Below are 72,089 nucleotides of genomic sequence, written 5' to 3'. Positions count from 1 at the left end.
TAGTTGCTTGCAATAATAGGAACATTGTTCCGGTTCTTGACTTTTTGATCACTAAAGAAATTGAATATTGTGATTCTAATACATCAACAGAGATAACAGGAGCATTGGCTACATATTGTTTTATAGCCAAACATGTTAATTTATATCTAGCACGTATCTATCCACAATAGAGAATTGCTAAGTTGATGCTAGAGGATCTTTCTCCTAGGTTACCACTGGATACTATTCTAAAATTCGAAGACAAGTTCATTTCAACTTAGGGCGACTGATGCAGGAGGATTCAAATATTTTTTTCCTTTTTTATTAATTTTTTTTTTCTATTAGAGTTATTTTTCGTCTTTTGTGTCTTAAGATTTTGGGTCTATTTAAATAATTATTTAGTTGATGTTAGAGTTAGTTAGTGGATGAGTAATATTTTTGACTGTGTCGTTTATTTTCCTTTTTCCTATTTCCTGGCATTCTTTAGAATCAACAGGTTTTAGAAGATTGTTTCCAACATTCATGTTCGAACCAAATGGACTAGTAGGATAATCGTTATTTTATCCTACGTCAGTTGACTTAGGCAAGGGAGAAAAGGAAAGTCCAAACAAGTCAAAGTTAATCGGACGCTTGGCAAAGGAAAAGTTTAGATAAGTCAACGTTGACCAAATGTTTGACAAGGGAAAGTCCAGATAGGTCACTAGATGTCTAGCAAGGAAAAAAGCCATGGTAGGTCAAGGTTGACTAGATATTTGACAAAGGAATAATCCTAATAGGTTAAGAGCATCGGATGTTAGGTAAGTGGAAAGTCCAAGCAGATTAACGATGACCGGATGCTTAGCAATGAATAATTTTGGAGTGAATTCCAAGCAAAGAGGTTTGGGCGACCGAAACAATGATTTCAATCTACCCAAAGTTCTTGTTGACCAGACCAGTATGATCAATCGATCAGACGACAACACAATCAAAAGATGTTGATGCAGTGATAGATAAGTAAGGTTTATAGACATGGCAGACGACATGTCATGGATAATAAGTGTATACTGTGTGGTAGAGAAAAGATTACAGATATGATCGGTCGATCGTTCCTGTTGATCGGTTGACTGTTCATGTTGATCGAGCACCGATTAAGCGGGATATTGATCTGATCGACAAATGAACTCGGACGAGAAGTTGGCATGGATATGATCAATCAACCATTACTATTTAAACAGCCGATTAAGCTGGCTATAACGCCCGAAAATTCTCAAAATTACTTTAGAAATATTCTATGATTTTTTTTGGAATTTTAGGATATTTTTATAGAATTTTTAGAGCAGCGAAGGTAGCAAAAATAAATAGAACCGTAAAATAGCCTACGTGGGAATTGAACCCGAGACCTATTGGGTTCTATGACTTATGGTGAACCTTAGTAACCAGGTGAACCCAGCAGGGCCGTGCTGAAAGGAAAGGGAAACAATTAAATTTATATTCAAGTTGGGCCGGAATTACCACTTAATATAAATAAGAAATTATTAAGTGAGGGTTTTATTTTAATCGTGATTCTCTTCTCCTCAACCCTCACCGCCGCCCACTCCTCCTTCCCCTCCCTCTCTCGGCGCACCAAGCCAAGGGTTCTAGGGGCACCTCCCGGCAACATCAAGGGCACGAAGACGCTCCCCTCCGCGAGAGGAACGCATAGACGCGAGAAGATCGTTGAAGAGATCTCTCCTCCGTGAAACCTAGCGATTAGAATCGTAAGAAATTACGAACGGGAGGTAAGAAACCCCTCACCTGCAGTATAAGTAGCTCTCATGTGAATTTCATGTATTAGTTTAATAATATGTAGACTACCGACACAAAGGATGCGAATTAGCGCATACCAAGTGTTCAATTTAAATTGTTTAGCACAGAAAAAATGCAACTTAGGTATTTTAGTGGCTTAGATAAATGCAATAGAAGCATTTCATAGCTTATTGAGTCTTGCTCCAGTTTTTACAGGACTAGATGTCCAATGGGTGGACTCCCACAGTCGCCTCTAGGTTCAGATAACCTAGTTATATGTTTAGACAACCTAGTGAAAGCAAGACGAGAATTTATTAGCTTATGTTCAGTATTTTACTTTCTCAGTGGCACTGTACTGGATAAGATATCTATTGGGTTGGGCTCCCATAGTCGTCCCTAGGTTCAGCTAACCTAGTAACCCTACTAAATTCGGGACTTGCAAACCCGGGTCTAGTAAGGGATGCGCGCACAGCAAAGTACAGTTGTCGGGCCCAAACAGCAGTATGATTATGTATTTTCACTTACTATGTAAATAGTTTTCAGAACCTCACAAAATAGCTATGTGAAAGTAGTATAATTCTAGCAATAGTTTAGCATCAGCTTAGTTTAGTCCATGCTCTGTTTAGTTTTCTTATGAAGGCATGTGATAGTCTTATGATCAGTTTTGATTTCCATATCTTATGAATCTGTATGCCATGTTTTAGTATTCATGTGTAATGATTTCAATATGCCATGTTTCTCAAGTTCAGCATATGATTTTAATAGCATTCTTTCAAAAGCATATTGCATCGAATGCATGTTTTAGTGAGGTAGATGGTTTCTTACTAAGCTCTCAAGCTTACAGATACTATTTTCCTTATACTGCAGATAAAGGTAAAGGGAAGATGGACTAGCGGAGGCTGGAGGACAATGCTACGAAGATGTGTGTGGGCAGGAACTTGGAATAAAGATCTTAGGGAATTTCAGCAAGCTTGTTTAAGCATTAGAACCTTTTAGCATTTTATTACTTGCCCCTTAGTATGTTAATTGCTATGAATTAGTTAGTCATGCACCCTATCATGCTTAAAATACTATTTGTGTGATGTTAGAATGTTTTACATTTAGTTTAGAATTGATATGAGTAATTTTGGCACGAACAAGTGCTGAAATCAGAGCTTAGCTGCTAAATCAGAAACTCCAATCGATCGGTGGATCGATTGGGGGTTCCCAATCGATCAGCTGATCGATTGGGCAATTTGTTCCGCGAACAGTAGACTTCTGGATCGATCAACCGATCGATCTAGCAGTTTCTGTCGCGAACAGAGAGCTCTGGGATCGATCACCGGATCGATTGACCAGTCTGGATCGATCAGCCGATCGATCCAGAATATTGTCCCAAGCACAGTAGCGTGCTGGATCGATCACTGGATCGATCCGACCCAAGTCCCGCATACAGTAGCGGCTGAGTCGATCACTGGATCGATTCAACCATTCCAATCGATCGGTGGATCGATTGGGAAGTCTGATAACAGCTGGAAAACCTTTATTTCCATTCCATGACCATAGGGGATGTAGTATATGTTAAGTACACTTTAGTTACACCCCTTAGTACATGTAGAACCAAAAAATGTTGACAGTTTAGCAAATTTTTAATTAGTACAGCTTCCGCACCTAGATTGGATGATGGTCTTGGAATAGTTAGCACAGATTAATGTAACGATCGGCCCCACAGCCTAGTCAGTAGAAGGCGGGTCGTTACACTGGCGATCGACTAGATATGGGTTTTCGATCAACCAAGAAATGTCAATAAAAATAGTTCGACTCCGCGACTCAAAACAATAATTCACAGTAAATCTTCTCTATTCAGTGCTAAAAAAGACTCTTAAAGTTTAGTTCGTGCGATCGGGGAAGCGCTAGGAGGAATGCGTTGCATTCAGAGCTTCTAGACTAGATCGACAATCGACATCATTGTTTCCTTTAATCTTTATTTGTTGTGCTTGTGTGTTTGACAAAGTTGTAAGAGGTTTCTCTTCCGCTGGAAGGTTTCCATAATGGAGAAAGAAACTAATGGACAGACGTCTCTCTATGCATAGCCTTGGACGTAGCACCCTGGGGATATGAACCATGTAAATCTAGTGTGTCCCTTGTTCTTATATTTTATTGTTTATTTTACTATTTCACTACGTACTAACATGATAGATAAGAACGAACACAAAAGCAAAAAAGTGCAAACAATATTCACCCCCCCCCCTCTATCACTCTATTTGGTCATATGTCCGTCGGTATGTCTCATGCAACCTTCTCCAATCTCTATGGATCTCGAGAGATTGAGCTGCCAACTTGGCTGCACCAAGTCAATGCTCAAGAGATGCTAACACCGCCTTAGTGCTCCTCATACTAGGATCTCTCGGATGTCTCACATTATCCTTCTCTGACCTTTTCAGACCTCCGAATCTCACATTATCCTTCTCGGATGTCTCATAAAAAATTAGTGGTGTAGCCAGAATCTAAATTTATCTGGGGATGATCGTCGAGATATAATAAATTAATTAATTCAAAAATATAAATAAAAAATGATTATTAATTTTTCAAAACTATAGAACAATAGTATTTAATATTCAATACATTCAAAATTAAAGCATACGCAAAAATGCTATTGAAATTGTGTTCTTCGATTTTTCTTAGAAACAAAGTCATTAATTATTATATCATTATCAATTTTTTCAACCAACTCTCGTTCAATGTAGATGACCATAGAATCTACTAAAAACTCTTCTTTCATCTTGTTATGAAGTGCTGTTTTAACAAGTTTCATAGGTGAAAATGCTTGTTCCATTGTTGTTGTAGAAACAGAAAGAGTTAAAACAAGGTGAATTAATCTATCAATTAAATAAATATATTAGATTTAATATATAAGTAAATGATATAATTATAATGTATAAACTATAATAAATGAGAAAAAAAAATCACCTATCAATCAAATTGTAGGTTCCTGACTTATTTGTTTCAACTAATCTTCGACATAATTAAGAAATAGTTAATAAATTTTGAAATCTTTCATGGCCAATACCATTAAACTTATAATGATTCAATTACATTCTCAAGTGGTGCAAATCTTGTGCATCAAAATCAAAATGATAGAATTTCTCAGCAAGTCAATAATTGTGATCAACATTAAGAAGCTTAAAATTTTCTTTAGGTTCCAAAGCACAACTAAGCTTGAGAAGTTCGACTCCCTCATCCTTAAATCTACTATTAAGTTCTTCAATTTGAAAATCTATTGCAGCAATAAATACATCAAATCGATAGTAGTGTTCAACTGTAATTGAGTCATTTTATTGACAAGAACAACCTATAGTAAATTTATAACGAGCTTCCATATGGGGTATCTCAATGTCATATTTGACACAAACTTCTTTCACATGACTAAGTAGAATAACAAAACCTTCTTCTCTCAAAGTAAGAAGCAAAGTTTTAGTAGTTGAAACAAAGTTCATTGCATTTAAAATATCTAGAGATTTCGCAATGCTGGACAAAGCAGATTTGTTATCCCCATTATCTTGTGTATCAAGTGTAATATGAATGTGAAATCAAAAGACTTCATTGCAATCAACATACCACTAGCTTCACAACAGATGGAGTTAGAAGACCCATCAACCACCATCTTTTCAAACACGGTAATTACAGAGTTATACATATCAATCATGCAACAAATTGAGTCAAAATTAGAACTCCAACGAGTCTTTCCAGGTCATAGTAAATTGCTAATTTAATTACATCCTTTATCAGTATCACGTTCACCAGTACCTATCATATGTGTAACTTCAATTCTTTGACCAGAATGTAGCTCAGCATGACATTCAGGAGATGCATTAATGAGATTACAAATTGAATTCAATTTTGAAAAGAATAACCAAATGGATACCTCTTTTTCAGTGGCTGCAGTTAATGCTAGTTGAAGTCGATGAGCGAAACAATGTACATAATATACACATGAACAATCTTTCAAAAAAAGAACTTATAATCCATTCCAAGAACCATGCATATTGCTAGCACCATCATATCCTTGTCCCCGTATATTATGAATATGCAAGTCATAATGACCAAGAGCATCAGCTATTTCTATCTTAAGTGTTGCAGCAGTTGTATCAGTTACATGTACAATGGCGAAAAATCGCTCTTCTGAAAAACAATCAATATTCACAAATCTCAATACAATAGTCATCTGCTCCTTGTTGGATGTATCTCTGGTTTCATCAACTAAAATTCAAAATTTTGCATCCCCAATTTCTTTATGAATCTTGGTTCTTACATGGTTGGTAAGAATATTTAAGATATCTTTCTGACTATCTGGTGAAGTATACATTTTTTGGAGCTTTCACTAAGACGATGCTTCCAATACTCTCATTCATTTTCCCTATAAATTTTATCATCTCAATAAAATTTTCATGATTATTAGAAGATGGAAACTCATCATGCCCTCTAATGCACATGCTTGCAAAGTGAACATCGAATGCATTCAATAGTTGCTATAAGCCGCAATCTGTTCTTTTGCTTTTCTTCTAAAGATTGTGCATTCATCACTTTGTCAATATGACGAAGTATATTCATCAAATTATCAAGATATTCCACAACATTATTATGTGGTGAAGTATTGCATCCTATATTAGGGAATAATTATTATTAAAAAATACTTATTTATTTCTTAATTATTAGAGAATAATTATTATTAGGAAATACTTATTTATTTTCTAGTATTTTTTATGTTTTTCTATTTTATGTGTTTTCCTATTTTGCACTTGTGATGATATTTATATACCACATATTATCATTAATAAAGTGCATAAATTTTATCGTCAACATGATATTAGAGCGCTAAGTTTAACAGCAATCTTTTTTTTATTGCTCCACAATACCCACCAGCTGCCTTCTACAATGGCTACCGCCGCCGACATAACTCACCGGCTATCTCTCACAAATACTCCTGATTCACCTTCTGTCCTTGTGGTTCTCAACGTCAATGCTCAAGCACCGTTGAAACACACCACCTACAATTACTCTGCCTAACGCTTATAGTTCACGTCTCTTCTATTTTGGATATGACTTACTAGGTTTTATTGATGCCTCACGTCGCTACCCCCTATGCAGATAATGCCTACAGACGCCACGCTCCCTCAGGCAAATCCTGATCATATTCTCTGGCTCCGTCAGGATAAACTTCTCCTCAATGCTATTATAGGTTCGATGTCTCCTACTCTGGTGTAGTTTATTTCTTCATCAACTTCATTTAAAAATGCATGGCAGACGTTGGAGAGAACTTACGTTGCTCCCTCACGTGGTAGGATTATGACTCATCGGCAAAATCTTGCCAGCCCTGAACAGGATAACAGATCTATCACTGATTATATGTAAGACATCAAAAGAAATATTGACGTTCTTGCGTTTATGAATGTCAAAGTTGACTTTGATGAGCTCTCCATTCGTGTCCTGAATAGTCTTAGCCAAGACTATTGCAAAATGTCACATGCTCTGCAAGTTCGTGACATCCCTATTACCTTTGATGAGCAATTCGAGTAGCTCCTCAGCTATGAAGCCCAGTTAAAATTCTTAACATCATCTCCATCTTTGACGGCAATGACTGCTCTTGTGGCTCCAACAGGAAATTCTCATAATCGGTATTCAAACTATCATGGTGGTCGCCAACAGGTTCCACCGATGTCCCAACAACCATGCATGTTTACTCCTAGGTTGTCTGTGTGTCCTCCTACACATTCAGCTATGTCCCGTCCCAATCGTTATCTTGGACACTGTTAGATATGTGTGTCCATGGTCACTCTGCTCACCAGTGTGGTCATATGACTGTCTCGATGCTTGCTTTGCTTCCGCCGACTCCTCCGCGTACTCCGCATCCAGAGAATAGTGCACCGTTTGACACACTACTATTCATTGTACACCTCCATCTGATTCTCAGAAATGGGTGCTTGATTATGGTGGCTCTCATCATGTCACCATTGATCTCACTACTCTCTCGCTGCATGAATCTTACTCTGGGAATGATAGTGTCGTCATTGGTGATGGTTCTCAACTACCCATTACACACACTGGTTCTTTCTCTTTCTCCACTTCATCTTTCCCTTAGTTTTCTCTAATGTTTTATTTGTGTCATCTATGTCAAAAAATTTGATTTCTGTCGTTGCACTTTATGCTACTAATCTTATTACATTTATTTTCTTTGATTCCTACTTTCAGCTGTTAGATCGTCATACGGAAGCGATACTGGTTAGCAGGGTCTGTAGAGATGGTGTCTATTACTGGCCAAAATTTGCGTCTATGTTTTCATCCCCTTCCGTCGTTTCTATGTCGGTCTCAGCATGTATTTCCTTATGGCATAGTCGTTTAGGTCATCCGTCATTAGGTATTTTGCAATATTTTTTGTTATCCTTGGGTCTTTCGTTTTCTGCTGATACTTTGTCTAATTTTTCATGCACTTCGTACAATATTAATAAGAGTCATAAATTTCCCTTTCACAAATCTAGTATTTCGTCTCGTGCTCCTTTGGATATTATCTTTTTTGATATTTGGATATCTCCTATATCATCATTTGATGGACTCGAGTATTATATTATCTTTGTTGATTATTTTACAAAGTATATGGCTTTATCCCTTACGCAAAAAATCGGATGTATACTTTACCTTTATTGAATCAAAACTCTTGTTGAAAATTGATTCTCGATGGCTATCAAAACACTCTTTACTGACAATAGAGGTGAATTCTTAGGCCTTCTCTCCTTTCTTACAACTTATGATATCAATCACCTTACCACTCCTCCACACACTCCTGAACACAATGGATACTCTTAACGTCGTCATCGTCATATTGTCAAAATTGTTCTCACTTTATTGCACAGAGCATCTATTCCACTCACTTTCTGGCATTATGCCTTCGTTGCGGCAGCCTATTTGATTAACCGCATGCCTAATGTCGGTCTTTCCCACATGTCCTCTTTTAAAAAATTATTCACCACCGTTCTTGATCTTTCTAAGCTTCGAGTTTTGGGTGTCTATGCTTTCTGTGGCTACGCGCCCCTACTCTCACCACAAGCTTGATCCCAAGTCAACATCTTATGTCTTCCTTGGTTATTCTCACACCCAAAGTATCTTCCTGTGCTATGATGTCACTCTCAAAAGAGTCTTTGTATCTCATCATTTTAAGTTTATGGAGCATATTTTTCCATTTGCTATCACCTCCTACTTGGATTCCACAGTATTAGTCATTGACTCTAAGCTCTCTGTCACACCAGTCCTCTCGTGGGACCCTCAGACACTGGTTCCACAACCTGCCACTAGCTATAGCCGTCCGCAACCGACTTCTTCACCGTTGTCATCACCGTCGTCATCATTGTCTCTTGTTGTCGGGCCGTCCATGCTACTTGGTGGCAATGGACCCTCTATCCCACTACCTTTCTATTCCCCTCTCGTTTCTCGAAACCAACATCCCATAGAAACTTGCTCCAAAATACCATCTACAAACCCAATCCAAAGTGTCTTCTTCATACTAATCTTTTACAACCCTGTGAACCCTCCTCTGTTACGCAGGCACTCAAAGATTCGAATTGGGTATAAGCCATGAATGAAGAGTATGATGCTCTTCTCCATAATCAGACTTGGACTCTAGTCTCGCCTTCGCCGGACCAAAATCTTGTGGATAATAGGTGGGGGTTTCACATTAAGCGTAATTCTGATGGCCTAATTGATTGGTATACGCTCGCCTTGTTTTCATTAGCGTCCTGGTGTTGACTTTCATGATACATTCAGCCCTGTTATTGTAAATACACCATGGTAGTTTTGATACGATCAACCAAGTCAAGTTAGGTCCCGTTATATTTTTGATGCCTTGTATCTAAGTGTACAGGAACTTAGGAGTATAAGAGGTCGAGCGAAAAACACAGCTAGCGAGAAGGATGACATGGGAGAGAGTCGGCTGGTTCGGTGCATCCAAGGGACGAAGTACTGCAGAAGAGTACGTTGGCGGACGAAAAGAAGGCGCGTGACGTTTCCGAGGGACGAGAAATCAAAGCAGAAGGTTGCTCAAGAAGGATGGAAAATGGGTTTGGGTGAGCCTTATTCCGGATGGTTGAAATCACCCAAGCGAGCAGAAGGTCCGGACCCAAGCTAGCAGAATCGGAGTGGAAGACCGGGACCAAAAAGTCGACTAGAGGTTGACTTTTGGGTCCAAGCGCCCCCTGGGTGCCTTGCCCAAGGGGGCTATGTTGACTCGGTCCAAGCGCCCGGAACCCTTCCAGGTGCCTGGACCAAAAACATTATTGAAATGTGACATGGCGCGATCCATTACAACCAGGATAAAATTCTATCCACGTCTAGGCGCCCCGATCAGAGCTGTAAATATAGTCTTGATCCTAGAAGTTAAATACAACACTTGTAATTGATTCTAATTGAGTGTAGCTTTGTAGTTGTGAGCTTTGACTGCTGTAAGAGACATCTCCACCTGAAGGAGACATTAGTGAGCTTTCCAACATCTTGGATTAGCAATCCCCTGATTGCAAACCAAGTAACTTTCGGTGCCTCTATCTTTTATTTAATTTGTGTATTATTTCTTTTTGTACAAGTGATTATGTTAATCAAGCTGCAAGTTTCAAGAAAGATGCTTTTATTTTTGTAGGGAAATTCACTCCTCTCTTGTCGGTCGTCAGGGGACCAACAATTATTAATTCAGTAACAATGCGCATTGTTTTTAGTCTGGCTGTGAATCAGGGTGGTGCCTTCACCAACTTGATGTCAATAATGTGTTTCTTAATGGTCGTCTTAAAGAGGAGTTTATATAGCGCAACCTTGGAGTATGTGCAGTGCTGAGTTTCCGGATCATGTGTGTTATTTGCATAAGGCGCTTTATGGTCTAAAGCAGGCTCCACGCGCCTAGTATTTGGAGCTTCGCGCTTTCTTGGTCTCTCTTGACTTTGTAGCATCACAGGTTGACACCTCCTTATTTGTTTATTTTCTGGATGGTGCTCTTATCTATTTTCTTGTATATGTTGATGATCTAATCATTACAGGGAGTGATGCTTCTTTTGTTGACGTCATAGTATATAAACTTCATGCAAAATTTATGATTAAGGATCTTGGGGTTCTTTTCCTCTTCTGTGGTGTTGAGGTTCGCCCAACCTCAAATGGTCTTCTCTTGGCTCAACAAAAGTTTGTCATTGATCTTCTCTCCAAACACAACATGCTTGTAGGTCTTCATTTTTTGATGCAACTAAGTTCTGACAAGTGGTTGGGAGCTTATAACATCTCTGTATTGTTGGAGCAATCTTGCTCTAGACATTGCTCATTGTTGATGTTTCGTTAAATAAGTTTAAGTTAGTCATTATTTGTGATCTAACATAAATGTTGAGTAAGCAGGTATGAAAAAAAATCAAGTATGAAGACTTGGCAAGGAAAGTCCAAGAAGATAGTCTTGGCGTATGAAATCCTAGAGGTACGGGCTCCTAACAAAAGGAGACTTAGCCTGACAAAGCCAAAGGTAGCACTTGAAGGCAAGCGTAAGGATGAGGAGTCGTGGAAATGAAAACATCCTAAAGGCGCAAGGCTGATGGAAGATGCTTAGAGGCAAAAAGCCTAAGCTAAGGGAATGGTTTAAGTGTTGTAAATCTTAGGTTGTAAAACGCTGTAAATCACAAGTTATAAGGTACCAGTCGACTGGTACTAGGTAACAAAACGAACAGAGAGCAATCAGAGGAATTACAGCTCTGTACCAGTTGACTGGTATACTTATACCAGTCGACTGGTAAGTAACCATTATGGAATGACGGCAGGAAATCTCATCAAATCTTAAGTATTGATGAAGCCCATCAGTCGACTGATGTCGAGAAAAACTATAAAAGTAATTCTTGTAGCTTGGAGAAAAATAAACTTACTGTTCTAATCGGAAGTGCTCTCCAAGTGATTCATAAGCTGACAAAATCTCATTCTCCTCCTCCTAAGCTTAGTTCTCATCTTGTAAGAGGAGGAGATAATCATGTAAAGGTTTCTCCACCTTCGTTCTTGGTTCAAAAAGGAGAAAGTCTTAGTGAAGCTTGATCATGTGGGTGTGTACCTTGGATTAGTTACCTCAAGAAGGTGGAGACCAAGTAAATCGAGGAGTTAGCATTGTTTTCTTAGTATTTCACTATTTCTATTCTATTCTATTTGCTTCCGCTAACAAGTTGTAGGTGAAAATAGAAGAAAAGCAATTCACCCCCCCCCCTAACCGAACGCAAAGGTCCTATCATGTATGACTCATCCTAATATTTCCTTTGCCATCAACAAGCTCTCACAGTTTATGCATGCTCCTTCAGAGACACATTGGGGCATTGTGAAGCGTTTGCTTCGGTATCTCAATGGTACTAGGGATCTTTCCATTCATCTTCTTACGGATATACCTCTTACTCTTCATGGTTTCTCCAATGCTGGCTAGGTAGGAGATCCAAATTATCGGTGTTCTATGGGTGCATTTATTATTTTTTTAGGTGCTAATCCAGTTTCTTGGAATTCTACCAAATAGCACACAGTTGCATGCTCTTCGACTGAGGCTGAATATCGTGTCATTACCTCTGCGGCATCTGAGATCCAATGGATTAAGTCACTTTTGACAGACCTGCTTCTTCCAGTTACCACGCATGTTGTGCTCTTCACTCATAATTTAGGTGTCACCTATCTTTCAGCTAATCATATTTTTTACTCTCGGATGAACATCTGGCTATTGACTATCACTTTGTTCGCAGTCTTGTGCAGGCCTCTGAACTATGAGTTACTCATATTCCTACTGAGGATCAGTTGACTAATACACCTATCAAGTCGCTTTCTCAACCTCGGCTGTTTACTATTTGCAGTAAGATTGATGTCATTTTTGGGACACCATCTTGAGGGGTGTATTAGGAAATAATTATTATTAGTAAATACTTATTTGTTTCCTAGTTATTAAGGAATAATTATTATTAGAAAATACTTATTTTTTTCCTAATTATTAGAGAATAATTATTATTGAAAAATACTTATTTATTTTTTAGTATTTTATATGTTTTCTTATTTTATGTGTTTTCCTATTTTTCACTTGTAATGTTATTTATATATCACATATTATCATTAATAAAGTGCATGAATTCTATCGTCAACATATGCATAAAAAATGTGCATCTATCCCCATCATTAACTCGCTTCCAATATTTGAATCCATCTGTTGTAAATGTAGAATTGCGAGGATGCTCATGTTCAAACAAGAAGCATGGAAAGCAAAATGTAGCATCTTTTGAAGGAGAGTACTCAAACCAAGTAAACTTTTTAAACCAATGATTTTGAAATTATCGATTTTGACTTCCAAATTTGGTCGGTGGATACTCATTCTTAATAGGCTGATATGGTCCCATCTTAATATAAGTTCATCTAATTTTATCCCTTTGATGAATAGGATATTTCTATATCGGAGTAGTAATGCCGAATCCGGCTCAAGAGAACTAACATCAACTTGACCATTCGAATTTAATATATCAATATTGGATGGAGAATGCTCCTGCCTTATCGATGTTTGCTCTTTTACTTTAAAAAAATGAGCTAATAATTTTTCTTTTCTTCATTCATGAATGTTCTATATTAAAGTGAATAAATACACATCATCCAATGATGAAGAAATACTCCATAGTGATCAATCTAATATAACATGGTACAAAGCTCTACTTCTAATATCAAGCAAACAATAACGAAAAATAACCAATTATATAAATAAAAATAATTAAATTAATTAATAAATCTGATAATAAATTTAATGACTCATACAGATAATATCAAAATAAAATAAACCTGCGACGGCGATGGTCGCACCAATATCGTATGCTATTCGAGACAAGGGATGTCATGGTTGTACTCATCGAGTCACTGCTGAACACCTGTACAGGACATGAATATAAAATATCATGTGAATGATAATGTAAAGATTCTTAATAAATTGAGAGATTACATCGTCGAGAAAGGAGCTCGAAGGAAATTGATTCCAAAGATGAACAGATCTACTCGAATCTAGTGACAGAAAAAGAGGATCAAAACTAAAACTTTCACACCTGCGGCTCCGCGGCTTTGAGGAAGGAAAGGGAGGGGCCGTGGTGCCGGTTGCTGTGGTGGGCAGTGTGCGACAACGTGTGCATGGGGTTTGGAGGTGTGCTATGGAATTTTAATTAAACCAAATCAAAAATTTTGATTTAATAAAAACGTGCAATTTGAGGAAAATTAAGAGAAAAGTACAGGGTTGATTTTTTTTAATTTTATTTTCTAAAATTGGTGGGTTGGAGTCCACCTTAGCCCAGGGTGGCTCCGCCCATGTGAAAAACAATCACCTACATACATGATCAACATAATAATACGGAAGCATATTGTTCAAGACATGTAAGCAATTAAGTGTAAATTCAATCACACATACATATCAAAATTATAAAACTGGACAACTATAAGTAAATTTTAGTTAAAACTCACTTATGACCTTAGTCACATCAAAATTAGTTCAAACAAGGGTTAATGCAGTCCTAGAAGTCTCCTGAGTCTCACCATGTCAAAAATTCTAGATTTTAGAGTTTGTACAAATATTAATGAGTTTTGATTAAAACTCACTAATGGTCATATAATATCAAGATTTAAAAATTTTAACCATAGTTAGAGTCATGAGAGTTTTTAGAACACATTGATATTCTTATTGAGTGAATATGATATGTTTAAATCCAACTGTGAGTTTGTGCTAAAATTATATAAATTTACATAAATTTTAAAAATCCACAGCATGTTATATAAGCTATGGAATTAAGGTTTGAGGGTATAATGAGACTTAAAAGGCTCTTAGGAGTTCATTGGTCCTAATTTAGGTTGATTATGATATTCCTAAGTCTTTTAGTCAGTTTTGGCCAAAACTCACTCATGGTCGTATAATATCCAATTTTAAAATTTTGGACCTGGCTAGTGTCAGAAGAGTTTTAGGAATACAATGATACTATTGTTGAGTGATATGATATACCTAAGTCCAATAGTAAATTTATACCAAATTACATAAAAGTATCTAAATTTCATAAACCCACAATATGTTGTCTAAACAGTGGAATTAATGTTTGAGGGCATATTGAGACTCCGGAGGCTCCTAGGAGTGTATTGGTCATAATTTGGATTGATTTTGATGTTCCTAAGTCTTTTAGTAAATTTTGATCAAAACTCACTCATGGTGGTATAATGTCCCAATTATTGGAGCAGGGAGCACTGCATCAAACCTATGTTTCGATGTATGATAAGTTTAAAGTTAGATTGTTTGTAGAACTAATGTATCTGTTGAGTGTACATGTGCAAGTAACTTGACAAAGGGTAACCGTTTTGGTAGGTCAGATGATCGGATACCAAGCAATGAAAAGTCCTAGCAAGTTAGATGACCAAACGCTAAGCAGTAGCAAACATGGTAGGTACCAAGTAATGGAAATTCCTAGTGGGTCGAATGATCAAATAATAGGCAAGGAAAATTTCAGTGGAACAGCAGAGAACTGGACCAAACACTTGGTAAAGGTAAAAAGTCCCAGAAGTACCAAGACAGACCAGTTGAGTTTCGGGCAACCAATGTTGTCTGAAACATAGAAAATGTGTTATTATATTTTGTGCACTAACTTTATGCTACAAGAAGTTAGTTGGTGTTCCAGGCGTCCAAAAGGTACATAGGCGACTAGATGGAGATAGAATTAGATAGATCAAGTTAGGAACTTCCGGTTGATCGGAACAAGATCTGAGCAACCAAAGTAGTTTCTAGGAGGAGACTGAAGGTGGCGAGATCCAGTAATCCGGAGAAGACGGTCAAAGATAGAAGTTGACCATGTTCTAGGTGTCCGGAAGGAGTCCAGGTGACCGGAGGCCATTGAATCATCCTCATCTAGAGTCGAAGTGAATGAAGTTTATAGCCACGTCAACAGAGCTTGGGCAACGGGAAAGCCTTCCATGCCACCGGACAAGTGCCACGTCAGCATCTACAAGGCTTTATAAAAGGCAGGCTGAGATACTGGTTTCCATAACTCACAAATACTGATCGTCTAATTTCTCATTTGTTGCTAATATGCTGAGTCCAAGTTCTCCAAGTTCAAATCTTATCTTACATTTTTTATATCGCGCTTAACTTTATTTTATTCTTGTTAAAGGTTTTCTCCACCTCATGGACTTTCGGGAAAGGAAGAAAGAATCATTAAATGTTATTAATTTGATCATTGCAAATTTAATTAATTTGTATCATTACAAGTCTTATTAATTTGTATCATAACAAGTTTACTTAGAAATTCTATTGAAGTTATTTAATATTTATTTCATTGGAGTTTAGTTTAATCTTTCAGCTGCAAGTTCAATTTAATCTTTATTTATTTAGTTTTTAATTCTGCTGTTATAAACTCTAATTTTTGATGGTTTTATTTATTTATTTATTGTTATTATCAACTCATGAAATTAGTAAATACGAATACGTTAATATTGTTTGGTGAATTTGATATGTCTAAAGTTAACCGAACAAAATGAGATTTAGGGTATTGGTCCTACTTTGAGTTGATGTCAATAATAAATTTTGATCAAAATTGGCCGATGAACTTATTAGATTCACTTTTAATGAAGATCATTGCATTATTGCGATTTTTAAAAGTGAAATCATGCCCTCCTCCCATCTTGATTCCATCCTATATTTAACGTGCTGTGGGGTTTCAAAAAATAACTCTTTTTAGTGAGAAAAGTAATGCTTTTAAAATCCACTATAATTTAATAGATTTTTTAAGATTTTAAATGTGTTGCAATCACTAAGATAAATTTTTCTTGTAATCCAGATATTTAACTTTTACAATCCAATAAATTCTCAGTTCGGTCCTATCAATATTTTTCATTGACCATTAAAATAAATTAGAAGATATATCTTTACGGACGATGAAACCTCATAAGTAATTTAAATTTAGATGTAATGTGTCATACATGATTCGAATCATTATTTTCTAAGGATTCGATCTATATTTTCATTGGATAATTTATCATCTAAATATCAACTCGACTATGTTCACGGATATAATGACTTTGTCCCCTCGGATGAGTTTAGTGACTAGCGCATGAGGAGTTATCATCATGAGGTCTGGTGTTCGAATCTCGGCTCCGTGTTGGCCCTGGGACAGGTTGACGGGGGTCCTGGGGGCGAGTATATTCATCTTTTGCCACCATGGATATAGTGACTGATAAATATGTGCATGGAAGGTGCGTGATTTATCCTTATAGATTGGCGCAGTTAGTTGGTACCTGTATTAGCAGTTGCTTCAATAAATCTTGAGATCAATTTCAACGGATATAAATTGCTTCATTGGATATCTGATATCTTCTATACAAAGGACAGTTCGGATCTCTTAGACCCTAAATCCTGATCTCATCTTGATCCCCTGGCAAATATAGGCATTCAGATGTCATTTTATTTACGCTCACAGCTTAAACTACGATAAAAAAAAATGTCACACTAAATTTGTGAAAAAAAAATACAAATTCAATGAAAGCTCATAAATTTCGACCAAAAAGTTAAAAACACCCCGATATATACCTATATTTTATAAAGAATACACCTCAATATTTCCCGAACTTATACAAGTCTCTTACTGGGACAAATACTTGTTCGTGACTTTGCTGAAGGAGTTGAGATCCTCTGTTTCGAAAATGATGTGTCCTCATGTCTCTTCGTCGATGAGATGATCATAATATCCTCATGATATATATTATATTTTTAAGATATGATTTAATCCATCTTATTAATAAAAAGATATGTTATTTTGGAGATAGAGAATCTCAGCAATAACTCTTGCTGAAGGGGCCATGACGATCTCACCCTGGGCTCCCATCCAATGGAAGGTCCGTGATTTGATAAATATAAAAAGTGTGACGCGTCATTTGACTCATTTCTACCAGGCCCGGAGGTACTGTCTCAATAATCTTCCGAAGGAAGGCATCTTCGACGTCTAACCCATTCGAGCTCTGCATCGCTTGCCATCAAAACGCGGGAAGACGCTAAGGCCTAAGAGTTAGTCCTTGCTAGGCGCCAACGAAGAAGAGTTGTAGCTCGACATTGTTGGTAGCAGATGTGAACTTTCCGGCTAGGATTGTGGACGGCGAGCTTCCCGACGAAGACTATTCATGGCGCAATATGCGGTGTGTTGAAGTTGAGGGAGAAGAAGCGTTAGTGTAGTTACATGCACGAGGAGGTGACCCATCATCATCATCATCATCATCATCCGATTTTTTTTTTGCTTTTCAATTAAAAAAATGGCGATAGAACTTGATCGGTCGCCTTCAAAGTTCAAAGTTCAACCATGGCGGACTTGGTACATTGAAGTTTGACGCCGTTTCCGAATGTTCCAAGAAACCGCGGCAAAAGTCTCACCGGCCATTCCAAAAAACCTACAAAATCCCCTTCTTCCCACAATGCGCAAGTCCATCCAAGAAACCCTAAAGACATGATCTTGGAACTCGCAGCGGCGCTGGAGGAGCAACGGGAATCGCCACAGTGTTTGCGAACCCTAGCGAGGAGCGCCGTGGAGGATGTGATGCTGATTCCGCCTCCCAATTTCGGGGTAGTAGACAGGGGCATCTACCGCTCGGGGTTCCCTGCCGCCGATTGCCTCCCCTTCTTGGAGGCTCTCGAGCTGCGATCCATCGTGTGAGTGAGACTTCCTCTTTTTTTATGCCTTCTGCTCTCGTTCAAAGTATGAACTTGGTTTTCGATCATTGCGCCTGGATTTTCTGCAGGTGCTTGTGCCCGGATCCATACTCAGAGGAGAATGCTGAGTTCGTCAGATCACACGGGATTCGGCTCTTCCAGTTTGGGATCGAAGGGAGCAGGGTACTTCTATTTCTTCCTTTTTCTTTCATTTCCTTTCCTTCCCTTGTTACAGTAGCAGTACAAACCCTAATTTCAAATACTAGAAATTTAGCTTATGGAGACACCCAACTAGTAGTCTTGTGTCATGTATTTTGCTGAGATTCATAGCTGTGTGAGAACCAAGAATGTACCAAACAGCATTAGAGCTTAGTACCATCTTCTTGTCTGTGCTTAGTCTTAAGCACAATGGAAATTTTTTGGCAGAAAATCAACTAATTATCCATATCGTCAAAAGGGTGCTCCTCTTTCAAAAATTATCAAAACAAAACCTTCTTAATTTGATACTAGAAATACCCCTTTATGCTCCAACTTTGGTCAAAGCTACTCCAAGGTGGTATCAAATTATGGGTAGGGCGTTGTTTTGATCATTTTTAAAAGAGAGACGGTCTTTTGACGATATGGATAATTAAGGGCACCTTTTTAATTTCCTGCCAAATCTTTTTATCGAGATGGTCGGTTCGAAGATATATTTGCTCAGGATTTCTATATATGATATGATGGAGAGATCTCCATTCGCATCTCCCAAACTATGTGCTTGATTTTACATGTATACCTGCTTCAATGATCATTTTCGCATCTCCCAAACTGTCTGCTTGATTTTACATGTATACCTGCTTCAATGATCATTTTAGTTGTCAAATCTATTCTTTGATCCTATTACCTTCTCTACTTTCTTAAGCCGGCACACCTTTGCTTTGTTATGTATTTTAACCTTATGAAACTGTTGGCCTTGGTTATTGTTTGCATAGAAGCAGTTAGTTCTTTAAGATGGCAATCGATAACCTAATAAGCAAGTGAGATATAACCTGCGACTCCCTAAACAGATCAAACCCTAACAACTAAATGAAGTAAAGGCATATGTACTGTATGCTGGAGTATGTTGATATTCCTAGCTCTTCAATTTCGTTCTTGATGCATCTCACGTCTGTATTTGGTATCAGTATTTGATGATTCTTTTGTACAACCATCAAGAAATTTTGAGTTCATTTCATTCGTTGGAGAAATAAACTGGTAGTCAAATACAGTCAGAAATTACAAGGAGCGACGTGCTGTAATACTTGACAATAGGAAAGAACATTTTGTAAGCAGTGGTACGAAAAATCAGTTGATCTTGAGTGCAAATGCCATCTTTGGTTTTCTATGCTTGGAATGAAATTTAATGCATTTCTTTTCAATTGGTTGAGTAAGTTCTCATATCATGTATGTGTGTGCGTTTCTATTTTTTTTTTTTTCAGGCCAAAGTAATTGTAACATGCATATGTACCTTTGTCAATGAATACGAAAATTCACCTCATTTTTCTGCATATGCAGGAGTCCATAAATGATTCTAGTTATACCATCATGGAGGCTCTCAGAGTCTTGCTCGGTAATGATTTTATCTTAGCTCGGTTTATTGTTAGGTCTTCCTACTATTCATAAATTTTGCAATTAGCTAAAAGATGCTTGCATTGGCTGTGTTGTTTCAGATGCAAGGAATCATCCAATTCTGATACACTGCAAAAGAGGAAAGGTATCGAAATAGGTCTTGTCTCTGTATGCTTCTCACTTGTAGTTCAAGAATCTTAACGCTCACCGTTAATTGTTTTCTTTTAATTCTTTTTCAGCACCGGACTGGTTGCGTCGTAGGCTGCTTCAGGAGATTACAAAACTGGTGCATGACCTCTGTGCACGAAGAATATGTAAAATTTGCATCCACCAAGGCCCGGCCATCAGACATGGTCTTTATTGAGAAATTTGATATTTCACAGATGATGGAGTGTGTTTTCGGGATAATATACCGGTACCATTTTTCTGGCCACCAGGCTCGGCGCCTTGTTTATCAAAAGATATCTTGAATTTGCAAGGTAGTAGCATACCTCAAATGTGCAGAGATTGGGAGGTGTAACTTAGAATTAGATATTGATTTATCTTGTCTTGACTAGGAGCATGCACCAAGAGTCTGCTCAAACTTCTTGCTGTTAGATATTTTTCTTGTTGTATTTGTCCTTAGCAATTGATATGAGAAGCCCTTGGTGGGAAGTTTTGTAGGTTTAAATACTCCATTTCATGAGGCAGAGTTGTTGTCATTGTCTAGAAAGTTTGACATTTTGATAGATTTACTTTTTGTTTCTTGAGAATCTTGTCGAATGAATCTTGAATAAATTTTCATTTGCACATCAAAAGTAGGACTTATAGTTATCTCTGAGAAAACCCACATTAACCCATTTCGATAGGAACTAATAGTTGGCATGGCAACTTTTTTTTCCTTTTTTTTGTAATTCAAGTATGTAACTTTTTGAACCGATTAATTATGGAAATGACCGATTCGGCTTTATAAAAAAATTTTAGTCCATCAAAATAAATTGAGGAGCGCTCGCAGAGGCTCATTCCAATGGTCACGTTCTTAGGTTTGTCGTTTGTATTCAAATATTAAATGCCTAGTTAATGACTTGAAGAACCTAACTGTACCCAAAGGCTACATCACCTCATTATATAGATGAAATAAGGGGGTGAGGCAGAAATTCATCCAATCCGATCCCACTTTGGTTTGCCTTGACATCCTAGATAAAATTGTTGAATATTTTCACTTACTAAATAATGTTCAATCAAATTTGAACCCATTTGAATTTCATCAAATATCAAATATCTAGTCAAACTTGACTTATTTAATATATCAACCTAACTTAAACGCAAACAAATATTCTACGCAAGCATCAAAGCACAACACATCTACTCGGAAAAAAAAAAATCACCAAAACTCACCCAACCAAAATGGGTGGAATTTTTTTTCCCACCATATGATGTTTTCTCTATTAATAAGTAATTAATATGGTATTTTGCATAACTATACTTAAATATTTAGAGATTGATCTATCATAATTTGCTATTTGTGAAAGATCTTTCTACACATCTCACTTCTCTTCGAGTGTACACACCCCAAGCATGTGTTTGGTTGATAGAAAATTCTATGGGCCAAACATTCTCATGGAATAGGTCCAATACCTTTGGTTTCAAAAATAAGTTTGAAATAACAGTTCTCCTAAAAATTGAATAAGTCACAGACTAAACAAGTGAGTTGGATGAGCCACATAGACTAAACAAGCCAATAGAGATTTATTTCTTGTCTATTTATGTTATTCTGACTAACCAAACTTAGATATGAAAACGATTCATTTATTTTATTCAATGAGACAAACAAATAAATATATTTTTTATTTTACTTCCGATCAATTTCATTCGTAGCATTAGAGTATAGCAAATAGATATGACCACAAAACATATATAAATTAACACAACCACGCAAGGTAGCATTGCTATTGTACACATTTTCACTGTTGTATGTTTGCGACATTCACAATTGGAGTTAGCTCTCTCTGACAATACAAGTGGACAGGCAGCATGGAATCACAACGATACCGCAGAACTTTGTGGAGTATCACCCTAAATCAGAGAAAGCAAATTGGCAAATCTGGATAGGAATTTGATATTCAACAACGTAAGGTATGCTACTTGACTAAAACAAAGCAAGTACGATCAACAATTACTGTCATTAGGCGAGTTGAATCAATTAAAGTTGAAAGTGAAAAGATGATCAAAGGCGAAATGAACCAAATATTATACTGATATCTCTTGTATCAACCTCAACGGTAGGGTAGATGTATGGATAAGATTTTGATTTGCCGACCTCAAATAGCCGAGGCTAGCATCACCTTGACAATGATGTTGAAGAGAAAAGATAGGAAAAGCATACTGAAATTTGTCCGTATAGTTACCATTGTAGTCATCAAGAATTTGGAGTTTGCGCTATTGCTGATGGTCGAGGAGCCGTTTTATTACCAAGAGCAGAGAGTGCTTTAGCAACAATGCTCATATTAGGACGGAAGTCAGCTTCGTATTGCACACACAGAGCTGCCACTGCAGCAAGCTGCAGAAATGGAAAAATGCTTCACTAGGATCCTGTATTATAGACTGAGTCCTGGAAAAACCTACTCTACTTTACTGAATCAAAAGAGCATAATAAGGTGAAACAACTCAATCAAACATGCAAATCAAGAAAAGAACATTAGCAGACAGGAGACCTTTGCAGCTGCCTTTGGTGGATACTCTCCCTTCAATCTTGGATCTACACATTCTAGCACCTTTTCCTCGCTTAATCTAGGAGTTGCCTACATTAATGCAAGAAGATGCATAATGGCAGATTATTGCTGAGCATGATTAAATGTGAAATAGCATATGGCTTTGGAAAATACAAGTTCATCACAAAGTTGGAACCGACAAACAGCAGTTCATGGAATGAAAAGTAACTGTCTATGGGAAGGGAAAAACCTTACCCAAGTAACTAGACTCTGCTGCCCTCTAGGCATTGTGTGATCAACTGGCTTCCTGCCAGTCAACAACTCCAAAAGTACAACACCAAAGCTATACACATCACTTTTCTGTGTTAATTGGCCTGTCATAGCATACCTGAGGAAGATTTGGAGGCATTAACTCAAAGAATACATGCAACTGCATAAGTATATCTACATAAAAGATACCTTTGTAAAGGTATCTCATATAAGATTTACTTATTAGTTTGAAAAGGAACAGAATCTCTACCTGTTGGTAAATAGCATAAAAGAACAGAGTTGATGAAGGTGAAGAACATGCAATCTATTTTTACATCAGAATTGGATTCAATCATTATTGGTAACTTCAATTGCTTTAGTTTAAGAAAAGGTTCCAACTCATTTTTGTAAGATCGATATCAGCAGCTAATTTTGGTTTTCTTTGTTAGTGTTTGTATCTACAAGAGGTTAATGCACAACGGAAACACTAACACAACAAAAGAGGCAAACCAGTTTTGGTTGACAGTCCCTCTAGGAACCGCTACATCCACAGCATATGATCCATCAGTGGATCATTCTGAAAACCTCTATCCTTCTTTCAGCACCACCGAAGGAAAGAAACCCCTTCCATTTACAAATTTGAAGTAAATAACAGGGAAGACAACAATAACAAGATTTTCAAGATTACAAGCCTGTTGGAGGTTTTTAAGCGCTGGAATTGAAGGCTTATCATTTATGCTGCCAGAGTTTTGACAAAGACGAAGCCTAACTCGTGCTTTTATATGAAGTGACAGATCCAGCAAGTTCTCTACAATTCATTCATCATCAGTCAACTACTCCGCTTGATTTAGTCAGAATCTGAAAGTTGACGTACATCATATTTTTGAGATCCTCATTAATAAACTCTTTGGCAAGGATCAATCAATTGTTTAGCAAATAGTCAACTTCCATAGTCTACTTGCAAAGATGATTCTATTTGCTCGAATTTAACCAGAGTCAACTATTGTAGTCGACTCGCAAATAATTTGTTTGCTCTACAACAATATGAGTCCACTGCACCTATTGATGGCAAACTTTTTATTTGCTCCCATACTAAACCACAAATTCTAAATGACTTTGTTTTCGTCAATCGATTGATCTATATGCCATGAAGTCGACTGAGTCGAAAACCACAAACCTTGTCATCATTTATGGTATCTTCAGTTGATTGTTCAATCTCTATGTGGACTGTTATCAAACAAACCCAGAACAAACATGGAATCATGTGAATTAGGGGTTTTCACTTATCCATGTACATCGGTTGATTATTACCTTGTACTAGTTGGTTTTCACTTCTCCATATACACCAATCGATTGTTACCTCGTATCGGTCAACGGTTGTACTATGACTCGATCATCCTAATGATCAAGTTTCACCTATCTTTGAATCCTACCCACATTTTAAGGGTTACAATCACTTAAGGACTCTCATTCTCAGCATATCTCATTCTCAGCATATCTCATTCTCACTTAATGTGCCTAGAGTCTTCTCGTCTTAGGGTCTTTGTTGCCCAACATCTGGTCACCTCTGACCCACTAGGACTTCCTCACTACCAAGAATCTGATTCTCAACCTTCTTGAACTTCCATGCCTAGCATCCAGTCTATCTTACCTACTCATACTTCACATCTATCAAGAATTCAATTCTCAACCTTCTTAAACTTCCTTGCCTAACATCTAATACTATCCTCAAGCTTCTCGGATTTCCTTGCCTAGCATCTAATACCTGCACCTGCACTTTTGACACACCATATAGATCACAAAGAATATCTAACTTAAACATGGTCCAAACATCGAAATTACATGCAATGCTACATGCTTGGAACATAATTGCACTAATAATTTTCCAACTGAGTTCTTGAACTTTATCAAATATCAGTAGGCGTCACATTTTGTTCAAGCTAGCCATATTTAATCAGTAATATGATATTTCCTGATAGAACACAAAGTGTAATCCATCATCATAGTTAATCTATGATACTTATACTCTTCATGGAGTTGAGACTGCTCTCCCACCATTAGGAATAAGATTTTTTTACCTTTAAACCACAGGCTTGTAGATCTAAATCTAGTGTCTATAAAATATGTTATCCACCATAAAGCTGTGTTGATAGGAGTACATATCTTTTAGTTATTATTTCCTATTTAGTTGTATAGTAGGGGTACCCCCGTAACGTTTTGTATCTTAAGTTTATTATAAATGAGAGTTAACTGGAGTAGGGAATAATGTCTATTTTCTCTTCATAAAATTTTCTATACCTATCTGTATATGCTATACAACAAACCCTAGTTGTATTTCTTGTCGCAACTGATCTTGTCTGACATCGGAGAAGATGGTGCACTGGTCAGATGACTTTGGGAAATGGAGAGTGGTAAGGAACACTCGGCACTTAACGTCATCCGTGTATTAATGAAGGATGGCTGCGTTTTCAAATTTAAGTAGATGATCTTCCAAGCCGATCACTCCTCCATACTCTCTTATTGCTAACGGTCGGAAATGACTCGGCGATTTGTCTTCTAAAATTTTTTGGGAGAACGGCATACTTATCCACTCGGGGGAGCTGCTCGCCATTGGGGTTTTTCCCTTTCGAAGATCCCGAGCGGGCACGTCTCCAAAAGATGATTCTTGGGGCCTTTCCACTCGGCCCATATCGTCAAATGGTGTGCAAAGCAATAGCCTGTGATACTCGACCGGGGAGAGCAGCACAGAAGGCAAGCTGATCAACTGCGCAAGTGCTTGCACGAAGCCGGTCGGAGGAGGAATTGGTTGGAACCTAGTCGGCCCTTCCTCTCGGGTCCCTCGATGTGAGGGCCCATCATTGATACAGCCGGGTCATTTAGCAAAGGACACCGGGTCGTTGCTTGCTACTGCTACACTAACTTCTACGCTCGGGCGGTTATTAGCAACTCCAAGTCTTCCTACAACAAAGTAATTGTAGTGAATCATCCAGTCTCCTCCATCTTCACGCTTCAGATTCAAGCGAAGCTTCCAACAGACGATGTCAAATTTGATCCTGTCTAAAATCGGAGAAGATGGTGCACTAGGGTGGCTCTGGTGTTAACCGTGAAAAGACTCTAAGGTGGAAATCGAAGGCGCGTCGAGCGATCCTGCGTGTCAAAAACAGAAAGTAGAGGAAAAGAGCGTCGACAACCAAGCCAGGGAGGGGTCTCCAGCGCAACCACTCCGACATTCAAGTAAAACAGGTGGCCGAGAGGAAATGCAATGCACGGTGGAAAATGAACAATGGAATCTAAATGCCTTAGGTTGCATAACGTAGCGTTTGCGTACTTGCGCCGATAGATGGAGACCCCTTATATAGTGTTACTTTTCCTTTCTGCACGAATCTTGATGCATTACTAAAATAGGACCGACCCTTTTAAGACTCTTACAACTTTCCAAAAATGGGCCCACCATTTCTATGTTTTGCAGGGTAGAAGCTACCTTGCACACACAGCACAGGGAATAGTCCCTTAGTTCTCTGACAACCGTTATACAAAACGTCAAAAGAGAATATTAGGTCGTTGGATTGATGGGCCTTCGACATGGTAAGCCGATCGGCTGACCGAGTCCCCCTTTTTAGTCCGATCGACCTTCGCTCGTGGATGGGATCCGGACAGCTAAAGAATGACAACCTTCTCGAAGGCTCGGCCTTCACTCGACTCTTATACTTGTGTAAAGAGTCTGGTCCAGTAGGGTCATGTGTCCAGCATGTCTGATTAGACCTCTGGCCTGATCGACCAGAGCACTCGTCGGAGACACCTGACTCAGTTCTGGATGTCACTAATACAACTTTCATCGACTCTGAGAGACTCGGGGTCCGATCAGCCCAGCAGTCCAATCGGCTAGACCACTCGACCGAACCAAATGGCCTTGCTAACCCCGAGTGTTGACCCCTTCTTAAGTTTGACCGCCACATCAACCGGCCTTCTTGACTTCGCCCCCACCCGAGGTCCCACCTTATTCGCTGTATCAACAACCATTAAAGGACTGCTAACCTTAACCTCCTTCTCTCCGTCATCTTTCAAGTATTGCCTACAGCAGCTAGAGAGGTGTGCTTGGGTTGGTAAAGTCTTGATTACACCGAGCAGTAGTACCTCGTATTAGAGGCAACGATGGCTTCCACTGATCCTATCTTCCAATAGCAACAATGAAATCTGTCTTCCTTTTTGGTTGTACAATCGGAAAAGGACCTCTTTTCTCTTCCTGCTTGGGCTTTAGTGAACAGTTCGATTTGTCTTCCTGGTGGCAAAAGGTGATTCGCTCGCCCCAGCGCCTCCGCTATCAGACACCAGGAGGTGTCTGACGAAGAGGAGAGGTCTTCTACTACCATAGATGAACATGGTGACAACAAAATTATAGCTCCTTATGACAATACTTCTCTCTAAATTAGTCCAATTAAACTAGATGGAAGAAATTACGTTACCTGGTTGCGATCAAACATGATATTTATTTAAGGTAGATCCGCTACTTAGTGGCCCTCCTAGTGTCGGCTCCACGAATATGAAGGGAGGTGCATGTAGGTACACAGGTCATAGGCGCATGGTGGGATAAACCCTAGGTCGTCAGTTCCTGAGGCCATTACGCCAGAGATGCCATGCGCCTACCATTTGCGCTACGCCCTAGGGGCAACATGATATTCATTCAAGCTATGAGATTACAAGGCTGCATCAATAAAGGAAAAAAAAACATATATTACTAATCTTGGACTTAGCAAATGGGAGTTAGAGAATTCTCTCACCATGTCATGGTCAATGCAACCACAGTTTGCACGAGGTTATCTTTTCCTAGTTACAGCTTAGAAGATTTGGAATACAACTGCTTAGACTTACTCCCAATCAGGTAATAATGCTCACATATAACTTAGTGGCTTATGGCAAGATGACTAAAGATTTTCAAGCATCCTGTATAGCTTACACTAAAGTTTATAAATTAATTAAAAGAGTGTGTATGTGTGTGTGTATGATGTTTTGGCAGAACTGAATAATGTATTAATAAGAATATTAATTTTGAGGCATGATCCCTTTCCCTCCTTACAGCAAGCATATAGCTATTTGCAGCAGGAAGAGAGTAGACAAAATGTTGCAATGTTGTAATTATTTCTGTTGACCAAGCAAGGAGGCTTGTTGACTCATCTACCATAACTATAAAAAGTAATGCAACTAGAGGTGAATCTATAAAGGGAGGATAACAAAGTAATAGAAAGATAGAAAGTATGAGTATTGTAGAAAACCAACACATACCAAGGACACATGCTGAAAATTTCATGCTCATCCAATACGCGGTAAAGGTGGAAAAAAAGTTGGTGGTCTATGGCCTCAAGCTCACATGTCTAAAACTCTTGATACTGAGCTTCCAAGAGAAACAAATCCTTCTGATAGATTGTTCAACGAGGAATTGCAAACTCTCAGGCTCCTTATGGAAACACTTGAGTCTCCTTCCACCACAGCTACACTTTCTCATCTTTTACATTTAGGTATACCATGTTCATCCTTTAATACTAGTCATTCTATCCAAAATATCCATGTTATTTTGATAACTTGTGGATTTTAGATTTTGGAACATCAGACGATATACTAGTGCTCGTACAAATTTTCTCTCCTATTCTTCTTGTTCAGGCCAAGATAAAGTCCATATAGTCTTTGCCTCCAATTGTCTGAAAAAGTTCTATAAACTACACTTTCCCATTAACTTGCCTCTTGTCTTGCATATTCCTTGTTTTTACAGAATCCTCTATCTATTAATGCTCTTACAAGGGATTTAAATTGTAAAAATTGAATTTCTCCCTTCTCATTGTGTCAATAGTTGAGCATTGAGAAATGATTGACTATGGTAGCATACATGATGACCTATATCGACTGGTTGAAGTACCTCATTTCAAATGTCACTCTTTTTTAGGTGAATTCGATTTGCCCATCACCAAATTATTCAATGGCATAGGAGATTAGGACATCCTTCTTTCCTTATATTGAAAAAACTTTATTGTTGCTTATTTAAACAGTGTAGTGCGGAAATCTTAGTTTGTGATGCTTGTAAACTTGCAAAAGATACTAGAAGTTCATATCCTCTATCAAAAATAAAAAAATTGTTCCCTTCATGATCATGATGATTCATTCTAATGTGTAGGACCCCAACCTGATAGCTTCCTTATCTAGTTATAAATGATTTGTGACTTTTATTGATTATTATGGGAAGATATAGGTATACCTATGCACGCAAAAAATGTTCCTCTGTTTATAGTCTTCCATAGAATGATTACTATACACTTTGGTGCTGAAGTGATAATTTTATGAACTAATAACGGTATTGAATATATAGAGATCTTTAGTACTTACTTAGACACTCATGGGATCATACACCACACCAACTGTGTTAATACTACAACCTAAAATGGTATTTTTGAATGGAAAAATAGACATCTTCTAGACGTTGTTAAGGCTCTTATGTTCACAATGAATGTCCCTAAAATATTAGGGGATGTAGTACTTTCTGTTGCCTACCTCATCAATATGCCTTTCAAACCTTGGATTTCAGACGTTTGGTCAAACTTATTTGAGGCAGTAATACTTACATTATCCTCCAAAAATATTTGTGTGTGTTTGTTTTGTGCATAAACACGCTAGAGGAAAACTTAATCCTAGAGCCTTGACAAGTGTTTTTGTTAGGTATTTTGTTACTAAAATTATCATCCACCCACTAAAAGATTTTATACAAGTATAGTTGTTACTTTTGTGTCACCTCTTCAGTGGAAGAGGTGACTCAACCTATACTTGAGTTGCCTATATATAGTGGGCAAGAAGAGCATGAAATAATGCTAAAATTCTGGATGAAGATCAAGTTCAAAGATGTGGCAATAGGGAGATTGGATGGGCCTCATCTCCTATGGTATGATGATGCTATCGTGGATAACCCTCTACATGGTCAATCATTATACCTGAACTCAACTCATGTGGAATTAGATAATCCACTTCTTTCTGCTCATGATTTATCTACTGAAACACCTTTCCATTATTCTTGTAATAATGACCTTGATCTTCCAATAGCTGTAAGGAAAGATATTAGATCATGTACTCGACATCCTATCTCTAATTTTGCTTCTTATGACTCATTGTCTCCTTCCTATTTTGTCTTCCTTGCATTCTATCTCTATACCATAGGGGTCAAAGGAAGCTGTTAATGATCCCATGGTGGAAGAAATGAAAGCTTTAGTTAAAAATGGAACTTAGGAACTTGTTAACCTACCTTTGGGCAAAAAGCCAGTAGGATGTAAGTGGGTATTTATAATGAAGCATAGGGCAGATGGTTATGTTGAGAGGCTAAAGGCTCAATCGGTGGCAAAGGGTTTCACCTAGACCTGCGGAATTGCTTAACAAGAAATTTTTACACCTGTTGCTAAGAGTAAATGTTCTCTTATCTTATCTTGTGCTGCTAATCTTGGATGTGGCCTTCAGTAATTTGATGCCAAAAATGTCTTTCTACATGGCAAGTTAGAAGAGAAGTTATATGGAAATCCTACCAGGTTTTTCTTGTAAAAAATGAAGGGAAGGTAGGGTCTGTCACTTAAATATGGCTTTATATGATTTGAGATAGTCACCTCAGGCTTATTTGACAAATCCAGTAAAGCAATGATCACTTTTGGCTACGAGCAAAGAAATGCATGTCACATTATGTTCACCAAATATCACAATAGTAAGATTACTATTTTTATTGTATATGCAGACAATATAGTGATGACAAGTGACAATCAAGAAGAGATAACTAGGATGACTAGACTAAAGAAGCATTTGACTACTAAATTTAAGATTAAAAATTTGGATCAACTAAGATATCTTTTTATATAGATGTTGCTGATAAAAAAAGACATATTTATTCCTTAAAAAAAATGTTCTCGACTTACTAAATGAAACACGAATGCTAGGCTATAAAGTTGCAGATACTCTCATTGAAGCCAATTATAGACCAATAAATATATAGAATTGGTCAATATTGGTCAATATCAAAAATTGGTCGGAGCACTCATTTATCTTTCTTATACATGATTTGTCATGCCTATGCAGTAAGTATATTAAGTTAATTTATGCATAACCCTAGCCTATATATCTTCATACATTTTTTGGATTCTATGATTTCTCAAATCTAGTTTTGATAAAGGATTGTTCTACTTAAACAACGGTCATTTGGGAATAGAAGCATAAATTGATGCTGATTGGTCAAGATCTAATAATAAAAAATCTACTTCTGGATATTGTGTCTTCATTGGCAAAAATCTAGTAATTTGAAGAAGCAAAAAACAGTGTGTGATTACTAGGTCATGTGCTAAAGCAGAACACGAGCTATGGTACAAGGAGTCTGTAAACTTTTATGGCTTCATAGGTTTATGCAACATATTCATCTTCTCTGAAAGGTCTTTGTTGCTACATTGTGACAATAAAGTAGTTATTAACATTGTTCATAATCCAGTCCAACATGATCATACCACGTATATTGAAATTGAATCATTCTTTATCAAAGCAAAAAATAGATGATCATAGCCTAAAAATTAGCTATAAAATTCAAGGAGTCAACCTGATGCATTTACTAAGGGCTTATGTGGCAAACTATTCAATTCCTTTATATACAAGATGGGTACAATAAATATAGTTTGAGACTGTGTTAACAGAGGTTCACATGTTTAAGCTCTTATGTGGCATTTTCTATTTAGTTGTCTAGTAGAAATATTTTCTATAATTTTTGTATCTTGTTTATTATAATAAGAAGTTACAATAGGGAATAGTGCCCTATTTTATTTCACAAAATCCTCTATGCCTAATTTTACACCACGTGATGATATCTTTGTCTATATGGTAGCTTAACGTGGTGCATATATCCGCACTTTATATATTGTCCTTCTTGATCTATCTATTTAGACTATTCTACACAAATAGAGGAAAGTGGAAAACTTTAACTCCAATGCTCCTGTGACATGAAAATATTCCTGAAAGAAGAAAAAAGTTCTTCGTACAAGCAATATTGTACATGGATTTAAGTCTCGAGTTGTTTCACCCGACAAAGGCGAAACATCAAGTTCCACCCGTAGACCAGCACAAGCACAGCTTAGGTGCCAGCGCACTTCGACGCATCTGGATTCATCATAAATACTTAGATTAATAATTTTAATCAACACTTAGCTATGATCGAGATAATTTAAATAGACTTGAATAAAACCTAATAAAATTATCCTATATATATATATATATATATATAATTATTTTTTAAAATTTTTAAATATTTAGATTAATTCTTTTTTATTTTAAGTTAATATATTTTATATTTAAAAAATACCGAAACTATATCGGAACAGCACGATACGATACCGAAACTGTATCGTTCATGTCCGGGATCGAAACCTCCGCACAACTTGAGATTTTAAACCATGATATTGTATCCTAAAGCCTCCAAACACATCCCAAGGCATCTCCTAGTCTCCAAAACACTACCTTTAAGAAAAGCTAATGTTCTAAATGGCGAACGAAGCAGACATCAACCGCACTGCCTTTGCCTAAAGCAATTCTTTAGGTGGTAATTCACCTCTTTCCGCATCATCGCAGCCGTCGTTTCATCACTGCGACGAGTCTGGACGTGTCGCCATCGTTTGAGCCTAGCAACGTGTCCAAAAGCGTCACGCGGTCCCAACGGCCAACAACGCGTCTGAACTCATTGTGTAGTCTCAACAAGGCGTCGGACTCATTGCCTGGCCGAAACAGGGTACACGTGTAAGTTATAAGTTAGGGTTTAATTAAATACCTTTAGATTAATAATTTTAATCAACTCCTAGTTATGATTGGGATAATTTAAATAGACTTAATTAAAGCCTAATAAAATTATCTCATTATATATATATATATATATAAAATATTTTATTAACAGTAAATATTATAAAGAATAATGATTATTTATAACGTTATGTATAAAAAATAGTAAAAAAATCAACTGTCTAGGCAACCAAGGTGCTTGGCGGTGACTATCCCCGCCACTGCCACCACCACCTACGCCATTTACAACACTGAGGAAAACACACAATAATAGTGATTTAAGTCCATTATAAAATCATCAAACTACAACCCTTCAGCATTATGGACCGCACATAGGCCAAATTTGGCCCAAATGCCTACTTCTATGAGCTACATGAGCTGATTCCCAAAGCCATCTGTGTAGATCAAAGTAGCCAAATAGCTTGGGCTTTTCAAGCACCCATCAGTAAAATTTCCTTGATTTTGTTGTCTCTCTGTTCAAAGTCACATACTGAGTCTTAAATCCTCTAAGAAGAATAATTATATTTAAGAGAAATGAAATAGCTTTCCATCTCTCTTTCCCATGTTTAAATCACAACCTTTGGCCATTGTTTATTTAACTATTAATTAACAAGCAGGAGTATGAATCTATAGTGGACTAGGGAAATAAGACAACTAACATCAGCAACATACAGCCAAGTTTAACAACCATTTTCATTGTGTTTCATAGTAAAACTCAGGCAATTGCATCATTGACGGCATACAGCAGTAAAACACTCGTTTCTCTGTAATGTTATTTTGCCACTTATATAGGACCGCTGCTAGCAACAGTCCCTTTTGTAGATATTTTGCAGGTATTCTATAGCCATATATGCACTCCCTTTCAATGAAGCTGGTAAATTCATGTTCAATATTCAAATACTTTTTAATTTCTTTAAAAAAAAACACTTTACGATTCATCTCCTTACCAAAGAAACAAAGTAAATCATGCTAAACATAAATTAAATTCGAAATTGAAACAACTAAGAGGCTCTGAGTTGTGCAATTACTCTGGGGCATAATAACCAAAAGTCCCAAGGACGCGTGTTGAATGGAGACGAGAAGCCATATCAGGTGACTGATTTAAGAGGTTAAAATCTGCAATTTTGGCTTTAAAGTCCTCAAACAAAAGTACATTGCTTGATCTAATGTCCCGATGTATTATAGAAGGTTGAACCTTCTCATGAAGATACTCCAGCCCTTTTGCAGCATCAATTGCTATCCTCACGCGCTGCATCCAGTCAAGTGGTGGAGCAGGGTGTGCATCTTCCAGTCCCTTTCTACCTATAAATCAAAAAAGATTGAAATCTTTGTTCCTTGAAGTTCAATGGACATATAAAAATTCCCAATAAAATCAGAAATATTATTTTTAAAAAGAAAAAGGCAATATGTATGCCATACCATGTAAAATGTCATGAAAAAAGATGCAAAATGTTTGGCATACCATGCAAGATATCATGCAAAGTACCCATTGCTGCAAATTCATAGGCCAGCAAGCGGAAATTTCCTTCAACACAATAACCCAGCAATTCCACAAAGTTTTCATGCTTCAACCTTGAAGCCATAGATACCTAATTTTTTTTAGAAAGAAAATGGAGTAATTGCCTAAGCCCAAGTGACAAAACAGCAATATATATAAAAATTAGACTTGCTTGCCAACCTGCAAAGTCCACCATCTGCAAAAACAGATGCGGGTAAAAGCATTCTTATCAGTATTAGCATGCACACCTGAAACAGAAAATGAGTATTGGTCTTGGACTCTGCCGTAGAATCAAGTTTCTTTAAGGCTACTTGCGTTCCATCATCCAAAGCTGCAAAATACACTCTTCCATATGATCCTTGACCTATCAAAGCCTCTGAATTAAAATTATAAGTCTTCTCCTTTAATTCTTCCAATGTGAATACAGAAGCTTCAATTGGAGGTGGTGGCTCTAGGGGATCACTTTTGGGAACGGCAGAGTATTCTGAACTTGTTGGCATTCCTGAATAAGAAAAGAGGAAATCATCAGCTGATCTAATAGAAAAAACACAGGACACAGAAGAGTTAAAATGAGTTGCACACAAATGTAAGTAATTATCAAATCAAATTAGAAAATATCAAATGGAAGCAATGGCTAGCTAGATTTTGGATATGAATGCTCCAAAAGCTATATAAAGTAGTGCTTATAACAAGTTATGGTCACTATCCTCCTTACATCTCTAATATAATCATTAAGGGTATACAAACAGTTTGATGCATCTCTATATCCTTATTGGTGAATATACAACAGGCAACAAAACATTTGATATTGTGGTTTTGGTATCCATGATAAAAATTATGGCATCAAAAAGTGCTTATAAAAAAAGGGGTGAAATTAAGCAACAGAAAATGAAAGCATGTACTTCGGCCTCTTTGCAATTCACATTAAACATAGAGGCTAAATCAAATTTATGACATTTAGGAGAAACTTCATGTATCTTATAACCGTGAAGGTTCTCCCACCTATGAACTTCACAATTTAAATGCAAATTATGGAAAGTTTTAGGGAACAATAACTTATCCTTGAAAAGGTAATCACATTTAAACTATGCTAATAATTCCATATGCTCATCACAAGTTATATTGTTTCATTTCATGTGATAAAACATGTTTTGTACACTCTTCTCATAATGCATATGGTCAAGTTTCTATATTTTATTAAGATCAACTTGCCAATATCTAGTTAGACTTAGTGTAACCCAGTATGACCACAATAGTAAAAACAAGTAAAGTTTAGAGCTTCATGACTAAAGAAAAATCTAGTTTACTTCAAATAAAAATGAGTTATGTGAATCATTTCAACAGGTTAAAGAACATACCATACATGTCATCTGTTTCAGTTGGCAAGAGATCCTTGTCATAACCATGGAACGAACCAGAAAAGCGACTAGAGCAGCATAGCCAGCGACGCATCTTATGCTTTCTTTTGTTTATTCCTCTTTTACAAGCTAAATATGCATTGTGGAATGAGTAGCAAAATAAATCATGTTAAGATTAAGATGTTAAGAACCATTATGACTACAATAACTTGTCGATATGCATTAAAAGACTAAGTGGGAATTAAGCTTGAGGTACTTAATTCATCCTAACAGATTTTGCAGAAAACTAGCAATATGAAAGGAGAGTGATGGGTTAAAGTACATATTGGGTCAATTAGGCTCAACTATAACCCAGGTGACAAGAAAACTTTATCTTAGAGTTTTTCCCAGTGGCTTTCAACATGATTTTTTGTATGGTGATGGCTAGGGATGCCAATTTTCTTATCAAAGGAGCAATTTAAAATCTAGAAGATATTGTGGGGTTCGTTTGAATACTAGGGAGACTATATTGCTTGTAGAAAGAGAAATTTTTCATCTTGAGAAGTGCTTTTGATACACGAGAAGTAGAGCACTAGCACTTAAATAAATCAAGATTTGTGTTACGGATTGATCCTAAAAGGTTTAATATGTTAACGAACCCGGCCCAATTGGTTAGCAACCCGACCTAGCTCACCCTTTTAAATACATGCCTTGGCTTTTCTTTTTTTGGATTTTTCCCTTTCCCCTCACCTTGAAGCCGTCAGCCTCCCCACACCCCCATCCGAATCCTAGCAACTTTGGAGGAGATAGCGGAAGAATCTCGTCGGAACACTTAAGGTCATTTTTTTTCCCTACGTCTCACAGGTTATTTTCTATACGCAAAACACCAAGACAAGATTTCTAACATTTGTTTCTACACTATATGGATCATAATATGAATGTTTTGATGTTTGATGCATGTTTTATGGATAACGAATATGTTTCAATCGCTACAATGTTTTGATGAAGTTCTAAAACCTTTTTACTTGGAAATTTTGATGTTGGAATTTTCGTGAAGTTGCTGCTACCTTAGAGGGTTGGAGTGAGGTTTTTGATAAAGATTTGTCAATCGTTAGTTTGAAAATTCGTGGCTGAAATTTCTGTGAAATTGCTATCACCTTAAAGGTGTGGGGGTGAAGTTTTTGATGCAGATTTGTCAATGTTTGGTTTGAAAATTTGTGCCTGGAATTTCTATGAAATTGTTACCACCTTAGGGGTGTGGGGTGAGGTTTTTTATATAGATTTGTCAATGTTTGAAAATTCGTGGCTGGAATTTTTGTGAAATTGCTGTCACCTTAGAGGTGTGGGGGTGAGGTTTTTGATGCAGATTTGTCGATGTATGATTTGAAAATTCGCAGCTGAAATTTTTATGAAATTGTTGCCACCTTAGAGGTGTGGAGGTGAGGTTTTTGATGCAGATTTGTCGACGTTTGGTTTGAAAATTTGTGGCTGGAATTTATGTGAAATTGTTGCCGCCATAGAGGTGTGGAGGTGAGATTCTTGATGCAGATTTATTGACGTTTGGTTTGAAAATTTATTGCTGGAATTTCTGTGAAGTTGCTGTCGCCTTAGAGGTGTGGGGGTGAAGTTTTGTCGCAGATTTGTCGGCCTTTGGATTTAAGTTCATTGCTGAAAATAGTTAGGAATTGTCGCTGCCTTAGAGACGTGGAAGGGGATGGGAGGGCAGGGGGACAGGATCCTTATCACGACATTTCTATTTTTATTTACTTTCCATCTATTAGCACCTCGAACGCTATTATCATAATTGTTAGTAGGATGTTGATGCACGCAAGTTGGTTGTTTGTTTTAGCATGCAAGTAAATCATTTTTTTTTATTTAGCAATGTCTTTCTATCCATGAAAAGTAATAATGTCTTGTTTTAATAATGTGAACTATATGTAACAACGTGACGGGTAGAGGAATCCGGCTTAAGAAAGATCCGATGAATCTTACCAAAATAAAAAAGGTTTGGGAATTCGGTTTAAGAAGGCTCCGGTGAACCTTACCAAAACAAAAGAGGTTTGGGAATCCAGCTTAAGAAGGGTCCGATGAATCTTACCAAAATAAAAGAAGTTTGGGAATCTAGCTTAAGGAGGGTCTGGTGAACCTTACCAACCTAGTACTAGGATAAAAGTTTGGTCAAACAAACAGAGGTTGAGGAAAAAGGAGACATATTCAATGATATAAACTCACTTAAATATTTTGATGTTGAAAGTTAATGTCTGATGTTATTTTATTAAAGTTTGAAGATCCATGGAGTTAAATGTCAGCAAGGTTTAAATTTTAAATGTTCAAGGTATTTTCTTAAAAATATATATGTTGAAAAGCTTGTGAATGTATGTTCATTTTTTTGCTATAAAATGTTTGAACTTGCTGAGTCTTTTGACTCACTAGATCCATATGGTGTATATAATGAGGAGACAGAGGGTCTTGATGGATGAGCTAGCTTGTACTAGGCAGTGCACACTCGATGACCTTGTCTTTTTTTTATTTTTCTTTTTTAGTTTATGTTATTCTCCGCATTGGGCTATTGAGTTTTCTTTTCGGAGTCGATATAATTGTTGAGATGTCATAGATTCCTTAATGTGGATGGGTGCACAATCAGGTCTTTAGGTATTTATTTACACTATTGATTATGATGTTCAAACAAAAATTTGTTTTACTTATTGCTAGTTGAACATATTTTGAGATGCACGACTACGAAGTTAGTTTTTGTATTTATTGAGGGTTTTGCACGACTTGTTTTGAAGCTATAACGGGATGAGGTTTCAGGTTGTTTCACTAGAGGTACAATTTTCCATTATTTCTCTATTAATGTGGAGAGAGGTGTACAGGGTTGACTGAGAGAGAAATAATTTTGCTTGGGCATCAATGTTTCTCTATCAATGTACAAGGTGTCAACATTGATATATCTGCTGTACATTATATTTTTTTCTTATATTATATTCTCTCAATAACTGAATCATGTTAAATTTCTTTAGTTCTTCTTAGGTGTTTTGCTATTCTATTAAGACAATTCCCTGACTAAACCTATGGTGGAGGTTATACCATTCAAGAGGTTTCAGATTTGATCTATAAGAGTGTAATTTGGCACAACAGATTCTCATAATTGATGCTAGAGTGGTATTCAACCTCTTTTCGTAGTATTAGAGGCACTTATGATCCCAACAAGTGGGATTATAAGTACAAGTTGTTAGATTTTGGAGTGATACCCAAGGGCTTCGTAGTAGGTGAAATAGTTAGTGCATAAGATCCTCAGTAAGCATCAAGGGGTTCTCAATTTAGGGATTCCATGTGAGTTAAGTTTTTACTTGTAGCAAATGTGAATATTAGATATGTTGACGTAGCAAAGTTAGCTATTATAGTAGATTGAGAGAAGGGCAAGCCATCAAACAATAGAAAGAGTGATTGGAAGATGATAAAGGTAAAAAAGCAATTAATACCATCAAAGTATAAATTGTAGACAATGTCATGCATACATGTTAATGATGTTAGTACAATCATGTCCTAAGTGATCGTGCTCAACCGTAATGTTTTGATAGGTTTGGCAAAGAGTTTAAACAAGGTTTAGAATATCAAGACATGTCAATGTTTTGGTCTTTGAATAGAATGATACAATTCGACAACATATCATGTAATGTCGATACGATTTTGATACTTATTTAATTGAATTAACAATAATATAATTAATTTTACTTAATCTATAGAATTTTTAATTATAACTCCGCCCGTGATGATCTAGTCATGGTCGGTCCCAAGTCTGGATAAAGGAGGAGGGTTGCGTTAGGTTGTCCGCCAGAGTTAAAATTATGGCAAATATTCAATGAATTAATCCATTAAACTATTGTGCTAATGCTACGTTGTTCCTCGAAAGAAACACATTGCAGGGTCCAACTATAACATCTCGACAAGAACCACTACATTTTCAGAACTCGGGTGTAGTGCTAAATATGCAAGAGTTCGTGTTATAGGGTCTGACTATAAGCAAGAACCGCTACATCTCCATGAGAACTTGGGTGTAGTATTAAATAAGTAAGAATTCTCACACCATAGGTTGGATAAGGACAAATGTGATAGGAAAACTAATAATCTAAGATTTGGAACATGGAACATGGGAACCCTCACTGGTAAATCAATGAAAGTAGTAGATATGATGATTAGGAGAAGAATTAGTATTTTGTGTGTACAAGAGCCAAAATTGATAGAGAACTCGGATTTTAAGTTATGGTACACAAGAAAGAGTAAAGCAAGAAATGGAATGGGTATTGTTGTAGATAGTTCGTTAAAGGATGAAGTTGTAGGAGTAGTTAGAAAAGGGAATAGAATGATAACCCTTAAGCTAATATTGGTGAAAGAAACTATGAACATAATTAGCGTATATGTACCACAAGTAAGATTAGATGAAGCTACAAAATCAAGGTTTGGGGACGACTTAAATGAAATATTACAAAACATTCCGCTAAACGAAATGATTTTAATAAGAGGTGATCTAAATGGGCATGTTAGAGAAAAAAATGAGGAATATGAGAGGGTACATGGGATTATGGATTTGAACGAGAAATGAGGAAGGAAAAACTATATTAGATTTTACGTTAGCATATGACCTTATATTAGCTAATACATTGTTAATAAAAAAAAAGAACACTTAGTCACGTTCAAAAGTAGGAATAATAAATCGCAAATTGACTTTCTTATGGTTAGGAAGAAGGATAGAAAGATTTGCAAAGATTGCAAAGTCATTCCTAGAGAAAGCTTAGCTACCCAACATAGGTTAGTAGTGTTGGATATACGCCTCAAGTATAATATCAATAGAAAGAAAATATGTACGACTCCTAGAATTAAGTGGTGGAAGTTAAAGGATGAGAAACAAAATATATTTAAGGAGAAGGTAGGAGTACAAGCATTAGGTGAAACATATGGTGATTCTAATACAATATGGGATAAGATAGTATCAAAGTTGAAAATAGTAGCTAAGAGTATACTCGGTGAGTTAAAGGGACATGCACACTAAATAAAGAATTTTGATTGTGAAATGAGAAAGTACAAGTGAAGGGAAAACGAATAGCTTATAAGGAATTATATATTTGTAAGAATGAGAAAAACTTAAAAAAATATACAATAAGCAAGAAAGAAGCTAAGAGAGTAGTGAATGAAGCAAAGAATGAAACTTTTGAACGATTATATCAAAAATTGGATACAAAGGAAGGAGAAAGAGACATTTATAAAATAGCTAAAGTAAAAGAAAGGAAGACAAGAGATCTTTTCCAAATAAAATGTATTAAAAATTAATGTAATAGGGTACTAGTAAACGAGGGAGAAATAAAAGAGCGGTGGAAGAGGTATTTTCATCAACTTTTTAATGAAGGTTTAGGTGATCCACTTAAATTAGGTAATTTAAGTAGGTCAAATGAGTATAGAAATTTTAATTTTTATCATAGAGTTCAAACTTCAGAAGTAGAACAAGCTTTAAATGGGATGCACAATGGAAAGCCGTTAGACCAGATGATATTCCGATAGAGGTACGAAAGTGCTTAGGGAAAAAATGTATTGAATAACTTACAAAATTGTTTAACATGATATTGAAAACAAAACAAATGTCTGATCAATGGAAAATTAGTACTCTAGTTCCCTTATATAAGAATAAGGGAGATATACAAAATTGTGCAAACTATAAGGGTATTAAACTAATGAGTCATACCGTGAAACTTTGGAAAAAAATAATAGAAAAAAGATTATGGAAGGTGACCATGGTGGCTGAAAATTAATTTGGGTTTATGCTTGGAAGGTCGACAATAAAAGTTATGCATCCTCTTAGACAATTAATTGCATAATATCGGGAGTAAAGACAAGATCTACACATGATATTCATTAACTTAGAAAAAGCTTATGATTGAATCCCAAGAGAAATTATATAGAGAATTCTAGAAAAGAGAGGAGTTAGCGTAACATATATTGAACTAATTAAGGATGTGCACGAGGATATAACGACTAGAGTAAAAACCTCAGGTGGAGTGAATGAAACATTTCCAAAAAGATAAGGTTACATCAAGGATCAGCTCTAAGTCATTATCTTTTTACACTAATTATGGACGAACTCACTACACATATTCAAGGCACAGTACCGTGGTGCATATTGTTTATAGATGATATTATTTTGGTAGATGAAACACGTGAAGGGTAAATGTTAAACTAGAATCTTACGGAAATACTAAAAGGGAAAGGTTTTAAGTTTAGTAGAATAAAGACAAAATATATGAAATTTAAGTTTAGCAATATTAGATATAATGAGACAATTGTTAAGATAGAAGACGATGAGTTGCCCGGAATGAGAGGTTTAGATATTTAGGATTAGTTTTGCAAAATGATGGAGGGATTGAGAGAAATGTCTTACATAGAATACAAGCAAGATGGTTGAAATGGAGGAGAGCGTCGGGTGTTTTATGTGATCGTAAAGTACCTTTAAAACTTAAAGGAAAATTCTTCAAAACCGCAGTTAGACCTGCTATGTTATATGGAGTTGAATGTTGGGCTATGACTCGAACACATGAGCAGAAGATAAGAGTTGCATAGATGAGGATGTTAAGGTGGATGTGTGGACATACGAGAATGGACAGAATAAGAAATTAGAGTATTAGAGCGAAAGTCGGAGCTGAATTTATTAAGGGAAAACTCCTAGAGACACGTTTAAGATGGTACGGGCACGTACTTAGACGACCAATAAATGCTCTAGTTAGGCGATGTCACTATGACAAACACACATATCAAACGAAGAAGAGGAAGACTAAAAAAGACTTGGTTAGCAACGATAAAACAAGATAAATTTTATTTAAATATAGATGATAATATAGTTAAAGATAGAGTTCAATGACATAAAAGAATCCATATAACCGACCCCACCTAGTGGGATAAGGTTTAGTTGTTGTTGTATAGAATTTTTAATTATCTTTGATGATTAATTTAATTATCTCAGTTTTTATAATTAAAAATGTTTATAATCTTTAAATTTAATTTTTAGCTTTAGTTATATTTCTTTCATTTTATAAAAATTTACATTTATAATTTATTCAATTTTTGGAAGTAAAACAACGAAACAAATGAGAACTTTCTAGTTAACTATAAACTTAGCATGCTTTACTTTCAAATTCATCAAAATTAGAGTATTTTCAAATTTAAAAGCTGAGCCTGAGAGGCTTTTACTAATTTATGTAATTATGTTTGAAATTTATTTATGAGCATTTAATAGAATATTAAATATCACTCTTCTATATTTTGCTTGATAAAAATCTAAATAAAAAAATTTAGATGCGGTGAAATAATTTAAAATTCTATCATTTAATTATACTTGTTAAGTGGACTAAAAAATGATTCAAAATTTTTAGAATTTTAGGAAATTTATTCTACTTAAATTTTTATATCTTAAACTAGTTTTTTTTAAATAAAATAACTAATTAAGTTAAATGAAACTAATATTTTAAGTTTTATAGTCAAGTGGGTTTTAGTTTAGGGTTAAATGAAGCTTACCAAATAGATATGATTAATAGGACGAAATGGGTTCGAACCATACTCAATTTGAATTTATTTTGGTCTAGTTAAAACTAAACCAAATTTATATATATAAAAGTTTGGTTCGATCACATTTAATTATGTTAACTGTATTAATATAAGGTTAGAAATTTATATTACTATTTAATAATATTATATTTTTATCAGTGCTTCTTGCGACTTCGACACCTGCCTCCCCTTCTCTTGTCACTTCTGAACCAACACCAGTTGTCTGCCTCTCATAGTGATTGTTGAGCAATTAAGAATTTAATTCTATTTAGAATTATTTAAAGTTGTTCAAGTAGTTAATTTTCATAATTTGTTGAAACTTTTAAAAAGTTATTTTATTTCTTTTTTAAAGAGCTAGTCAGGATAATTAAGGATTTATCACAAAGTTGTCTAAGTTGTTAATTTTTACAATTTGTTGGAACTTGGAACTTTTAAAAGTTTTATTTATTTTTGAAAGAGTTAGTCAAGTTTTATTAGAAATTTCTTTTATTTTATAAAGAATAAGTAATGTTATTAAATTATAAAAAGGGGACAAGATCTCATGTAATGGATAAGTTTTTGAGTTAATATAATTTGCAATTTCCTTCTCTGGGCGAGAATTGACAATTTTCCTCTAGTGAGGATTGAGGATCGTATATATATACTTCTGCTATGTTGCATCGTTGTCACATCAAAAAGGGGAGATTATTGATACAATCCACCTAAGCATGTGAGTTGCACGATTTTGATGTTTAAACTATGTTTATGTTAAATGACATGGCAATCTAATCTGGTGTGTCAAGTATGCAGGTGCAACTTACTTGACAAGTAAATAGAAGGTTAGATGCTAGGCAAATGAAATACAAGCAAGTAAAGTCCAAGAAGGGGCCTGACAACAAAGTTCTAGCATGCAAGGAAGGCTTGATGTTAAATAGAGGAAGACCCAAAGATGTTAAGATTCTAGGCACGAAAGTCTAATTGGCATGGAGGTCATTTGTGTAAGGTCTCACGAGCTAGGTTAAAAATAAAATAATAGATGTTAATTAAGAAATTAAATTATAAAATTTTCTACAAATTTTTAGAAATTTTTGGGATTTAAAACGAATTCGTATGATATGTTTTAAGGGAATGTGTCTATTAGGCCTGGGAAAAGCCTGTTTTAAATAGCAATTAAGTGGAAGTTGATTAATTAAATCTTAACATATCAACCCTAAGTATATAAACCAAGTTCATTCTCTTTTCCTCATCCACCCCGTGCCTATCTCCTCCTTCCGATCCGCCGCCAACCACCCTCCTCTCTGCGTCGCCGCCGACCACCACGGCCCGATGCTAACTACAGTGAGCCCTTACTCCACCGCTAGCCTTCTTCTACCATGAGCTACAGGCAGCAGACCTCTTCCTCTCTTCCCATTTCTCTCAGATCGCCCCGAGCATAGCCCAACCATCGACGCAACAATGCCCTAGCCCCTCTCCACCGCTTCTCAATTACTCTTCTCTTGAAGCTAGACTACTCCTCCAAACCGTAGGAAAAAGGCAAGTATATTCCCTTATGTAGGTATGGAATTGGTGAGGTAGGAGAGAGACACCTTGGAGGGGTCGTTCTGTGGTGTCCAAGGGGTTGAGTAGGTTGCAAATCGATTTTCATTGTTCTCCTTGCTTCTTCATGTAGTTCTTTCGGTTTTCTGCAACAGATTTGGGTGAATTGAGATCGAGTTCGATGTTGGTCTACTCCTTTCCGGTTGGTTTGGATTTCTGAAATATATATTGATTTATCAGGAGTGACTTCGATGTGGTCATGCTTCTTCATGGGGGCTTCGGAATTAGACGGATATGGAGATTTCGATTTGTTATCGATTGTTGCTCTGGTTTTCATTATACCTTCGGATTTTTGGACAGATTGTAAGGTGGAGAATCGTTCCCGGTGTTTGTTCTTGCTTCCTTGAGATAGATTTGAATTCTGACAGATTCAGTAATTAGGAATGTGATTTGATTTTGATGTTGCATAATTTCCTCTTGGTTAATTCATACTGCTGGTCACATATACTAGGTTGTGAAGTGATTTCAACCTGGTTCTTGCTTTGCTATGGTATTTTTGAATTTTCCGGATAGATTTCGGAAGAATGGGATTATGTTGACGGTGTTCTTGCTTTTCCTTGACGTTTATGAAATTCTGGACAAGTTTATTGGTGTATTAGGCTGAGATTGATGATCCTCATGCTTCTCTTTGTTCATTTCGTATTTCCGGACAGATTTGATGGGTTGAGTTTGATTCATTGAGATTTCCATTTCTTCAAGGTTGCTGTGGGATTACGGGACTGAACTAGTAGGTTGTAAGTTGAGTCAATGTGGGTTTTGTTTCCTCACAATGGATTCGATTCAGGAACGGATTTGTGGGAAAGGGAATAGGAGTCATTTAATGTTATTGTTTTTCTATATTTTTCCTCCCGATATGCATGGTTATAGTATGAATTGACCTTTGTTTCTCAAGATATGCATGATTAAGGTATGAACTGAGCAATGTCCTCATGTAAATATGTAATGAATAAGTTAGGTTCTTGCTATATAGAAAATTGGATGAATATGTACATGTGTGGTGACAGTACGAGATGGGTGTCATGGGATGAGCTCCGGGGAGGGCCCTTCCAAATATGAATGATGATGCAACTAATGTTAGCTTCAGCTATATGATTGTAAGTTCTACTAAGATGTACCTCTAAAGTTTATGAATACTGACCAAATGAATGTGCTCTATAGATGGTTACCACACTTGAGTCATGTTTATCCCTTGCTAAGTTATGCATAGTTCTTTTCCTTGTTTCCTTAATGGGTAAGTAAGTTTAAGTTTCATGTTTCCTAGTTTCATTCTTGCCTTACCATCTATTTCTTATACCTACTAGTAGAATATACTTGCTGAGTTTGTAGACTCACGATGTAAATGATACAGGTGAGGGAAATGTCACCAAGGATGAGATAGAGGACATGGGGGCAGAATAGCTGAGGAGACGAGATGGAAGCATAGCACACTGTGCGAGGACCCTGAGCGCATGTTATGAAATGGTTCTTTGGTTTGTTATGTAATTAAGGATTGGAGTCTATTTGTTGGTTGCTTATCTTCCTGGTAGAAGTTCATCAACTTCAAATTTGCTCATATGTCATGCAACTTTACTTTTGTTTTTCCCATATCAAAGTCTTAGGGTATGTTACGCGATGAGTCTTCCACTTGAGATCAGCATGCGTTGAATATCTTGTCAAGTATAGGATATAGGGTTGTTTCAATTTGACCCGAGGTATATTTCTAAATATGAGAGCTTTGAGAACTTATAACCGTGGAAAGGGGTAGATTCAAAGCTAGGCGAACTCAATCTATAGATGGGTTGAGTCGTAGTACCTTAGTTGATTGATATTGAGTAGGGATGGCAATTTCCCCAAAATTCAATGGGGAATCCAATATCTAACTTGAATTGAGGAGGGTATGGAGGGATTTTTTATACTCGATTAAATAATTGGGTATTCGGATATGGGTATTTTGGGTTCGGGAATGGAGGCGGATGTGGTAAAATCCTAATCATACTCTACTTGATATCCTATATATATATATATATATATATATATATATATATATATATATATAGCCTCGTTGTTTATTGGGAAAGAAAAAATTTTAGTCTGCTTTCCTCCTCGGGAAAAAAAAATAGTTTACCTCTTTACTCGATATCACCAACACGTATCTCATCTTCTTTTCCATGAGAAATCCTCACCCGATCAAAGGAGCGCGAGACGAGGAGTGCAGACGAGTGCATAAATTTAAGAATTTAATAAATATTCATAAGTTCATTGAAATAATTTGTTTTTTTCAAAAAATAGAAAATTATAGGTAGTAATAGGACGATGGGTAGAGTATGGATGTCGATCAACTAACGGATATAGGGATGGGGATGAAAGTTAAATACACGATGGGTATGGAGATGGGTATGGGGATGAGAATGGGTTTAATAGATAGGGATGGGTACGGAAGATATGAAATTCGACCCAAATCCTATCAATTGTCATCCCAATCCTACCTATTCTTTTTGCGAAATTGCTCTGTCTCTTTGATAGATCTAAACTCATACTTGAGTGAAAAGATTTTGATCTCTATAAATCCATATCCTTCTTCATGTCAGTGATCAGAAGGGAGGATCAGCATCATACCAATCCATGAAATCCAAATCTCGTTGCCATCAAAATCATTGTAAAATATTATTTATCTCTCTTGCAGTGATTTGTATTCTAATCTGTCTCCGAGCTTTATATCTAAAGTTTGTAAAGATTGTTGTAAACTATACCGTAAAAGGTTTCTCAAGTCCAACCTCGTTAAAAATTAGTGTCCTTGTGATTGTGTTGTATTCTTGTGATGTGGTTTGTTGTTTGTGTTTTCTGTGTGTATTTCTTCTGCTAAAATTCACCTCCCCACAACACCAAAATTGATCCTACAATTTGGACTACATGTTATTCTAACTTATCCCCTCTCACCTCCTTATATCATAAGGCACCTATGAGGTTCCCTGTGAACTTGAGAATCCTAAGGGTCTTAAAGTGAATTTGAAGATAGTCACCAAAATAACAAAAGAGTTATCCACTTGTTAAGCCACCACTACAGCCTCCTCGACAATTTTAAGAGTGAATCATCCACACCTAGCCATAAAGTCTTTTGGTTGTTCACACTTTGAACAACGTAGCTACTATCCAGAAAGTAGGTGCAATCAATAGAACATAAACAAGCAACCCCTCAAAACTATAAAAAGTGAAGGGAGTTTGAACCGCCAACCTCCTCACCTTAAACTTTAGACACTCCTTTTTGGATTTGATCCAATGCTCAATTATTCTACATCCACCCTCAACATACACTTTGCCTCTTCCTTGGTTGCCTCCTCTTCTTATTCACGTCTTCTATTACTCTAGACTCAATTTAACAATTTTTCTTTTCACCACTCCTAGATTCCCTCTCTAATTCTAAGAATACATTTACTATCATTCTCACCATCATTTTCATTTGCACATTTATCGCTTCCAAGCTTTTCTATGCACCATTATTGAATCCCTACAGATCTCAAAACTCAGGGTTTCTGAGTCGAACAACTTTATCGTATATGAGAGACACAAAATAGGCTCTTCTTCACCCAGTCAAGCTTCTCCATTTGGCACCCTATTCGTTGATGACTTTGTTTCCATGTGCTATGCCAAATTTATTACCATGAAAACTATAAAAAATAAATTATGAAAGTTTGCTAGCCACTAGAATTTAGCTTCAACATTGAAAAGTAGCCAAAGGAAAGTAAGTTGAGACGAGTTCAATCATGTTGAAGTTTCACTACGGTTCAATCATTTGACTTGCTCCAAGTTGCTATAGTCTAACTAAGTTAAGTTTATTAAGTTCTTGAATGTGATAGGTGGAATGTGATAGGTGGGACAAGGTGGGGGTAAGGTAAGTTAATATAGATCTTTGGCTTGGAGCAAGTCTAGAAGATAGGTCTTGAGGCACTCGAGGTAGAGTTTTGTATCTACCTGCTCATAAGTGAAAAATCCTCCTAATGATAGATCTTTGGCTTCGCCCTACAATAAAGGCACAGATCGAAAAGTAATTACCTCAACAACAAACACCTTTTTTTTGTTTGTTTGAAGAGAATAAGATGCATAACAAAACAGTAATGGATCAAGAATAAAAGTTCAATCATTGCAAACAAACCTGTAAAGGAAAAAAGAAATGGGGAAAACCATTCTTGACAAGAACCATAGGAAGTACCCGGAAGCAATAAAAATCTATCTATTCCGAAATGTGATAGAAATGCCCTAGGTATCAAGAGTAACCAAGACTTCAAATATCTAAACGACGATCAGAATAAGTTTTTCAAAAAAGAAAAAGAAGAAGAATGATTACGAGGAGAAGAGTACCTGGTCAATGGAATCGGAGGCGACCTGGACAAGTATGCTTAGGACTTCCAGGAGGCAAGGAAGGGGGAAGGGAAAAGGAAAGATTGCCATCGAAACCACGGCGACCCCTCGCCGCTTGCGACGCCATCGGAGCTCTTCCCAAAACCAACCGCCCTCCGTTCTTCACGGTCTCTTTCTTCAGCGTGCTTTACGACACGCGGTACCAGCGGGCTCTGAAAGGAAATTTGTCATTTTGCCACGGCCAGTTTGATTAAAATTTAAAATACCTCTATACTTTCTAATTTTACCATTTTACCCTTAAATTTTGATTTTATTGTGCAAATGCCTCCTTTGTCATTTTTGCCAACCTCTGTCTATTACTCCAAACTTGCACTCATGACCTCAAGAACCTACCGAATAACAGGGGTAAAATAGCAAAATCACTCATACAGAGCAAACGCTAATGCTCTGTTTACATGATGGAACGAAAGGAAAACGAAAAAGTTTTGACAGTGAAAAATAAATAAATGTTTGCTCTCGTCATCTGGGGTTTTGTATATAGTCTTACCTTATTTTTTACAAAAGATTATTTTCAATATTCGAACATGTAATTTTTTGATCATATGATAATAATTTTATCGTTATGCCAAGACTCTCGTTCATTGAATGGATGGATGCAAAATAAAATAAATACACTTTCTTCACTCACAAAATTACACTTTATATAATTAATATGGGCCATGTGACACTTCATTTATCTTGTTTTTTTTCCTCTAACTTCCTTTCTCCTAGATTGCATTGTAGTCGTGCTTGCTCAATATCCTCTTGCATTGATTGGCGGAGTTTCGTGACAACATGTGGCAGCGTGATCCTCTGCATTTTGCGATGGAGTTTCTTGACATTGTGCAACAATATGATTCTCCCTTCTTAGGCCTTCTTGAGTATGGGTTTTCAATTGATTTAGACTCTCTTTCATTAGTATGGAAAGTTTGTTGAAAGGTCCCTTCACGCTATATTTACGTGGGAGAGCGGAAAGGAAAGTTGGGGAAAGTTTTCCACAGTGAAAAGTTTTTACCGTTTACTTTATTAAAATTTTAGGAGAAAAGGAAACTTAATCCATTAGCGGTTTATTTTGAAGCCAAAATTGATCACCACCACATTCGGTAGAAAGCAACGAATGGGAAAAAAAATGACGTATATTCTCTTTCTTCACTCACAGAAATACACACCTATAATTATGTAACTCTCCATTTCCCCCAACATTTTTTCTCCGCCCAAAGAGACAGTGTCTGTGGCAACGTCTTCTGTCTTTCCTCGGCAGCGTCTTCTGTCGTTCCTCAGCAACATGTGACGGCATCTTATGTCGTTCATCAGCAGCATCTTCTGCCTTTTCTCAACAATGTCTATAGTCGTTAGTTGGCAACGTGTGGCGGCGTCCTCTATTGTTTTGTGGCGGAATTTACGATCAATGTTGTATAACAATCTGGTCAAATATTTCTACCTTCATAATTTTTTATTTGATTTCTTACCACATTCATACTTCTTCAAAAATCAGGTCAATGAATGTCACTTGTTTTTTTTTATGACGATTTTGAGTTCATGTTTCTAATTAAGACTTCATGTAATGTAACCTTTTCTTAGTTTGAAGCAAGTATGCACATATTTTTCAGTTTACCAAAAGAGCAGACATGGAACATTGATTTATAACACATGAGATAAGGTTTACTTCACAAGGATCTGATTCATCTTTGCATGCTTATCAAGTGAAGGGATGGGATATTTTTCTACAACTGTTTCTTGTATTCATATGCCCACCAAAAAGAATTCACTTGCAAAAATAGATTTACTAACCTTCAGATATCAAACATATTTAAGCATCCAACCTTCTTATACGATTCGGTAACGCACTATTTGAAAGAATGTGATGGAACGGGAGGAAAGGGTAAAGAAGGAAAAGGGAAAACTTGAAACCTTGTTTAGGCGAAAGTGAGCCATGGAAATAAAAGGTAAGGAAGGATAAAATTTAACATTCCTTACTCATGAAACAAAAGAAATTCTTACACCCCGATTGGGAGTATAAGAAAGGATAAGGAAAACTAAAAAAAATTGTGCTCTAATTTTATTCCTATTTTATTATATTAATTCTAAAAAATTATTGTTTTAGATATCTTTTGCGTCGCGATGAAAAACACTCGCACCGCCCGATGCTCACACTCCATTGACGCCGACGCTGACTTTGACGCCAACGCCAACTTCGACGCTGATGTCGACTTCGACACAGACGCCGACTTCAACGCCGACGTCGACTTCGGTGTCGACGCCTACTTTAACAAATGAGCTATACTTGCTTGAATGTGCTTAATCAATAAATATATGCAATATGCACTAGGTTCTTGAACGTGTAAGTCTTGTCTCCTCAGGGCGGTGCGGTGGTTAAGGCATGGGTTGTTGCCATATGAGGTCTTGGGGTCGAAACTCGGCACGTCTAAACATGCCCTCCCCCATGCCTTGCTACTTGCATTAATGCTAGTAGCGACCTGTGATTTACCTTCTCCATGTTGGCCTATGGACGGGTTAGCGGAGGTGCTGCGAGCGAGCGAATCGCCTTTTTGCCACTTGAACGCGCAAGTCTTTAACAAAAGTGAGGGTAATTTTGTAATTTTATATATTTAACCTTTATTACCCTCACTTTCCTCCCAAGTATAGTAACACATGTTACGTTAATGAACATTCCCTCCCTCCCAAATAAGGAGAATATAAATATTTTACTTTTCCTCCCTTTCCCTCTCTTCCCCTTTCGTTAATAAACCTTCGCTCACCTCATCCAAACAAAGGGTAAAGGCATTTGGGAGGGATAAAAAAAGAAAAGCCAGGCAATCTTCTTATAGGTCTCGTGTTTTATTGCACAATCTTATAACGTCTAGCGATGCATTCCATAGTATTCTTAGGGTGAGTTTGGATAGTTTAAGATGTTTGTGTGAAGTATTAAAGCACAAAAATAGGGTAACAGGCAATAGGAATTCAAGTGTTGAAAAAAAGGTTGCTAAATTTTTATATTTGCTTGGTCATGATGTTAAAAATTGAGAATTGGTTTTTTTCTTTTGTCGTAGTATATGGACTACTAGTTGTGATTACTATTAGTCCATGCACTTGTTTGGTTGCTTTATAAATTCAGCATAAAATCCAATAATGTGGCCACTCCCCCCCCACCCCTAAAATTTTTTTAAAAGAGAGGTTTAGTACCTAGTTGACTCTACCACAGGGTCGCTCCTTGCACGAGACTTCAGAGTCAATGGACTCAGACCTCACATTTTTTAGGGCTCATTTTTTATAGTTTGTATTAATGAGAATTAATAGCCTAATAGGCCCATATTCCACAATCCACTTAACTTATTTACCTGCATGTTTTATTTTTAAAAAATCATGACTTCTCCTCTGCCGAAACCCGTTAGCTCTGCAAAAAAGCTCGTAAATTCTCTCTTTGCCGTTTGTACTTCCAATTTCGAGAATCTTCAATAGCTACATAACGGTGAGTGTTCCTCCATCTCTCCATGTTAATTAATGTGAAAAAAATTATTTTGATGATTTATTTATTGGGTTGTCAAGTGTACAAAGTTTTTGCTTCGTATGCCCTAGCATACCGAAGATCTATATGGTTGAAATTTCAGCAAGATTGGTTTTTAGAATGACGCAAATATATGCTAGCTTTAAGTGATGACGATTTTCATGTTGGATTAGGTTATTAGGAATTTAGGTTGCCAGGTTGGGTTTTTTTTTATATAGTTTAATTTTCCTTTTAACTTGAAGGATTGATTATTGGTCTTTTAAGTAAAATAGTAAATATTTAGCTATTTGTTATTGATTTTTCATTAATTTGATGGTTGGTTTGTATGAATCCTTGTCAGGTGAAGACAATTCTTCTGTGTTCAGTTTTCCATGAATTGCTTTTTATTTAATTTGCTATTTTGGAGTGTTTGAGCTTTTCATCATAAATTCAGAATTAGTGTAGAGAACTTCATCAAAATTGTAAAACCTACCATCTACACTTTATAAGTTAGTATATGTGAAATCTTTCTTTGTATCTCTTGCTTAAATTATGATGCTGAAATTAACTTCTAGGTTTTAGAATTGAGAAATTTTATAGTGAATTAATATTCTGAAATTAATTTTTAGATTTTGGAATTGGATAACCACCAACTTAGTATTATGTAGAATATGTGAATTTTAATTTGTTGTGTTATAGGAAATTTGTGGATTTATATCAATATGAATATATGTCTTAACTTAACTAAACTTGAGCATTTATTTGTAACTTGAAATTATATTTTCTTTGTTTGTAACTTGAAATTATATTTTCTTTGTTTGTTAAGTAAATTCATATACCATGCCTCCCAAGTACATGTCTAGATATCAAAAGAAGAAAAGAAAGCTGAGGACATAATCATTAATTCAAAGTCAAGGTGGAGATATCAATAAGTACTTTACTCCCAATCTTGTAGAGAGTAAAAATGTGGCTGAAAATTTGCTGAATACAAAAGAGGATATGAGATTAGATGATGATGATAAAGTTCTTGAACTTGTCAATATGGATGAAATGGGTAACAATAATAATAAAGAGGTTCTTGAACCTCTCATTGTAGATGAATCTAATTTTTTTGAGAAAGATGATGAGCAAGTTAAATATGAAACTTTAAGTCAATAGACTTGTTCTGATGATCTAGGAAAGTGGGATAATATTGATAAAAAAATTATAGACTTTTTGGTGGAGAGAGGTTTAAAGAGAGATGCTTGTACGTTATTTCCAAAAGATAGTACCAACCGACATTTTAATGTATTGCATTATAAAAGAATTTTGTCAAATGGGGAGGAAAATATTAAATAGGTGTGAATGGAGAAGAAGTGGAAGAGGATAGAAGTTTCATTGTAAATGAGATTTTAGTCTCACATTGGGAGCTTCAAGACATGTTGGTTAGTTTATATTGATTCATATGCATTGAGGATGTGAACAAATACATGGGGAGAGACTCTCTCTTACACGTAGGTGCCCAAGGGGTGCAAATCCAGGGTCTGGATTACATTAAACCATGTTGACTCGTGTGCGGGCATGACCTACGCGCGCCGAATGCCGGACTGGTCGCGCAGCTCAAAGCCCGACCGACCACTTGCCCGGTCAGCCTCTCCGCTCAGCATCTTTGCCCGGCCTGCACTGTTCACCTAACCAGCACCATCTCGACTAGCCATCTGTTCGCCCGACCAACCTAGCTAGGCATGCCTACTCGCCCGGTCGGCTCTCTGTCTGGTAGGTCCACTCGGCCAGCCACTCGCTTGGTCTGCTCTGAAAGCTGCTGCTCGACTGATCTGCCCGCTCGGCGACTTAGTCCGCTCTGTTGCTTGGCAAATCGACAACATAGATCTGTTGCTTGGCCGATCTGCCCACTCGGCAACACAGACCTGCGACTCAGCTGATCTTCCCGCTCGTAACAGAAACCAGCCCCTGCTGGCAGATTGAGATTCAGTGTAGTTTAAATTCAGCTAATAACTCGTAAATCTCCGGCAACATATTGTTTCTTCCAATAAAAAATGATAGAAGATGGTTATTATAGTCAATTTCTTTGGACAAAATTTTTTGCTTTTGTTGTAAGCTGTTCAAAAAGTAAAAGAACAAGATTGGTACTCAGTTAGCTAATGAAGGATACAATGACTGGCATAATTTGAGTCGTTGTCTTACAGCCCATGAAGCGAGCAAGGAGCATATGTAGCGTATGACTGATTGGCTTGAATTAGAAAGAAGGTTGTAAAAGAATCAGACAATTGATGCAAGAGCACAGGTACAATTGAACAAAGAAAAAGAACACTAGAAACATGTGTTACATAGGATAATTGCTATTGTGCAAAGACTAGCAAAAAATAACTTGGCCTTTAGAGGAAGTTGTGAGAAGCTTTATGTTGAAAATAATGACCTCTTTCTACAAATGGTTGAAATGATTGCTGAGTTTGATCCAATAATGAATGATCACCTTCGGCATATTAAAGACCATGAAACTTATACTACATATTGTTGGAACCCCAAGGTTGTTTTGGTGTGATCAACAAGTTAAGTTAGGTCCTGTGTATTTTTAACCATGTGTCTAAGTGTGCAGGACCTTAGGAGCACAGGTTGTCGAGCGGAAGACGCAGCTAGCGAGAAGGACGGTACGTGGTGCGTCCGAGGGACGAGGCGATGTAGAAGAGTATACCGGCGGATGAGAAGGAAGCGTGTGGTGGTTTCGAGGGACGTGAAGCCGGAGCGGAAGATTGCCCGGGGAGCAAGAGACGCAGCTAGCGAGAAGGTCGGCACGGGGTGCGACCGAGGGACGAAGACTGCGGATGAGTACGCTAGTGGACGAGAAGGAAGCACGTGTCGATTCCGAGGAACGAGAAGCCGGAGCGGAAGTCTGCTCGAGAAAATCGGGAGTTGGGTTCAGATGAGCCCTATTCCGGATATCAGAGATCATCCAAGCAAACGAAACCGGAGCGGAAGAGCCGAACCAAAGGCGAACTGAACCGGAGAAGAGACCCCGGATCAAAAGTCAACTAGAGTTGACTTTTAGGTCCGGGCGCCCGGAATTGACTTTTGACCAGGATCGCAATTGATGCGATCTGAACGTTGGGGGATAAAGTTTTATCCCCCCAGGGCGCCCGAAATCCCTCCAAGCGCCCCGACCAAGGCTATAAATATAATCTTGATCCAAAAGCTTTTTATCATTCAGAACTCAAGCAATTCTTTCAACACTTGTACGCTTTTTGTAGTTCAGCTTCTATTTTCTGCGCTTCAACGTTGTAAGAGGCTTCTCCGCCTGAAGGAGATAGTAGTGCGATCATATTCCTTGGATTAACAACCTCCCCAGTTGTAACCAAGTCAAATCCAGTACCTCTTTTCTTTCTTGTTTTTCTTATTTAGTTAATTTTATACAAGTGTTAGTTTAAGAGTTCGAGAAGGGTTGGTTTTTGAATTAGCAGGCTATCCAACCCCCCTTCTAGCCAGCCCCGATGGTCCAACAAGTGGTATCAGAGCCGAGACACTTCAGGAGGACTAACCGCCAATTGAAACAAAATGGCCGGACTAAGCATCTACCCGCTGAAGTTCGAAGGGGAATTCGCTATCTGGAAAAAGCGAATGAGGTATTCTTTAAAACCAATTTTGATTTAATGTTAATTATGGAATTCGGTTTTACAGCACCGGAAGGTAAGGAGAAATACCATTGGACGAAAAAGGAGCAAGCCGACTACATGGCGAACGGCAAAGCAGAGTACCACCTGCTAAGCGTTCTCCCGCCACAAGAAGTCAACCGGATCAGAGACTACGACTCGGCGAAGGAACTTTGGAAAAGTTCCTTGAGCTACACGAAGGGGCGTCCGAAGCCAGGCTCGCTAGACGAGATCTACTCCGCAACCAGCTCACAAGCTTGCAACTTGGGGAAGACGAAACAGTTGCGCATCTGTACTCGAGAATCAAGGAGATCATCACTGGACTCTCAAATCTCGGAGAAAAAGTAAGTAACCGAGATTCGCTAAGGTACGCTTTAAATTCCTTTCTTAGAAATACCAAATGAGCATCATTAGTAGATGCCTTTTACATTTATAAAGATTTAGAAAAGATTTCGTTAGAAGAATTATTCTCGACTTTTGAAGTGCACGAATCAAGATGTGCAGGTATAAAGAAGCCCAAGAACAACGTCGCCCTCAAAGCATCGAGAGACGAACCTGAGTCGGAGTCTTCTCTAGACGAGGAGGAAATGGTAATGATGGTAAGACGATTTAAAAAGGTATGCAATTCTAGAAAAACTAACCATTCACAGGGCAGAAAGAAAAGGACAATCCGTTGCTACCACTGCGACGAAGAAGGGCACGTCAAGGACAACTGCCTCAAGCTAAAGAACAAGGATAAGGAGAAAGGTAAGAAACCTGTCTAAAAGCGAAAGACTCTAAAGGCGACGTGGGATGATACGTCATCCGAATCGGAAGTCGAGGCGTTCTCTGGGCTCGCATTAATGGCGAGTCATCAAGACGACGATTGCGAGTCAAGCTCTTCCGAAATGAGCATCGAGAGCATCGATGAAGGGGGAGCCACGTCGGAAGCCAACAGCAGTTCAGGGGGAGACACGAACAACGAGATCGACAAGGTAAGTCAGGTACGATTTCTTCCTCCTGATAAACTTTATAAGTTTGTTAAGTTATTAACTAAAGACTACTGTAAATTAGAAAAGGAAAAAAAATTAAAAGTAATACTAGCTAAATCCTGTCCCTCAGAAGAATTAGACAAATTAACATTAGCAAATGAAAATTTGAAATTTGAAAATGATGAGTTAAAAATACAAGTAAATAACTTTAAAAATCATGCATGCTCATCTAAAACCAATTTTAGAAGATTTAATAATTTAAATTGGTACTTTAAATATCACCCGGGATAAATTAGGAACATTTCAAGAAAATATGTCCCTAAGAAATTTTTAGTTAATACAGTAGGTTGGAACCTATATTGGGTTCCTAAGTTGTGCTTAAACTAAATCTTAAAATTAAAATTAGCGCTATCAGTGAAAAAAATTAAACAATAAATTTCTTTATGAGGCTTTGTCAAGGAAATGGTTATTGCTCCGATAACCAAGAAGGTCTAGTGTCTCGCCATGACCTGGAAACCAAAATATTGAAATAAATGTTTAATTAACTTTCTGGTAAAGCATTAAAATTAGAATTAAATAATGCTTTAAAAAGTTATTCAAACATTTTAAAAATATTTTTTTTACTTAGAAAATTTTTTAGTAAATTTTTTTTATCTTAGAAAAATTCTCAAAAATCATTTTTGCCTAAGTTAAAAGGTTTTTTGAAATTAGAAATTTATGCTCAAATTGTTTAGAAAAATTTTCAAAATTGACTAAGTCAGAATTTTTAAAAATTCACATATTTAAAAACTTTACTTAGAAAACTTTCTTAAAAATTCTCAAAGATTTAAGTTAGAAAATTTTCTCAAAGTTAGAAAATAATAATAATTTTTGCAAAAACTTAGAAATTTCTCAAAATTGTTTTTAAATTTAAACTTGGAATTTTTTTTAAAGTTTTTTTTTTACTTAGAACTTTTTTACTTAAAAAATATTTTTCAAATTTTCTAAATTTTAAAACCCTTAATGTTTTTCTTTGAACCCCAATTTTTTATGTGATCAAAGGGGGAGAAGGAAAAAGTAAGTCTAGGGGGAGGTATACCCAAATTTTCTATCTTTTTGCACTTAATTGTAAAATAAGTTAGTTTATTTTTATATCTATTTTTACCCTAACTTAACTTGGGTTGCTCACATCAAAAAGGGGGAGATTGTTGGAACCCCAAGGTTGTTTTGGTGTGATTAGCAAGTTAAGTTAGGTCTTGTGTATTTTTAACCTTGTGTATAAGTGTGCAGGACCTTAGGAGCACAGGTTGTTAAGCGGAAGACACAACTAGCGAGAAGGACGACACGAAGTGCATTCGAGGGACGAGGCGCTGCGGAAGAGTACACCGGCGGACGAGAAGGAAGCGTGCGGTGGTTCCGAGGGACGAGAAGCCGAAGCGGAAGATTGCTCGGGGAGCAAGAGATGCAGCTAGCGAGAAGGTCGGCACGAGGTGCGACCGAGGGATGAAGACTGCGAATGAGTATGCTGGTGGACGAGAAGGAAGCACACGACAATTCCGAGGGACGAGAAGCCGGAGCGGAAGTCTGTTCGAGAAGACCGAGAGTTGGTTTCGGGTGAGCCCTATTCCGGATATCAGAGATCACCCAAGCAAGCGAAGCCGGAGCGAAAGACCCGGACCAAAGGCGAACTGAACCGGAGCAGAGACCCCGGACCCAAAGTCAACCAGAGTTGACTTTCAAGTCCGGGCGCTTGGAATTGACTTTTGATCAGGATCGCAATTGACGCAATCTGAACATTGGGGGATAAAATTTTATCCCCCCAGGGTCCCCGGAACCCTTCCAGGCACCCCGACTAAGGCTATAAATATAGTCTTGGTCCATAAGTTTTTCATCATTCAGAACTCAAGCAATTCTTTTTGTAGGATCGAAAAGAATTTAGATATCTCCACAATTGCATGATATTGTCCACTTTGGGCCTAAACCCTCATGGTTTTGCTCTTGGGCTCTCCCCAAAAGGCCTCATGCTTGGGCTCTCCCCAAAAGGCCTCATGCTTGGGCTCTCCCCAAAAGGCCTCATGCCAATGGAGATATCTTTTCTCTTATAAACCCATGATTTTTCCCACGTGTTTCCAATATGGGACTATGTTTGCAACCTTGCAACCCCAACAATCCCCCCCTCAAACAAAGGACCATAGGTTTCCCACGTCCGATCCTCGACCCACCAGGTATTCCTGCCCATCGGTCCACCCGACTTACTAGGACTTCCTGCCTAGTGTCTGGTCCTCTTGATCCGAACATAGGAGCCCCCACTTTCTTTGTTCGAGGTAAATATTGTACCCATATGGCTCAATTAGACCATAGCTCTTGTGCACAGTCGGCGGTTAAACCTTCTGGCAGTCCGGGCTCTGATACCAATTGTAGGATCGAAAAGAATTTAGATATCTCTATAATAGCATGATATTGTCCACTTTGGGCCTAAACCCTCATGGTTTTGCTCTTGGGCTCTCCCCAAAAGGCCTCATGCCAATGGAGATATCTTTTCTCTTATAAACCCATGATCTTTCTCACGTGTTTCCAATATGGGACTATGTTTGCAACCTTGCAACCCCAACACTTTTAACACTTGTACGCTTTTTGTAGTTTAGCTTTTGTTTTCTGCGCTTCAACGTTGTAAGAGGCTTCTCCGCCTGAAGGAGATAGTAGTGCGATTATCTTCCTTGGATTAACAACCTCGCCGGTGTAACCAAGTCAAATCCGGTGCCTCTTCTCTTTCTTGTTTAGTTAATTTTATACAAGTGTTAGTTTAAGAGTTCGAGAAGGGTTGGTTTTTGAATTGGCAGGCTATCCAACCCCCCTTCTAGCCGGCCCCGACGGTCCAACACATATCTCGTTAGCATAATTCAAAATGAATTGATACAAATGTTGCAGGTGAGGTAAGAAAGAAATTACTTGCAAAAGTCAAAAAAGTAAAATAATTTTCAGTCATCTTAGATTGTACTCCATATATTAGTCATAAGGAGCAAATGTCTCTTGTCATACGGTGTTTGGATAAGTCAGAAAATTCAACAAAAGTGGAAGAATATTGGATATAAATTTTAAAGGTGGATGACACTTCTGGGCTTGGACTTTTTATGTATCTTAAGGATGCTTTAATCCATCTTGAGCTTGATATTGATGATATATGAGGTCAATTATATGACAACGGATCTAACATGAAAGGGAAACACAAAGGTGTACAAAGAAGATTGCTTGAAATAAATCCTAGAGCCTTTTATACTCTTTGTGGTTGTCACAACCTTAATTTGGCATTATGTGATATGGTGAATTGTTGTCCTCAAGCTATATCATTTTTTTGGAGTGATACAACGCATTTATACATTATTCTCCTCTTCGGCGAAGAGATGGAGAGTTTTTAAAGATCATGTAAAGGGTTTGACAGTTAAGTCATTGTCACAAACACGTTGGGAAAGTCATGTTGAGAGTGTCAAACCTATAAAAGAACAAACTGCACAAATTAGAGATGCTTTGCTTGACTTTGACAAATGATACTGTAGATCCCAAAACAAAAAGTAAAGCAGAGTCCTTGACATTATATGAACTTGAGAAGTTTTAATTCTTACTTGGTGTGGTAATTTGGTATAAGTTGTTATTCGTAATTAAAACTATGAGTAAATTTCTTAAATTTGGAAATAGGGATATTGATGTCGTTATCAAACTCAGACCATGTTTTCTAAGTTAGGCTCAGACAAAAAAACTAGTAGGATCAGCCCTGCTCTACCACCCTCTTAAATTTGTTTAGAAGAGGGGTTTAATACTTAGTTGACTCCACCACCCCTTGATAAAATGTCTAGCTCCGTCCCTTGCTATGTATTTATTTTTAGGAGAGAACAAGGAGAAGATATACTTTTCATGGGATGCTCACCAGATAAGAGGTTGAAAATTCTAAAGGTGATATTTTCTTTCTGATTTTGATAGAGTATGTTAGCATGAATAGCCATAATTTTGCAAAGCTCTAGAATATTAAGTATAAGAGAGTGGGCTACTTATTTTGGTATAAGAAAGTACAAACTTTGAAGCATAATTTGGCAACAATGTTATCATACTTGTAGACTATTTTTAAGTAATATTTGTGATTAATAATTTCTTATTTATATTTTGGTTGATAATAATTTTATAGAGATTGTAAATTATTGTTAAGTAAAATTTATTGTTGACACTTTTTGTAGTTTAATATTTTAGTTGGCAAATAATTTTATCATATTTGTAGTTTAATATTTTAGTTAATAATAATATATTTATTTATTTATTTTTAAATTAATGTTGATTTGTAATAAATATTATTTTCAAAAATAAGATTGATAATTTTAAATTGTAGATTATATTTTGAATAATAATCATTTTTTAATTACCAAGGTAAAATACATATTAATTTAAAATTATATGTCGTAACATTATAATCTAAAATTTACAAATAATATAATATATTCAGTTTTAATATTATTCTTTACGTGAGTTGATCCGCATGATTAACTTCAAATAAAAAAATGAAGCCTCAGACAGTATTAACCCTAGGTTGAGAAAGATAAGATATTTTGGACAATAGATAATTTACTTTTCTTTTCATTTATCTATGTAAATAGTTTAAGAAATTCATTTTATTTATCTTCCTCGATCAAGATAAACTATGGATTCCTTTCTTATTCCACATAACTATGTTTGTTTTATCCATCGACGATCCACCTCTCTAAATAAACAAAGTATTACGGACTTTTTTTTAATTATGATATGTTGTCTTCCCAAAATTCATTTTTTTAACAACTAATCTTTTTTCATAGCATGATTCAAGGGTTTAGAAATTCTTTTTAAATAAATTTCGATTAGTTGTGTTTTGTTTTTATTTTACAGTAATTTGCCTCTTTGATATTTTTTTTACATAGTGCATTGAATAAGTTGTTTGAAATCTTAATGCTAGGCGTCCATCTATTAAATTTTGATTTTTTTTTATAAATATGTAATTTATTTGTTAGTCAAATATTATTATAATAGCAAATAACACCTTTTTTTTTTTTCATGTTAACATATCCATCATGTGCATTTGATACCCATTAAGAATGAGACTGGATCCTTGGACTCTTTTTTACGGTTTAAGGATGACCTCTTTACATATATTAGTGGAGATGGATGGTCTCCATATATTTTACAAGTAGGGATTATCTATTCCACCAATACAGATAAAGGGATCATCCCTTGGACCGTAAAAAATGATTAGATCTTCTCTGATTAAGAATGGGCACATCTACTCAACAAACTAAGAAGAATATTATTAAGTGGAAAAAGATGGATAAAATATAGCTATATTAGCCAAAACAATTGATAAAATTCATATAATTTATTTTTTTCCCTCTCTAACCCATGGGCCAATCGGAGCCTGTCACTGGCTACTTTGGATCCGCAACCTACCCGGATTTTTTTTTTGGTTACTTGTAATTTTTTGAGTTTTTATTTTACAGAGGAAAAAAAATAGAAAAAGAAAAGACTAAGAATTGGACAAGGTGCTGCGCCGGCGGACGCAAATCAAGCGTGCAGTGCCAAATGGAATCGCCGGCAAATATACATTAATAAATAAATAAATAAATAAATATTATATACGTCTGTCTTCTTCAGAATTCAGATTGAGATCACCTCGTTGCCGATGCCTCATCGCCTTCCTGTTCCTGTTCCTGTTTTTACAATGAAACCTGGCAGCAGGAAGAAGAAAATGGAGCAAGAAGAGCAGGATTTGCTTCTCTTTGGGGAGATTTTGAAGCGCGACAAAGAGAGGGCCATCAGCCTCCTCCAACCTGAATCCATAGAATTCGAGCCGGCTCAAGGTATTTTTATGTTCTCGGAATTGAAGAAAATTAAAAGAATGTATTTTTTTATCTCTGTCATTAAAAAGATTAATTATTAAAACAACATTAATTAATTAATTAATATATATTTTCCTACATAAAATCATCTCCTTCATTACACCCAAAAAAAAATTAAAAAAATGATAACCCTAGTCCCTGAATCCTTCCAAGACTGTCTCATACGATGTGAAATTGAGATAAATCATAAGGATTTTACCAAGCACAACGACCTCAACATCACTTCAAAGCTGCTTTGTGTAAAGCAGCTTGTTCCCAAGTAACATTATTTTGATCAAAATTAAAAAAAAAAGATAGTCCGGTGCACGAAGCTCCCGTCATACGGGGTCCCGGGGAAGGATTCATTATACGCAGCCTTACCCTATTTTTTACAAGAGGTTGTTTTCAGGATTCGAACCCATGACCTTTTGGTCACATGACAACAACTTTACCGTTGTGCCAAGACTCCCCTTCACATTTTTTTTTTGATCCATTATTTTGATCAAAATTATGTCAAAAATAATAGTTCTAAAGTAGAGCTACCTTAGGGCAGTTTTTATCAAAATTGAGTGAAAACAATTAATATTTTGATTAAAATAACTTCCAGATGATAATAATTTCAGTCAAAATAACTTTAAGATGGAGCTACTTGAAACATCGTCAAATTAGGTCAAAATAGCTTTAATTATGATGAAATAGTTTTAGTCAAAATAACTCTAAAAGTATAGTACATTTAGATATTTTAGATAATAAAACATCTTGTTTATCTTCTGCCAATATTCTTCTCCCCACAATTTTAATATATTCTTTTTATTATTATTTAGTGATTTTTTTAACTGTTTACTATTATTTTGTTTTCATATTATGTTGGGGCAGATCTGTATATGTTGCACCAGATCTCCTTGGGCAGAAGAGATTTCCTCAATGCGGAGAGCAGCAAACATGACTATGATTGGTCCTTCCTAAACCTTAACTAATTATTTCATGCTTTCCTTAATTTCCTTTTTTAGCAAAAATTTGAACTTGTGAAATTTGATCTATAGAATGAATAATAATGAATCTTAATGTAGGCTAAAGACACCCCCCGCGACACCCTTATTTCCCTCTATCGAGATGGAAGCGAGTCAAGCCAATCCAATCTTATGCAAAGACATCGCTCTACTCCATCCTTTGGTTCCTTCGAGAGTACAAAACTAACCTAGTTCATTTTGTATCTTCAAAAAGAAAAAAAAACTATTTACCGACTTGATTAAAACTAACCCGGTTTATTTATCGACTTGATTAAAAATATACTATTTAAAGCACTTTAATAATAATTGCTACAGTTTTTAAAATTGATTTTAACCATGTTGTAGATAATTTTTTTATATGAAAATATTTTATTTATAATTTTGATAAAATTAAATTTACAAAATTACTGTAACACGTTATAGCAATTAGCAACTGCTATTTATAGCTTGCTAGAATAATAATTAGGGGCATTTTAATTTAATCTGTTGTTATAATAATTTTAAAGTGATTTTAATTATATGAAATGATTTTAATCAAATTTAAGTAAAATATTTTTGATAAAATTAAATTAAAAAATTATTTTAATACCTTTAGTATATTGAAATTGAAATAAAAGTATTTAAGCTGAAAAATTGATGGACACCCTAATTTCATTTGTGTTTAATTACAAACCGACCCATCTTGATTCTTGAGCAGTTCAAGGGAAAAGCAGAGGAAGCAGAGGCCCAGGCGCCCAAATCCCCAGGTGCCAAATCTACTTCCTCTTCCAAGTCGGCGACGTCCACGGCGAGGTCCAAACAGTCCAACTCCGGCAGCAATGTCTGTAAGAGGCCGACAAACAACACACACGCTTCATCTCTGCCGAAGTCGAGAGCTCCGCCGCCGATCTTGGGATTCTCCGACAAACCTCCGGCGAATCTGGTAGCGACTACATGCAAGGTGTTCTCGATCACTAGGAGCTCGAAGTCAGAGAGTGCAGGGAAGCCGAGAAAGCAGCAGCCTTGCTCGCGGAGTGGAAGGGACGTGGAGAAGAATCCCAAGGCAAAGAATGAGAACAGTGGATGGAGGACAAATGTAGGGTTTGGCAAGTTCAGATCGAGAGGTTTGAATGACAACGATGAACACAAACACAAGGTGTGATTCTTCTACTTTGGATTCTATTTTTTTATTTAAAAAAAAAATCTATGATTTTCATTATCATGAAATTTCATGTAGTCAAAATCATACTAGATCTAGCCAGATCAAGACGAGTTTATCTATCAATAAAATTGATCATAATTCTAGTCATAAAGTTTGAATTTCAAATGGGACGAATATTATAGAATAGAAGTTTGTTTTTAAACATCTCATGATTGCATATTCTATTTGAAGAAAAGTACTTTTTTATTTAATAATATAATTAAAGAAGTACAATCACCTACATAAATTTTTTATTTAGTTCACTAAACTCCACCCCTTCCACAGCTAAAACTCAGTTCATCTCTAAATTTTAGATTTGTCCCTGCTCACAAGTGTGGTGCAATAATAAAATATTTAGGATTTAGAGTTTGAATCCCAAGTAAGATGACTATTCTAAAGATTGGCTTTTGAGTGTGTATAAGTTGTGCTTCAAATTTATCCCATAAGAGAGGTTGTATACTTTTAAGATTAATGGTGAAATTCGGACACTTGGATTATTATAAAAAATATAATTTTAACATTTTAGGTGTGTATAATTTTTTTTTAATCTTGGCAACAAATAAACAGACATTTTCAAAAGGATTTGTTTTGTTTGTGCTTTTTTTTTTTTTTTTGCAATGTTTTTTTCTCATTTTGTGATTATTGGATTATTTGTTCGTATGGCTCCCCCCTTCAATAACAAATGTGTTTTTTTTTTCAGGATGTGGATGTGAAGAACACTGAAACAAATCATCTAAACTCAAGGCAAGTGAAGAACTCACACCCTGTTTGTGTTCTTCCCCGAAAAGATTCAAGCCATCTAGCTCCTAATAAACAAGTTCAAAACTGTGGACGACAATCGGAAAAGTTCAACCCTAAAGCAGGGAAGAAGGGCTAAAACAATCAAATTTGTATGTAACGAATGCAACTAAATAATCACTAGTTTCTTCATGTCCTCCGCTATGTTTCGAGTAGCCATCTTTTATATGCTTAAACACAATGAGGAGACATTTTACTCCAAAGTATTGATTCAAGCTAGATTTTGAGTTCTGTGAACATCAAAAGGCTATCAAACATTTTGATGAACAAATAGAAATTTTGATCAGATCACATGAATTCGTGGATGATAAACCATTTTCGTAAGCTGAATACATTCCTCGGGTGTTAGAAACATACAGTCTACATCTACTTGGATTAAGGGGCTTCTAACTGATGACTTAGAAACCCCAAAAGTGGACTGCTAGTGCTTCTTTACTCCCTGAGCAAGCCATATGTTGTAAAAGGTATGCCAACTACAAGTGCTTCTATCCTTTTTTTTTTTTTTTTTTTTTTTTGTTTTTTTGGATATTAGGTAGACTTTCTGGGTTTGGTCAGAAGTTGATCTCAAAAATATTCATATTTGAATCTTGATCCTCTTAGATATTTCTCCGAGTATTTTATCATTTTACGACACCTGTAGAGGTTGTTAGAGTGTATACTAAAAGTCTAACTTTTTGTAAATATTTATTTTGAAATAAAGAATATATTGATCAAATGTCTAAATTTATATGCTAAGTGTAGTTGTTCAATTAATTTATATTATAGATAACATGGTGTGTGGTGTCACACACAGAAGATCATGTTATCAGTTTCTTATAAATTATAAATAGTAGCTTACGACTAAGATGAATAGGAACAAACCATTGAAATAGTCGTAGTATAATTTGATATTAGTTTATCTTAATTATAAAATTACACTAGTACACTTTGAGTGTATTGAGCAAGACTATTTAAAGTAAGTTCTTTTTATACTGACTGCATAAAAGAATAAGACCTTTGTTATTATGGAAGTGTGTACTCTTAATCATGATATAATAACAAGCACATATACTCAATATTCATTTCTTTAATTTATCAAGGGGGACGATTTAGTTCGATAAATCAATAAGCCCGATAAGTTGGAAAATGATATTATTTATATGGTGTGTTGTTGATTATAGAATGAAATTGTGTCCTAATAATCTAAGTTGATAATGTCTCCAAGAGGAGCTCATAAGGATTGTCATGTAAACCCTGCAGGTGGACTTAATCCAACATGACAATAAGGTTGAGTGGTACTACTCTTGGAGTTAGATATTAATTAAGTGAGTTGTCAGTAACTCATTTAATTAGTAGACATTCGATATCTTAAACACAAGGAGATTAACACATTCATGATAAGAAGGAGCTCATATAGTAATATGAGATTGGTGCGGTAGTTCAATAATAACTCTTTAGTGGAATGAGTTATTATTGATGAACTCGAGTTAGGTGTTCGGAGCGAACACGGGAAGCTCAAGTTCATCGGGAGACCAAAACCAATTCCTCCTCTCGGTCTCTGTCGTAGCCTCTTATTTATAAAGTGGTATACCCACCTTCTTACCCATCCTAAGGTGGTCGGCCAAGCCAAGCTAGGAGCCCAAGCAAGGGTCGGCCAAGATAAGGCTTGGATGGGTTGAAGTGTGGTCGGCCCTAGCTTGAACCCAAGCTTAGGTGGCCGGCCACAATAAAATTAAAAGGATTTTATTTTTTCAAATCTTTCTTTATGTGTAGAGTCGTCAATTTGGGTTAGGCCCGTTGGGTTAACCCGCGCCGCCAAATAATTTAAGCGAGATAAATTAATATTTTATCAATCGATCATCTGGCGGACTTAAACGGGCTAACCCGGGCGAGCTGGGGGTTCAGGCGGGCCAACCCGTGGTGGGCTCGGGTTGGCCCACGGGCCTATACAATTATATAATTAAAAAATATATAAATTGCGATTAATCATTAAAAGCTAAGGGTGCGTTTGGTATGCGCGTTTTCCATTTTCATTTTCTGGAAAACGAGTATTTTCTGAAAAATGATGTTTGGTTTGCGTTTTTCGTGCTTGTTTTCTAAAAAAATAGCTAGTGTTTTCTAGAAAAACAGAAAATGACAAAAAGTCATTTTCTGTTTTCTAGAAAACGTGCGTTTTCCAGAAAAAAAAATGGAAAACGCGCGTACCAAACCCTAAATGTTTCAAGTTTGAGCCTTCAACCTTCTCAAATTTTCTCTCTGTGACTGCGTCGGTGCATCCCTTTGTCTCCTGTGAGACTGTGCAAGTTGTGAGTGTGGCAGAGTGTCCAATGTCCATGACTTCTTTGATTCTTTCTAATTCCTTCGTGAGGATCGTGGATTCTTGGCTCATGAGAGAGGGGCAGAGCCGCAGTCCGCAGAGGGCGATTCACAATTCCCATTCCTCATCTTGTAAACCCTAACCCTATTCCCATTTTGCTTCCCCATCCCAACCATCCGCCCTCACTGCCTCAAAGTTTGCCGCCTCCAAAGTCTGAACGCCGCCTCCAAAGTTCGAAGTCCGAAGTTCGAATCGTCTGCAAAGAAACTCTCCCGAAGAGATCAACACTCTAGTAGCCAGTAGGCGACGGTCCGACGACAACTTTGCACAACTTTCTCCATTCTCCAAACTCTGGTTTGAGGTCAGGTGAAATGTTTGCCTCTTTTCTTTCTATTTCCCTTTGTTTTTCAATTTTTCTACGTAATTGTACCTTGTGGTTTGCATAGTTGTTGGAATTTTTGCCTTGTTTGCTATTTTGCTGGGAAAGTTTGATAAATTAATGTTTTGTTTCTTTTCTCGTAATGTTCTCAGTCTGATATATCTTATTTGCTTTAAATAGTTAAGAATTTGTTTGTGAAGTAGCAAGGATTTCAACTTTATTGATCAACAATTCAGCATTCAGCAATCCCCATTTCGTTGATACCAATAAGAATATTACTCATCAAACTCACGCTCCATAGCATCTGAACTGCCAAAAATTAATCTTTGTTAATTACTAATTGCCTTGTTTGCTTTTATTGTTGTATTTGATTCAAATTGTTGTTGCTAACATAAAAAATAAGCATATGCTATTGTACTGATTTTTTATATTTGATTTATTTTGCATAAAATTGAAATTTATTATTTCTTTTTCTTTTTTTATTACAAAATTTGAAATGGAATCTACTTCTCAAAATCAAACAACTACTTTAGAGGTTGATGAATTGAAAAGTACTAAGCAAGATGATGAGTCTATTAAAAAGTCTAGAGAAACTTCTGATAGTTGGATCTATTTTAAGAAAATAAATGAGATTGATAAACCTGAATGTAATGGGTGCAAAAAACAGTATAAATGTGGGGGTAAACATTATGGAACTTCTACATTGTGGCGCCATCTTAAAATTTGTGACAAGTTAAAGTTTCATGATGTAGGACAAATAATTCTTGATCAAGATGGGAAGATGAGATCCAAGAAAATAGATCAAAAAATTTCACGCGAGCTACTGGCTTGTGCAATCATTAGACATGATTTATCATTTTCATTTGTTGAGTACGATGGTATTAGAGATTGGGTGAAGTACATAAATTCTGATATTGCTTGTATTTTTAGAAATACTCTTATTTTTGATATTAATCGGATCTATTTGAGGGAGAAAGAGAAACTTAAGTATGTTTTGACTACTATTCATAATAGAGTTTGTTTGACTTCAGATTTGTGGACGGCATGCACTAGTGAGGGTTATATTTGCTTGACTGCCCATTTTGTTGATAATGATTGGAAATTAAATAGTAAAATACTAAAATTTTCTCATATGCCTCCTCCACACTCAGGAGTTGAATTAGCTGCAAAATTATTTAAATTTTTGAAGGAATGGGGGATTGAGAAAAAGGTTTTCTCTTTGACATTGGATAATGCATCCAGTAATGACAACATGCAAGTTCATTTGAAAGAGTAATTGTCTTCGCATGATAACTTATTGTGTGATGGTGAATTTTTTCATGTTCGTTGTTCTGCTCATATATTGAATTTGATTGTGCAAAAAGGTTTGAAAGTTGCTACTGTAGTTTTGAATAAAATTAGAGAATCAGTCAAGTATGTTAAAGGTTCAGAGACTAGGATGAAAAAGTTTGGAAAATGTATATGAGCAGTTGGTAACATTGATACTAGTATTGGCTTACGATTGGATGTGTCTACTCGTTGGAATTCAACATACTTAATGTTGGATAGTGCTATCAAATATAAAAAAGCTTTTTCTTCTCTTCAATTCAATGACAAGAATTATAAATATTGTCCTTCAAGTGAAGAATGGAAAAGAGGAGAGAAAATATGTGAGTTCCTTGAATCATTTTATGACACTACCAATTTAATTTCCGGTTCTTCTTATCCTACATCAAATTTATATTTTATGCAAGTCTGGAAGATTGAAGTTTTGTTAAAGGAAAACTTATCTAATGAAGATGAGGTGATAAGTTCTATTTCAATGTTGGAGCTTTTTTATACTAAGGTTGAGAGTGATTATGTTAAATTCCAAAAGAAGATGGAACTTGTGAAGACAAAATTGTATAAGCTTTTTGATCAATATTCTAATACCAGCAAGACAAGTTCTTCACAACGCCAACCACAATGTTCTTCTACCTCAAATACACATCAACAAAGTGTAGGAGTTAAAGGAAAGAACAAAAGAATCTTTGATGTAAGTACTATAATTTTTTTTTATTGTATTCTCTTATCTCTAATTGGTTTTTATTTTATTGTCACTACTCTTCCACTTAATGTAGGAAATAATGGCATATAAGAGTCAAACTATTACAAGTGCTGGAAAAATCTCAATTGGATCTTTATTTGGAAGAGCCAAAACTTGAATTTGCATATTATCAAGATTTGAATGTTTTGGAGCATTGGAAGAATCAAAATCATTGATACCCAACCCTTGCACTAATGGCATGTGATGTCTTAGCTATTCCTATAATTACTGTTGCATCAGAATCAGCTTTTTCCATTGGTGCTCGTGTGCTTACCAAGTATAGAAGTCGCACCCTTCATGAGAAAGTACAAGCTCTTATTTGCACTCGTAATTGGTTACATGGTTATGCTATTGGTAATGCTTACAAATTTTTAGTTATGTTCTTTAATTAGTTGGTATATTAGTTTATTGTGATTTTATTTTTAATTACCTTCATCTTTGTATATTTATATGTAGATAAAGATAATGAAGACAATGCAAGTATTAAAACAACCTTGTCTAAGGAAGGATCAAATGATCTAGAAGATATTGATTGAGAGAAAGGAGATGATGGAGAATCAGAAGAATTTGATAATTGATATGGTTCATTTTTTAGACCTCTTTCAAATCACCACATATATGGAATTTGGAGAAAAGAGATTGTTTACATTACTAGACTAAAAGAAATTTCTTTTGCATAATAATGTTTGAATTACAACATGAATAGTTTCACTGCTTCAATAAGCAATTATTCACTAATATACGTGGATGGTAAACTTTTTGCCAGTTGACTGAGATAACAATTACAATTACAGTGATATATTTGAACTCTTGGCGAGAGGATTCACAACCTTCAACATTTTTTAGAGTTGTTGGAAAGAAAATAATGTTTAATTAACCTTATCATGTGCTTTCACTCTTTTTGTACAAAATTTAATTGCTAGCTCTGCAGGACAGTTGCATATTATTTTTCCAGCAACTTGAAATCCCCTTACAGAAGGATACTTGTTCACTATGATAGGATTATTGGATTAGTTATACTTTTCTGTTACGACTTATTTGTTGATTACTTCTTCATTTGTTACAATTATTCACTAATTACAACATATATATTGATTGTTTCTTGCCTCTTCATTTGTTATGACTTGATCTATCCTGTTATGTAGGAACAGACCTGTGTTAGATTCTTTGTTGAAGGTGGAGAAGCAAATGAGGCTTACTAGTGATGTGGCTGGAACAA

General features: G+C 36.3%; 2 protein-coding genes across 3 annotated transcripts; one reads left to right on the top strand and one right to left on the bottom strand.

Annotated features, from left to right (window-relative positions):
- Positions 1–17,706: 17,706 nt before the first annotated feature.
- On the top strand, positions 17,707–20,769 carry LOC122016907 (tyrosine-protein phosphatase DSP5-like). Its single transcript, XM_042574340.1, has 5 exons — positions 17,707–18,448; positions 18,538–18,631; positions 19,982–20,036; positions 20,137–20,180; positions 20,275–20,769. The coding sequence occupies exons 1-5, from the start codon at positions 18,246–18,248 to the stop codon at positions 20,503–20,505; spliced, it is 627 nt and encodes a 208-aa protein (XP_042430274.1). The 5' UTR covers positions 17,707–18,245; the 3' UTR covers positions 20,506–20,769.
- Positions 20,770–21,885: 1,116 nt separating this feature from the next.
- On the bottom strand, positions 21,886–49,360 carry LOC122016905 (PTI1-like tyrosine-protein kinase 3). Of its 2 annotated transcripts, XM_042574337.1 has the most exons (9): positions 49,138–49,360; positions 35,659–35,787; positions 34,549–34,802; positions 34,265–34,391; positions 33,831–34,104; positions 22,981–23,113; positions 22,729–22,815; positions 22,423–22,574; positions 21,886–22,090 (listed from the first exon to the last, which is right to left on the bottom strand). In XM_042574337.1, the coding sequence occupies exons 2-8, from the start codon at positions 35,750–35,752 to the stop codon at positions 22,434–22,436; spliced, it is 1,110 nt and encodes a 369-aa protein (XP_042430271.1). In that variant the 5' UTR covers positions 35,753–35,787; positions 49,138–49,360; the 3' UTR covers positions 21,886–22,090; positions 22,423–22,433. The 2 variants fall into 2 exon arrangements, with proteins under 2 accessions (XP_042430271.1, XP_042430272.1); XM_042574338.1 differs by lacking the exons at positions 35,659–35,787; positions 49,138–49,360 and having other exon boundaries at positions 34,481–34,622.
- Positions 49,361–72,089: the final 22,729 nt, after the last annotated feature.

This window comes from Zingiber officinale, chromosome 8B (genome assembly GCF_018446385.1).
Source record: "Zingiber officinale cultivar Zhangliang chromosome 8B, Zo_v1.1, whole genome shotgun sequence".
Taxonomy (NCBI): Eukaryota; Viridiplantae; Streptophyta; class Magnoliopsida; order Zingiberales; family Zingiberaceae; genus Zingiber; species Zingiber officinale.
Note: the sequence above shows the minus strand (reverse complement) of the source record. Positions and strands in the feature narration are given on the sequence as shown.

Coding starts and splice junctions, on each gene's coding strand:
- LOC122016907 (XM_042574340.1), top strand. CDS start 18,246: ATGATCTTGGAACTCGCAGCGGCGCTGGAGGAGCAACGGGAATCGCCA. Junction 18,449..18,537: donor CTCGAGCTGCGATCCATCGT/GTGAGTGAGACT, acceptor GATTTTCTGCAG/GTGCTTGTGCCCGGATCCAT. Junction 20,181..20,274: donor TACACTGCAAAAGAGGAAAG/GTATCGAAATAG, acceptor ATTCTTTTTCAG/CACCGGACTGGTTGCGTCGT.
- LOC122016905 (XM_042574337.1), bottom strand. CDS start 35,752: ATGCGTCGCTGGCTATGCTGCTCTAGTCGCTTTTCTGGTTCGTTCCAT. Junction 23,114..33,830: donor TTTGGTTATTATGCCCCAGA/GTAATTGCACAA, acceptor AATCTTCCTCAG/GTATGCTATGACAGGCCAAT. Junction 22,575..22,728: donor CACCAAAGGCAGCTGCAAAG/GTCTCCTGTCTG, acceptor CCATTTCTGCAG/CTTGCTGCAGTGGCAGCTCT.